Genomic DNA, 72,089 nt, shown 5'->3' with positions numbered 1-72,089 from the left:
ATAGTAGGCCCTAGTGTAAGATGATATTAAAATAAAACATTTTTCACAAAAAATGGGTTAGTTCACCAAAAATTCAAACTTCACTTGCTTCAGTCCTACATCAAAATGGTTGAACATTTTTGCCTATAACTCTAAAAAGGAAGAGACTAAAATAATCCCAACCCTTAAACAACATGAGGGTGAGTAGAAATTGATTGAAGTTTGAATTTTAGGTGAACTATCACTTTATTAAGGTGTGCTGTTGTGACTGCTGCAATAAGACACCTGGATGAATCAGTTTGCCCATCTTTTAGTAACTGTTTCCTTACTGCTTGGATGGCCTCTACCGTGGGAATGCTCGTGAAAAGTTAATAGACAAAATACAAAACCATAGTTTCTTCTAAGTCCACCTAGGGCAGGACACTACTGTAATGGGTTTCTACAAACCTAAAGGCCTTAACACACTGTGCTGATTATCGGGTGTCTGGCGCTGTCGACCAGTCCTGTGTGGTCTGACGCAGTTTGGCCCTAGTCTCTCGAAAAAATGACTCATACACAGAAAAGAGACCGTCGGCAAAAGTGCACGTTCTGCGCATGTGTGGCAGCGGGTGAAGCTGCAGCGTGTTGACATCAGAGGAGTGAAAACCGGAAATGCTATGAGACTAGTCAAGAACAGTCGGTGTTTTTACCCGTTGAGCGAAAGATTAAATAAAAATACGATAGATAACCCCACGAAAATGAAGCGAATGGCATGGTCAGCCCTTGGTGTGGAAGAAAGACGTCGCAGAAAAAAAACGTGTGCACCCACGCAGAGGCCCGATAATCGTGTGTCAAGGCCTTAACCAGGCCAATCACCCAGATGGGTTAAGTGTTTCCACACCCCTCTTTATTGTTATTTGTTCCTACGCGTAGGAATATATATACTGGTTCCTAAACTCCAGCTCAGTTGGAAGCGAAAAAGCCACTAGGATGAGACGTGAAACGATTTCCTAGAACTCTACGCAGTCCAGTTGACTCGCCTTTGAACCACTTGGATAACTATGACCTAGATGAGAACCTTCACAGACCGCAGTTAGGCATCCACTCACTTGCCTTTGCAATGACTCTTATGGCGGCTCATGACAGCGTTGGTGCCTTGATTTACAAGGTCTTGCTACTAGCTTCTGTGGTTTGTTGAAGTGACATGTTGGAGGAGATCTGCGTTATTCTGCCATCTTCTGGTTGTCCACCCTAACAGACTCTCGATCTTCTAGATGCGACTACAAGTCCATGTCTCGCAGTGCTGAGTGCAGAGGAATCTTTAGCACTTTGCCTCTCTCACGTTGCTCACTGTGTGGGGCAAGGGTCACTGATGCAGAGAAGTGTGGCTGTTGTGAATCACTGTTATAATTTGTGTTTGTGTAGAGTGCGTTGCTTAGCTGGCGCGGATACTCCTTTTATCTGGCAGAGGAAACATGAAAAAAAGAAAAGAAAATATAAACATATATATTAATCTTTGATTAATGAAACAGTCAAGAATAACAGACTATAATTTCCCCGTTAATATTTTCATACCCCTTATAGTTTGCTAGTAACACTAACAACTACATTCACTACTTCCAGTGAACTCCGGATCAGTCAATAAAGCGTAACTTGGGCAGGGGCTTTTGTCTCTAAACATCTGATTGCCTTTTAAAACAACAGCACACCTTATAGAGCGACCTTGCACAATTTAAATTTAGTAGACAAGAGAACCAATGAGAAATGTGGAACAAGGTTCAGGTAAAACATTTTCATATTTTAAATATCACATTAAATATCTGTACCTTAAACTTCTTCCACCCATTTGTCGTTCTGCAAAGTTCCACAGGTACAGTATTGGGAGATGATTAACTATTAATGAGATCCTTCCAAAATTCTTGTAGCCCTTATATTAAGGTTAAGGTTAAGGTAAAACTTTATTGATCCCTCAGGAGGTCTCCTTCGGGAAATTGTTTATTGAGAGTTGGGATTATTTTCACAGTAAACCGTTCCTTTTAGAGTTATAGGTAAAAAAGTCTATTTTAATGCAGGGACTGGAGGTCAATGGCCTTCGTCTTCATCTTTGTCCTAAAATGACTCAAAAACATCGAAATACCTCTGTGGAGTTGTCTGTAACTTCTCTTTTTTGTAATGAAGACTCGACATTAATCGTTTCCGAATAAAAAAACTTTAATAGGTCTGTATATTTAAAGTTTGTTTGTAGCGGAAGTTGTCAGTCTCCAAGGACCTGCTTGACATGCACATGCCCAAGATTTAGGCTGCTAGCCCAGCAATGTCTGATAAAAACAAGCTTAAAATATAGACTTGTTCATTTTGTTTAGGAACAATTCCTCTTGTCGAGGCTTTAATACCAGGTGGACATTACAGACGATCACCATAGAGATACATGGATTTTTTAAGTGCGTCATTTTCGAAAGAAGGTAAAGCTGTCCAACCAGCGTCCACTTAAAAAAAAAAAAAAAGAAAATATAGTCTTGTTTCAATTTTTTTGGTAACAATTCCTCATGTGCTGGCTCCAATAGAAGATGGACATTACAGAGGAGCGCCATGGAGATATATGGATGTTTTTAAGTGCGTCATTTTGGAGAAAGATGTAGCTGAGCTCCAGTCTACATTAAAATGGACATATATAATTGCATACAACTCTAAAAAAGAACGGATAACCATGAAAATAACCCTTAGTCAACATGATGCTGAACTAAGCCTTTAACAACTCATCTGTAAAGGTTGACTTAATATATTATTCAAGTATTAATTAATAGCTTATATATGCTATTAGGATGTAAATATGAAATAGCAACTATTCTTCATTTACCAACAGTTAGTAAATGAGGAATAGTTGCGACTTCAAATTACTTTACATTTACTAATGGCTGGTTCATGATCTATTACTAATTTAAAAAGTATAGTTATAAACATACATTTAATAAGTAATTGCAAGACATAGATAGATAGTTATTCTAAAGCGTTACCAAAATGTCGTACTTGTGCAAGCGCACTTGAGAAATTAAAATGAGTCACCATTAACTATGGAATGGAACTAAAATATAATGTACTCAAATTGCTCAGAGCTTGATGTCTGGAAAGGTGATTAAGAGGAAAGGTCTAGGAAATATAAACACACAGACAATTATAGGGATTTTTGAGAGAACTGCTGATTAATCTTAATACCTATAATATTTGATCATTCTGAGTCAGAGACACCAAGTGTTTTGCTGCTGGTGGAAACAGCAGTAAAAACTAGATTTATTTTTGAGGTGTGAAATATTGATCTACGTAATAAGACTGGAGCCTTATGTACTGTGTGTGTTCAAATGTATTCAAAATTATGAGCATGCAGTCTTCCCAACATGTTTGAAGGTGTGATAGATATTTGCGGCTCAGATCCAGGTCGGCACTCAATTGTGATATTGACAAATACCCATCAGAGATACAATAATTATCAACAACTAACACAAACAAACACTTTTACAGTTATGAGTGGATATTACATTTTTCATAAACTAATACATTTATTTCTCATCACAATATCATCATATACTTTCAGCCTATGTGCCAATTGAGGTACAGTATTAACTTCTAAATTCCTTCGGTTTCCAAATTGCTATTAGAAATTGAACAGGTAGAAGAAACATTATTCTATTGTTATTATTATTATTATTTTTAACAGCTAACAATGTAACAAAAAACCCATTAACTTGTGGCAGTAAAAGCAAACTAATGTTTCAAATGATGCATTCTCCTTCTACAAGATGTAGTAAATCCATTATCACGACATTGCTCTGTTTTGAAGTGATTACTTTATAAAGTTCTCCCTGTCGGAAATCTCGAGCGATAGGCAACATGAGCCCATTATGAAGCAATGATGTGCTCAACTGTTGCTCCAGCCAGCTGTAATCACACCACACTTTGGTCTATACAGTGAGGCCCTCGGAGGTGATGACTTCAGGGACTTATCGTGTGCGGTGACAAACCTCAATGCTTGACCAATCACAGCAGAGTGGCTCTGGTAGACCAGATTTAATCTCGAGAAAAACGAAGCACTTTCTGTAGTGGCTTATGCACACTTTCTAACGTAGAATAACGTTTACCCATAACCAAATATTTCAAAATGAGAGAGAGTTTTGCACAAAAAAACAAATACTGATGTATACCTTTTCTGCATCTACTATATTTGCCTGTGACCAAAATTTTTCATTTTTGAAGTGAAAAGTACAGTGTAGAGTGTTGCTTTCTGTGAAAATTCCTGTTGGACTATAATTTATTCTTAGATGTCATAGTAAAAAAAAAAAACATCACTAACATTTAGAAATACAACTCGACACATATTCTAGTATTCATATTCTAAATGGAAAAATTAAAGGATTCAATTCTGAGCCAGGTGTGCTCTGAGAAAATGATAGAGGGTCATACCCCCAGACTCCTCACCTGCTCTGGAAGTAGTTTGCTAGTTCGGATGCCTCATGGTTCAGACTCCTCAGGTGTACAATTAAATTGCCAGAGTTGGTGAACATGGCGCCGCACGTTTTGCACTCGTAAATCCGTGGCTTGCGGATAATGTGTCGGGACACCCTCATGTGATGCTTATATTCGCCGAAGGAAGTGAATGTAGCACTACAAATCTGGCACCGGAAACAACGTTTACCTTCGTGCTTCAGACGATGCATCTTAAGGGAGTAGGCCCGTGTGAACTTTTTCCCACAGCGGTCACACTGGAAAGGCTTAATGCCTGCACACAGAGAGGACATTGTAGTCATTCAGTAAGTTACCAACAACCTAAATAATATTCCTTGTTATAATTACCGGAGTGTATAAGCATATGCTGCTTCAGATTTTGAATACGTGTGAATCTGACTCCACAGGTTGGACACTGAAAAGGCCTGTCTGGGCCGTTGGTGGTCGGGCGGCCTGAAGGGCTTATATAGAGGTGGTATGGATATTGAATACCTTCCAGCCTGAAAGACCAATGACAGAAAATTGATTCATTTAAAATAATAACTCAACTAAAGGAGAGGAGAAAGGCAAATGAAAAAACAAATAATCATTTATTACAAACATTTACAAAATATTTGCTAGAAACAACATTTTTTGATACCTTTCATCATCTTCCGTGTGCCCTCCAGTGTTGGAAGTGGTCTGCATTGATGGTAGGCCATCAGACACTCCCTCATCCATTGACCCTAAAAAAAGAGGTTCAAATATAATTGCAGACATTTGTATAGCAAGTATAGAAAAATACCGAAAAGACTCGACAAAGGTAACAAGGATTCATTCAATAATAATTTAAACCAGTTTAATCAAAAGGTTAACAAGGATGTAAACATTTTACATTTTAATGCACACTTTGCACATCAAAGTAAAAAAAAAAAAAGATCTGCATGTCAAGACCGCAAAGCTGCAACCGCTACTTTGGATATGATAGAAAGCAAAAATACCCAAAGTAAACCCCATTCCTTAAGGGTTCGAATTGGTTTTCATGAACACTTCAGTTATTTAATTGTTTATGCCCACTTAAATGTATAATTCATTTATTTTATTGATCTCATTTTATTTATTTTTATTCAAGTCATTCCGTTTTGTCCAGCATTGACACCATTACATAACATCGAAAAAAGTGTTTTTACCATATTTGCAATAAATGTTTTCTGATTCTGATATGACAATGAAAACTGACACATAGTTTCACTGTTAAAATGACAAAATAACTGGGTAATGTGCCACAATGTAAGTCATTTAAGTAAGTAATTTATATTTGTAGAGCGCTTTTTCCAGACCAGGGTCACAAAGCGCTTAAACAATCAAAAAAATACCCAATAAAATAAATACTTAAAAGTTCAAGATAACACCGAGAACAACATAGAAGTCTCAGAAAATCAAGTAAAAGCCTGCATGGATAAAAAAAAGTCTTGAGATTTTTCTTGAAGGAGTCAGTAGACTTTATCAAGTGCAGAGAGAGAGAGTAAGATTGTTCCAAAGCTTGGGAGCAACAGCCTTGACAGATTTCTCTCCTCTGGTCGTGAACCGTGTGCGAGGAACCATCAGCAGATTCTGATCTACAGACCTAAGAGCTGGGATGTAAGGCTGGATCAGATCAGTAACGTAAGGAGGAGCCTGACCATGAATAGCTCTGAAAGTGAGAACCATAATTTTAAAGTTGATCCTGAAAGAAACTGTCAGCCAGTGAAGAGATTTAAGGATCGGAGAAATACGAGTTCTTCTACTAGAGCGGGTCAGAATTCTCACTGCAGAGTTCTCTATCAACTGCAGGGGAGAAGGCTCCATCTTGTTAAGACATGAAAACAAACTGGTGCAATAGTCCAGACGAGAAGACACAAACACATGGATTACAAGCTCCAGATCATGTTGTGACCAAATTTTCCTAAGTTTACAGATTTTTCTCAGTCGAAAATGGGTTAAATGGGTTCTGAAATTTGACAAATTAGCCGGGCTAAAACAGATAGATTGAGTTTTTGTATACAATGAACTAATATAAATGACATGCATACAATGAAACCTTTTTTTTGTGTCTGAGCAACATAACAACTCCCTGAGCAGCCCCTTGAACCACTATAGACAACATAGGACTTGTGCACTGTGGTCCGGTGCAGTTACAATTTCGCCCCCCCCTACAATTTTGGTCCCCCCACTTCCTATGTGATGACTTCACATACTGCATATGCGAACGTCTCTTTAAATATTTTTAATGGGCTAAAAAAATGTCAACAGAACGTTTACATGATACTTTTTACCACACATAAAACATATATATTGTCAAAAAGACGATCTTCATCAACTTAATCACTTTCCATTCTTTAATTTCCTGGTCTGACGATACGTGTGACCAACGGAAGTGCCCAAAACAACAAAAATATTAGAATATTCCCCTTTCTATAACTCATTCTACCCGTCTGTAGTTTGTAATCATAAAAACCTCAGTAATATTTTAAAGAGACGTTCGCATATGCAGTGTGTGACATCATCATGTAGGAAGTGGAGGGACCAAAATTGTAGGGGGGACCGAAATTGTACCTACACCGGCCAGTATCACATCCTTCCAAATGACACAGCTTGATAAAAGATAAAATACCATAAGTTAATAAGTTTAGCAACATACAGTGAAAAGGAAAACATATTTAACATAAACCTTTGTAGTATACTGGAAGTATAATTTTATTTTTCAATATAGCAAAATATACATTACCAACCAAGCCAAACATAAACTCTAATACATAAGGTTCATAAATATAACTCACCAATCGAGGATGACTGTGGACTGATTAGAAGGTCCTCTTGGACTTGGTCACTTCCTGGCACCGTTTGTTGGTCACTCAATGAGCTTTGTGAGGCAAGCTGTGAGGACGCCTCCTGGACCTCTTCATCACTAAGGCGCTCAACTTTAACTCTCACATCCACCTCTTCTGCAGGCACAGGTGGTGATCCTCCTTTAGTGCTTTCACATGTCAAAAAGTCACTAAGTCGACGGCTGACTACAGCTTTAGCAGTACCGGTAGTACCTTGTTCCAAGCAGCGAGGGCTTTCCGGATGCTTTGATTTGTCAGAGTGAAATCTTCTGTCAATGCCAAAAGGAAAGGTCCATGGAAATGCCAAGGACGATTCAACAGGTGGAGCAGTGCTGTCAGAGAATGAAGGTGAAGGATTTGTAATCTGGGGGGAGATAGTGACTATTTGATTTGTACTTTTGAGTGGACTCTCTGGAGAAGCCATTGTTGCAAAGTTTTTTCTTTTCCTGCGTGATTCACGGCAAATAGGAACATTCCTTTCCATTAGACTACAGTCAGATGATACAGGAGACACACTGCCATCAAGAGGCATCAGGGCACAGTTCGACGACACACTTTCTGGGGCAGCATCATGGACATTCTCTGCAATGTTACTTCCATTGTTTCCTGGGCTCCATAAAATACTGGACTTCATGAACTCTGAACATGTACTCGCCACAGTGAACATCTGCATGTAGCTTGCAGCTGCCAGTACATCAATAATGTTCTCTGTGCTGATAGACAGTGTAGACGTGTAGGCATATTCTAAGAGTGGAGCAAAGCCACTGACTGTCACATGATGAAGATCCAATACAAACTTGTCCTCATCCTCATGCCGGCTTAGAAGTTTGGAACGAAAGAATTCGCTGCAGCAGGCAAGGACCACTTTGTGAGCTAAAAAGAGTTTGTCCTGGACCCGGATGGTGACATCACATAAATGGCCCTCATTTCGAAGGACGTTGAGCTTCTCGAGCATCTCCTGGCTGTGGGAGGGTGAACTGTGGGTGAATGTTTTGACCCCCATGTTGGAATCCACTTTCGAAGGAGTAACGGGAGGATTGCCCTACAAAAAAAAAAAAAAAAGGCAACACATGTAAATGACAAAAACATGCAGGACAGTCTGTTGACAGATTTGGTTTATTATATTATTATTTAATAGAAAAATGTTTATTAGCTACAACAATTGATTGGACAATAAATGAAACCACACTAGGGATATAAACCAAGAAAGAAATGTATGCCTACAAACCTTTTTTCTGAATAAATAAAATGTTACAAGGATTCAAGGATTTGTATTGTCATTCCATGGATGGAGCAAAAGGCATGACTGTGGCCCAGGCATTATAAGAGATTTTAAAAAAAATGTGAATACGAAAAAGGACCACTGTTTATAGTCTGACAGCTATATAAAAGACACAATTTTTTTGTCTTGTAATCCTACTATGACTACCCTGCAGCTTCTTCCTAGGAGAAAGAGGGTGAAGAGCACAAGTGGGTGGGTGGGTTGAATCTTTCATTATTGCTCATTTCAGCTCTCCCTTTGAATCTGAAGCCCAAGATGTCCATTATGGTGGATGAGGGTGCATACTGATAACTTGCTGTGAACCATTCACCACCATATGTAGAGTCTTCTTCACTGCTGTAGAACAACTTTCATGCCAACAAGTTATGCAGGAGCTGAGAAACCTCAATTTACACATGTAGAAGGTTGATAAATAAGCAGTAGACACTCATCAGTCTCCCGTAGAATAGCCGCTTGTGAACCCTTCAATCCAGGGCAGGACGTTTTACAATATGTAACAAAAAACAAAATGTGTCTTGAATACCTATAATTTATAAAAAAAAAAAATCAGATTTAACCCAATTACTGTACAAACATTAGTTAGCTGCAAATAACAGAGCTCAGATTGGCTGCTCTGCATGTCAATCAAATGGTTATTGCACCAATTGGTTTATTTGCACACCCACACGTTTGTAGTTACACAAGTTCAATTATTCGCTAAATTATAAATATGCTTCTCTTTTACGAAACTGATTTTTTTTTTATAGTATAAGGAACAAAATGATTCGAGTCTGATCGCTTTAAGTCCTCTACGAGAGTCATAAATGTTCTTGTGAAACATGTCAGCTTTATTAAACTGAAGCTGCAGGTCAAAATGAAAGCACAACAAAAGCCGGATTCCCTCGTGTGATCAGAGGTATATAAATGCACAACCACATGATGAATATTTGTAAAAACACTTATAATATAATATATAATATAATATATAAATGTGATTAAAATGCACACGTGTATTGTGCAGGAGAGCCACAAATTCTAATGAAGCTCAGAGACTATCATCATCAGTACGGTTACTGATTTACAGTTTTATTATTGTTAACCTTCATTTCAAGTTTCAAACAGGCCACTAATTACACCGTTAATAAAGTACTTGTAATATAAACCTGTATGTAAAATATAAACATCTACACTGGAGCTCTTCAGAACTCCTTTACAAGTGTCAACATCAGTCAGTAATGTTTAAAATTAACAAATATAAACTGTTAATACAGTTTTGATGAGAGCAGAAAAAGTGTGGCACCCCTGGACTACATAGTATATATACATTTTTTTTAACATTTTGGGTGGTGGTGTGCTTTGTGAAGTGTACCTTGGCTCAAAAAGGTTGAAAACCCCTGATAAAGAACAGGGATTTGCCTGTGAAAATAAAACCTACCTATCTAGGATAGTCTTGTCTCACAAATTGAACCAATTTCCAATACCTCCTAAACACAAATTAATTTTAGTCCTTGGGGTAATTTGCATAATATCGTGATTTTTGAAGGGAAACCACAATGCAATGAGGACAGGGAACACTTTACTTTTATGCAGTTCTAACTGCACAATTATACAATGACATTAAGAATTCATTTTATTTTATTTACCAAATTCAAATGTGTCAATGAGGTGACACCTATTTTTCCTATCAATGTGTTAAAAAACAAAATTGTTATTGCAATTGTATGAGAGAAATGTATTAAATTATATAGCATGACATTCCATGAAAGTAACTTTACATGTATTACTCATGTTTAAAGGGCAAGCAATCTTAAAACCCAACTTCCCTTTATAAAGTTCCCCATCTTAAAAATCGGCAAATGTAAGGTTACGAAAGCAGGTCCCGCTATGACGCAATAATGGCCTGTACTGCTCTAGCTGGCTGTTATCGCGTCCTGCTTTGTTCAAAGAGTCCTTTAGAGCTGAAGAATTCTTGGATTGATGTTCCTCATAATACTAAGTAAATAACGCCAAGTCGAGATGAGGGCAAGTAGAAAATAAGTGAAATTTGAGTTTTTGGTGAAATATCCTAACTAAGTGTTATATGACAATAACCCATATATGGTATCACAATATTTAATTATTTGGATTAACTCGATTCTTTAGTGGGAACATACAGACACAGCATACATCAATTATTGTTACACAACTGCTAAGTTTTCTAAAATTTGTTATATTGTCATAGTTTTAATACACAGAGCAGCATTCAGGTTCTGTTTTAGCAGAAGAGACGGGGTAAAAAACAACAAATGAGTATTGAGGACAGCGAACCAAGTTATGTAACTAGAATAAGAGCAGGTGTGCAACGAAGCAATTCTAGCCCATGGTCAGCAAAATGCAGGATGCGCAGCAGCTGTCTGAGAGACGTGAATTCTCTGAGGCATGAGATTTTCCATCAGACAAAAGCACGAGTGAAGGGGCACTTGCTGGGGGAGTACACTTGTAGACAATAAAAATACGAGTCTGTGGTTACTTCTTAAGGTGCTCAACTGAATGATTCCTATTTTTTTGTAATATATTCTAAAATAATAATAGTAGCTAAAAGTGATAGTTCACCAAAGATTGTAATTCCACTCATTTATACTTCTTCATGTCAACTAAGGGTTGGAATTGTTTCCTGTTTAATTGTTTCCTTTTAAGAGTTTAATGCAAAAATGCAAGTCCATTTTAAAGTAGCCAATAACACACTTAAAAACATGGGGCTCGTCTCTGATATAACTGACATGTTTTTTCCAGAAGAATGCCTGTGACACTAATAGAGAAGATGTGAAGTGATCAGAAATTTGTCAACTTTGTTTGATATATTATAAAAACAAGCCATGAAACATACAATGAAATAGCTGCTAAAAACATTCTGTAAAAATTGATCATGTTGTCGTTATAAAGATATTCAGTTTGAATTTTGTAAACAAAACACTTTTAGTCTATAAATATAACAAGCATTTGTTTGCATTTTGTGCAGGTGAGCCACAAATTCTATTGAAGCTCAGAATGATAAGACAATCTTCATCATCATCATCACTACTCGTTGAACTTCCTTCCATGTTTCGAACAAATATTTGTGTGAATACCCATATGTAAAAAAATAAACATTTACACCAGAGCTCATGTAAATCAGTGTCTAATCTATGTCAGACATTTTTGAAATAAAAGAGTATCAACTGTTAATACTATTTAGAGCCAATCCGAAAACGTGACATCACTTGAAAAAATGTCAAGAGCAGGTTTCGAACCTGTGACACGTGTTGACTCATCAACTGAGTGAGCGAAACAGACGTTCGGTTTCAATAGGACACACATCCAAATAATGTACATTTATAGATAACTTCTTATTTTGTGTCCACTTTATCATTTGAGCCAGATAATATAACGAGAATGATGGAAAAGCAATAGACGCAGTTTTCCAAACATCTGGATAAAAAAGGTGACCGAAATAGGATTATTTAATTCGGTATTTCTGTCACAACATTGAACAAAAGCAGTTATTTATGAATAGTGTTTCTAATACAAAAATATTTTTGGACAATCATTTTGGCAAACATTCACCACTTAGTTGTATCGTATTAGTAATTGGTGTTAACAATGTTTCTGTTTTATTGTCTTAGACTTCCGGTATCAGCGTAGCTAACTCTGTCAGCAATGCATAAACACAAAAGCTAACTTGCTAGCCGCTAGGCTACCACAGCGTCACACCATATTCCGTATATTCGCCGAACAAAGCAGTCATGCAGCTGCTATTCTCGGGGTTACTTAGCGAGGATCTGCTTTCATTATTATAGCAGTTCAATAAGTTTACCTTTTTTAGTACGACGCCCGTGAGAGTATCCGGCCCCCTGGATGCTTAGCTCTTTGGGATACGGAGGGGTGAAGCGACAGAGCTTCACCCTGTTCACCACTCACATTCCTCGCGGTTGTCGGGCTGCAGCCACCTTGTCAGCCACCTCTGATCACATTCTAGAAAAAACATCATACCATTTTCCACAAAACCCCTTTTTCCTTTGTGTTAGCTGAGGTCCAGTGAGCGCTCGATTGGTGTCCCCCACAATGCAACGCGATCACCCCTAAGAAAACAGTATGGAACAGGAAACCACTAATGTAACGTTTCTTAACTTTGATTACTAGTATGAGGGAGAAACTTATAAATAATTTAACCGTAATCTTAACTGGCATGTACATATATGCCTCCAGAATGAAAAAAAAGTGCATGAAGCTGTAGTACCATGACGGAATATAATGATAAATTGTACAGGTAATGACAAAATGCACCCACCCTATGACGGTTGTTTATTTAACAGGTGGGGGAAGTCTTTAACTCTAGACTAAATCTTTGGAGAAGGTATTTAACCTTTCATTTTTATAAACGACCTTCTTGGAAATATTTACTTCACAGTACTACCTAGTTAACTAAACATGATCATTTGTTTTATCTGTTCAACCAAAAATAAAATGTTGATCACCCTAGTTACAGAAACAGAATTTAATTTGGAAGCTTGTTATAATAATAACAATAATATTGATAATGAACACAGAATTATCCTTCACTAAAGGTATGTACATACATCCAAGGCACCATTTATTTTGCTTTTAGTAACAGTAAATCAGATTTACATTCAAGACTGAAAACAATCCATTTTAAGATAAATCCAATACCATATAAATATATATAATATATATATACAATGTAGATAACATACATTTTCTTACTTCGACATATCTTAATAACATATTACAGACATTTGTTTACTTAGACACAACTTAATAACCCTGCCTTGATAATAGAATAAATGGTCAAATAAAACTATAAAGCAAAATATGTTGCATTGTGGATTAGCCGATCATAATCATGGATTTTCTATTTAATCTAAAATTCATATTGGTAATGCTCCCAAATTTGATTCACTACAACATTGGATTATATTTGTAGTGGGGGTTATCTTATGTACACGATTAAGAACTAAATGTACTTCAACCTAAATAAACTAAACATTTGTTAACAGAATCTCACAGAATCTTCTAACATTAATAAAAATGTTTGATTAAAATGTGTTTTGAACAGTGGCTGAGAGGTGCAAAACATAATAAACAAATTTTGAAATAAAACACACAATCCCTGATAACAAAGTACAAATTCACAAAACAAAACACAAAATCAATGAAACAATAAAATAAATTCACAAAACAAAACACAAAATTGCTGTAACAATTTAACAAATTCACATAACAAAACACACGATCAAAGGGACTACAAGTTTAACCCAGAAGTGTTTTTTTGGTGAATACATCGTCACCAATGCCTTGAAACAGTCATACAGAGATCAAGAGCAATGGTTTGTATAGCGTGAATCAAGCTATGTATGATGTCAACACCATAGTCTTGTCCTCCAATAATGATCTCTGCACTTCTCCGTGGTGACAGTTGGAACTGAAGATGTGATGCTGGTTTAAACCACGATGAATGTGACTTTAAGCAGGTAAACATCTAACGCAAACCAGAAAAGTCACAGGAGTTTGAGGTTTATAATTAATATTAATTATACTGAAATGATTAATCAATTAAAGCAAGTTTTATTTCATAATTTAATTTTTTTCTCACAACCGTCTTTTACACTTTTGTTTGTTTGACTAATACAAAATGAAGTGCAACTCAACTCCCAAGTTGTAACAATCTTTTTATTTTATTTAATTTATTTTCTATTAACAAATGCTTTAACATATTATTGGATAGTGTGTCTATATGTTCATAAGGTTGGCTCTAAAATGTGATGACACATGATATTTATATTCTTGCTTCCAGATCAACACCTAAATCATGCACAGCTGCATCTGCGTCTGCTGCACAGAACTAGACTGTAGGACCAAACGCTGGACTATTCTATTCTGCAGGATTAGTTTCTGTTAACAAAATTAGTCGCAAAACCAGCATTTATTTTAAAATTTCCAAGCACCCTGTATCTTAGCTACATGCATGGCAATTTGAACAGACCAAATCGTTTGAAAATTGCTCCAGAATAATTGGCGAATAATTGTATTTTCTGATTGAGAAGTGCCTTCTTCCCTGCAGCTCTTAATAGGCTGCTGCCTTTGAATAGACTGTACCAAGATGGCGGCGCTTTATACACATCTGACTACAGTCGATGCAGTGTCTACTATATATATATATATATATATATATATATATATATATATATATATATATTATTCCTCCAGTTTGTCGCTTATTAATTGGAACAACCGGTGACCGAAATTGTAGGGGGGACGTACAATTTCGGTCCCCCCCACTTCCTACGTGATGACCTCACACGAACGTCTCTTTAAAATATTTTTTATGTGATAAAGAAACGTCAACAAAACGTTTACATGATACTTTTTACCACACATAAAACATTTATATTGACAAAAAGACAATCTTCTTCAACCTAATCACTTTCCGTTCTTTCATTTCCTGGTCTGACGATACGTGTGACTTTGACACTAACGGAAGTGCCCGCGCTACATGTGACGAAGCCGCTGATTTGCTGAAGCTGTTTTACAAATAGAATAGAAAACCCCTGAGTTATCTATCATAACCTCAGGTTCTACGAGTTGGTGCGAAGCCCTCCAACGGCTTCGCTATTGGTTTACCCCGAGGCACCGCCTCGTCTCTGAGAAAGCTTAATGAACTCGCCACCCAGCAGGGGGCAGTCCACTTCCTATAAAGGCGGGAAGCACCCGCCGCACTTTCTCCAACTGAAAACTCAGCGAGAAGGGCGGCCGCTGGGCGACGAGGTTGGAGGGCTTCCCACCAACTCGTAGAACCTGAGGTTATGATAGATAACTCAGGGGTTCTACGTCATTGGTGCTCCGCCCTCCAACGGCTTCGCTATTGGTTTACCCAAAAGGCGAAGCCTGACGGGATAAATGTACCCCCAGCTGGACGCCGCTCCTGGAGCAGCATCGCTAGGGCCCCGCCGGCCCAGGGTCCAAAACCACTTGAGCCGTGGGCCCTGAGGGGGGCACAGCAGCACTCAAAACAGTATGAGCTACTGATCCCGCCGTTACGTCGAGGAGATAGGCCTTAGCGAAGGTAGACGTGGACGCCCAAGAGGCAGCTGAGCAGATATCCTCTGCTGCCACACCCCGCAAAAGAGCTACTGAGGCTGCCACGCCACGGGTGGAATGTGCCCTCAGACCGCTAGGAGCGGATCCACCCGCTGCTCGGTAGGCCCGGATAATGGCCGATCTCACCCAATGAGAGAACCTCTGGGGGGAGGCCGCCTCTCCCCGCCGGCATCTACCTAGGCAGACCAAGAGGGCATCAGAGCGCCTAAACTCGGCCACCCGCCACAAGTAACAGGCCAACGCCCTCACTGGACACAACAGGTGGAGACGTTCCTGACCCGGGTCCGAGTGGGGCGGCGGGTGAAAGGCCCGCAGCGTGAAGGTCGTCGCCCGGAACAAGGAACTCAGAATCTTCGGGCGGAACGCTGGGTTAGGACGCAAAGACACCGAAGACTCCTCGACGCCAAAGATAAGACACTCAGGGCTAATGGAGAGGGCACAAAGCTCACTTGCTCTCTTCGTGGTTGTTAGTGCCAGAAGGAGCGATACCTTGAAAGACAAGATATCCAGTGGGACTTGGTCAAGAGGCTCGAAGGTCGGGCCTGTGAGAGAGTCCAGTACCAACTGGAGATCCCACTGAGGGCTGGAAGGCCTTGCAGGAGGTCGAAGCCTGCAGGCACCCCGCAGGAAACGCGCCACCAAGGGGTGGGCGCGAACCGAAGCACCCTCAAAACCGACATGCCTCGTCGCTATGGCTGATGCGAACACTCTCAGTGTCGCCACAGTCCGCCCGTTATCCAGCAAATGTTGCAGGAAAGACAGGATAGCGGAGACCAAACAAGAGCTGGGGTCCAAATCCCCCACTTTGAGGCATAAAGCCTGCGTGTTGACGGGGCCCGGGCGTTCTCCAGCGTGTGGAGAACGTCCGGGTCCAAAGTCCCGATCAGCTCGTCCCGGGCAGGAGCCACACCTTGAGAGGCCGGCCCAGCACCGGGGGCGCTGTCAGAGTCCCCCCCGCCTGACACAAGGCAGCGGGGCCCCAAGGGATGGCCCACGGGGCCCCGACCGCCATGCGCACCAGCTCTGGGAACCAGAGCGCCCCCGGGGAGTCTGGTGCTACTAGAATTAACCTCAGCCCCCCCCGCCTCGTCCTCCGAATCAAGGGGAGAAGGAGCCGCGGAGGAGGGAAGGCGAACAGCAGACCGACCGGCCACCTCGAATGGGCTAAAGCGTCCACGCCTAGTGGGGGGCAATCCGAAGCCCTGAGGGAGAACCAAAGTGGGCATTTGAAGTTCTCCTTGCTGGCGAAGAGGTCTGCAACCGGGTGACCGAATCGAGACCAGATCTTGCTTGCCACTGCCTCGGACAGACCCCATTCGTCCTGGACGGCCCCCCTCGACAGTCTGTCCGCTACTGCATTCAGCTCGCCCGGTACGTGCTGGGCTCTGAGCGAAAGCAGGTGACAGTCCGCCCACAGCCAAATCTTCTTTGCCACACTCAGAAGGGCTGGGGATCTGACTCCACCTTGGCGATTTACGTACGCCACGGCGGTGGAGCTGTCTGATAGTACGAGGACGTTGGACCGTGACAGTTGGGGAGAGAGGTGAAGCAGGACATTGTGAATCGCCTTCAGCTCTAGCCAGTTTATGTGTCTGAGCACCGGACTGCTCCAGACCCCACTGGCGTAGGCCTGACCCGAGGTGCCTCCCCAACCTGTCAGAGAAGCGTCTGTAAACACTTGAGTGTAACGAAGGACGCAACCCAATGGAACTCTCCGCCTGAGGTTGGCGTGAGAGTTCCAAAACTGGATGTCCTGCAAAACCCGAGCGGGAAGGCGCACTTTCCGACCTCTTTCCCGCTTGAGGTCTAGCTTGAGACGACCAAACCATCTCTGAAGCTCCCTCATGTGCAGCAAGCCCAGCCGAACAACCGCGTGGGCTGCCGCCATGAGCCCCAGGAGGGACATAACAGTGCCTGCTGTTGTCACGTGACACCGAGCTTCCAGCAACTGTGTTGTCAGTCGGAGAATGGGCTGGATACGCACGTCCGGGAGGCGCGCGTATCCTTCCTCCGAGTTCAACAGTACCCCCAGGTAAACTAACTGTTGAACTGGAGTCAGAGCGCTCTTGCTGAGGTTCACTGTGAACCCCAGGGTGGCAATATGGCTCAACACCTTCTGTGTGTGAGCGTAACTTTCTGCCTCTGACCTGGCCAGGATCAACCAGATAGGTCAAGATCCTTACCCCACTCACTCTCAATGGCTCCACTGCCGCTTCCACACACTTGGTGAAGGTCCTGGGTGCCAGAGAGTAGCCGAACGGGAGTCGAGTGTATTGAAACACCCGACCCTCGAGGGCGAAACGCAAGTACTTTCGATGTCTCTTGACTATCGGTATGTGAAAGTACGCGTCGGTCAGGTCGATAGATGTCATCCAATCTCCTGGACTTACACCTGAAAGCAGTTTCTTGACCGTCAACATGCGAAACGGGCGGGTAGCTATGAACTTGTTCAAATAGCTGAGGTCCAGAATGGGCCTCCAACCCCCGGTCTTCTTCGCCACCAGGAAGTACCGGGAGTAAAACCCTGTCATCATCTCGGCTGCAGGGACCAGTTCTACGACCTCCTTCTGCAGCAGAGTAGACACCTCGTTTCTCAAACAGGATAATTTCTCCTGCTCCGCCATACACGTCCAGAGAATCCCTGAAAAACGCGGGGGTTGACGGGCAAATTGTAGTGCATAGCCCCGCCTGATTACTCCCCCCAGCCAAGTGGGTCTTAGGAGTAAAACCAGGCGACTCCAACCGAATAATGTTCTGTCAGAACCGCAGCCCTGGCGAACCTTGGGTAGTCCTCCGGCCCGCCCCCCAAGGAAAGGGCATCACACAAGCCGCGTCTCTATCTCTTGAATCCACAGAGCATGTACTCGAGTTGGATTCACTAGAACCCCCACTCTCATACATAAAAACCGGCTCTGTGGGAGAAGCGCGCAACTGCGCGTGAGACACCTCAGATGCGCGTCGTGCGTGCTCCCTTCCCCCCCCGGAAGTCTTCCCAACTCCCTGAGCACTTCTTAGTGTCACCGGAGCTGACAAAACCCGCGATGTGGAGGAATGTGCTGGAGAATTAACCCGGAGCTGAAGTGAGTTAGGTCGCGCGCGCGTCGGCACAGCATCACTCACCCGGTCCCGTACATTCTCCAGCCCCGCTGGCGGTCCCGACCTGTTCGTCACTCGTGAGATCCGACCGCCACGCACCTCTCCAGTTGATCGACCAGACGGGACGGAAGTTCCTCGCCCTCGCCTGGTCTCAGGACGGCGAGAAAACTCGCGCGTAAAAACACCAGGTTGCGTCAGTTCCATGGCGTTTCTCCGCCGCCAAACGTGACGTCCTACACGCTGCCAGTGCTTGTAGACAGCGCTGTGGGGGAAGGAACAACCTCCGGTCAACATAGACATGTCCGGACTAGTTCCACTCACCTCATCAGCTGTCACGCTCTGTCGGGCACGAGTGCTGGTCGACGCGGAAGTAAACACAGCTGACTCAGCCGGTCTCGCGGACCTCTGCTCGTCTGTAAACAAAACACATGTGGTTGGAGTCTGCCCCTCATTCGTGTGGACAGACTCCGTTATTGCAGTCTCGGTATGACCCGGGCGAAGGGGTTTAAAACCTCCTTCGGACTGTGTTATGAGAGGAAAATCACGCCGTCTATGAACGGCGGAGCATGTTAGCTTAGCATTAGCGGCGAAAGTTTCTAATGACGCCTGTGAATACGTCACACTCACAGGCGGAAACACATGCACGCTACCAACATCTCTCTCAGAACGAACCACAGAAACGTCATACGTTCTCTTAGTTTTATTTACATAGAGCCCTTTGAAAGAGTAGGGGGGAGGAGGGCTCCCCCGAGACGAAGCCTCGACGCCTCTGCGTCCTCGCCGCCGCGGGTCCCTCAGTCTCCGCTGGCTCCGCTGCGGCTGCTGGCTCCCCGGCTCCTGCTGTGGAACCCGGCGACGCTCGCTCGTCGCCCGCCGCGGCTGTTGCCGTTGCTGCTGGTGCTGCTGGGGCGGCTGGCTCTGGTGACGCTTTCCCCCCGCACCAGCTGATGGGGCCGACGAACGGGCTCTCCGTCTCCGAGCGCCGGACCCCCGTCGCGCCTTGTCCTCACGTCCATGCAGGTGATGGCGGAGCTGCGCTGACTCCTGCTGCGCTGCCTCCTGCCGGGCCACGACGTTCCGGAGCTCCGGACCGAACAGGGAGTCCTCCGTTATCGGTCCGTCCAGGAGGAGCCTCCGGTCTCTCTCCGGCAGCGCTGTGGCCAGGTCTAGCCACAGGTGCCGGTGGCCCAGCTGTCCAGCGTCGCGTAGTCCCCCTCCCAGGATCGCGTACGCCTGCGACATCCGGAGGAGCGCAGCCACCGAGTCCTTGACTTCCTCCAACTCCGAAGGTCCAAGGTCGTCTCGGTCCACGGTGAGCCTGTCGAGCGCACCGCACAGAGGAGCCATGTTGTTTGCGAGGGAGACCACCTGCGTCCCCCCCCTGTAGGATCTGTTAAACAACATTGCCGTCAACCTGTCTTCAGCTCTAGGCAGAGCTACAGGGCGGCCTGGCCACAGTCGAGCTCCCGGGTCGAGGGCGGCACGTACCGTATCCGAGGGCTCCGGGACACCGCGCCGCCAGTCCACCCCGTCCACACGGCAATAGGGTCCGTAGGATCCTATGGGAGGCCCTGAAGCCATGGGAGAGGCAGACCCTCGCCGCGCGTAGCCCCAGATCTCGTCCAGCTTAGGACAGATAACCCCCGGAACCGTAGGCCTGCGCGCTTCGTTCCGCCCGACCTTCACTCCGCATGTAAACGGTGGTGGCGCGAGTGGAGGTGCGGGGGGGAGCTTGACCTCCATGCGGTTCGCCGCGGCGGTGAATATGCGCGGCAGGACGTCAAGCGGGTAGCGAGGAACCGGCCCGGCTCCCCCGACCGCTTCGACGTCCCCCGGCTCGGAACCGAACAGGGTGCTCGGATCCGCCTCATAACACCGCCGGTCGTCCTCCTCATCGTAGTCGGCCCACGACCTGGCTGGAGGACGCGGCGTGCGCCGACGGGCCTCGTATGCTCCCCGTCTCCTACGGACCTCCTCGGGAAGCATACGGCAGGCCCCACAATCCGCAAACGCGTGATCTGGGCCTAGACAGACGAAGCAGAGAGCGTGTGTGTCCCCCCTCCCCAGGGGGGTGTCACACGTTAGGCACAAAGACACATCTACGTCCACGTTCATGCTCACGTCCGCCATGCTGTATCCAGGGGCTTTCTCGCTGAGTTGAAAATGGAGAAAGTGCGGCGGGTGCTTCCCGCCCTTTATAGGAAGTGGACTGCCCCCTGCTGGGTGGCGAGTTCATTAAGCTTTCTCAGAGACGAGGCGGTGCCTCGGGGTAAACCAATAGCGAAGCCGTTGGAGGGCGGAGCACCAATGACGTAGAACGTTTATTCATCCCCAGAGGGGATAAATAATAATAACGCACAACTGTACAATGCAATACAAACATTCGAGTTCCGAAATAATGAGCTTTTCAAATAACAAAAATGTTAGAATATTCATTCTACCCGTCTGTAGTTCGTAATCATAAACACCTCAGTAATATTTTTAAGAGACGTTCGCATATGCAGCGTTTGACGTCATCAAGTAGGAAGCAATTTCGGTCCCCCCTACAATATCGGTAAATATTTTTTATGGGTTAAAGAAACGTCAACAGAAGGTTGACATGATACTTTTTACCACACATAAAACATTTATATTGACGAAAAGACGATGTTCTTCAACATAATCACTTTCCGTTCTTTCATTTCCTGGTCTGACGACACACGTGATTTTGAGACCAACAGAAGTGACCTCACTACATGTGACGAAGCCGCTGATTGGCTGAAGCCGTTTTACTAATAATAACGCACAACTTTACATTGCAATACAAACATTCGAGTTCCGAAATAATTCGCTTATGTACATTTAATAATTGATTTAAATCTGGAAGAAAAAAAAAATCGAAATGAAAACTAAATAATTACTGAGGTGTTTATGATCCGAACTACAGACAAGTAGAATAAGTTATTGTAAGGGAAATATTCTAATGTAACCGAGCGGTCCCAAATGATGCAAAACGCAGAGTTCTTGATGCCAGTAGTCCAAACAGTCTTTATTCTCTTTTCTTACTCTCGTCTCTCCAGCGTGCTCGCAGGCACTTCACCACACGTGTCTCTCATCAACAACACCCCAACCTCCAAGACACGCCCCCGACACAAATATGCCCCAACACTTTTCTGGAAGACTGTTACACTAACATTTTTGTTATTTGAAAAGCGAATTATTTCGTAACTCGAATGTTTGTATTTCATTGTACAGTTGTGCGTTATTAGTAAAACAGCTTCAGTCAATCAGCGGCTTCGTCACATGTAGTGAGGTCACTTCCTTTGGTCTTAAAGTCACGTGTATCGTCAGACCAGGAAATGAAAGAACGGAAAGTGATTATGTTGAAGAACATCGTCTTTTTGTCAATATAAATATTTTATGTGTGGTAAAAAGTATCATGTAAACGTTCTGTTGACGTTTCTTTAACCCATAAAAAATAGTTTAAAGAGACGTTCGCATATGCCGTTTGTGACGTCATCACGTAGGAAGTGGGGGGACAGAATTTGTAGGGGGGACAAAATTTGTACCTACACCGGACAAGGCGTTACTCATGCAGTACAGGATCGGGGCAGCCTACAGTATCCCGGCTGCGAATGTGCGGGTATTGCGTAGATTTGATGACGTCACTACAGTTCTTTCACAGAGACAAAACTCGTTCAGCCAACTGTAGCGTGGCTGCGCATGCGCGGGATTTGCTAGAAAGCATTTTGAAACTCTAGCGTGGAGCCTCAAAGTAATCCAACAATGATTAAAAACATATTTACGAGCTGTAATGAAGTAGAAACGGGGCGAAGATCCGCCCTTTGTTTACTTCTTTAGCATTTTATTCACATCGCTATTATTAAACGGATCATAGATAAATGTTTTGACAGAGAATAATTTAATCTAATTATAAACTTTGACTCACAACTGTGCGATAGAAACAAGTAATTTGTATGAAAATAATTCATCCAATAATTAGCTTCATTAGTATTTAGTCATTTCTAAAGTAGCATTTGATGATGTACAAATATTAAGTTTTATCAGCGCTCATAGTTAATTTTCGTTTAAATTAATTGTATATACATATTACTACCATCTAGTGGCCGTTTAGTATAACTACATCGATTGTTCTAAATAAATTAAATGGTTGTACATTTAATAATATAGAATATTCCAACTATAGTACAATGACTGTATGCAGACTTAAAAACTGAAATATTTAGTGTGTACAAGAAATCAAAATCACATTTATTTACATTAACTCACCACAATAAATAAAACAACTGGATCATCAAACATTGGATCCTCCAATTTTCCATGGGCAGGAAGAAGAGGGGAGGCTTTGATGCCCAGTGTCTATGCTTAACAGAAGAGTGAATGATATGTATTTAATTAAACAATACACAAAAACAAACAAAGTATTGATACAACTAACACACATACTTTTTAATAGGTGCAAAATACATGTCAAAATCCTGGATGTGGGTCATCTGAATAGATTCCCCGCAACTTTCCTCGTTTTACTTTCCCCACGTATCCTGTACAAACAAATAAACATAAATAATATAATTTTCTCCAGTCTTCATATTTCTAAAATTATTTTGTCTGTTACAGACAAGATGCATACCAGGCATTGACATTTTATATTCAAGCCCGCACCCTTGGCAAATTCCAATGGCGTACATTTGGTAAAACTCCTTCATGTACGCAGGAGAGAATCCACTCCATGAATGTAAACCTTGGGAAAACAGAATGCAAATACACAGAATGTTTAAGAGGAACTTCAAAATGGGGTTACTGTAGGGTTGAAGATAACAATTTAACTTACTCTTCCAACCAATCAAAATGGGCCTCTTGTCGGAAATATTCAGTTGACACGATGTCTCTGAATTGAGAACAGACAAGTGAGAGAACTGAGAAAGCCTGATTTCCAACCCCCAGCACAACCTCCTTAAGGATGTCCTTGAGAATATTGTGGGGCAACTGTAAAATATAGATTGCAAAAACAAACTCCAAAGAAAACAACGTGACATATTTATAATTTTTCTACAGATAAAGTTTTCGCTTATACTTTTTAAAAAAATAAATGAAGAATTAGACATTCCTTCAACATTTAAAGAAACATTACCTCCAGTAGATGGTTAATGTTTTTATTCTACATAAACCTTGAAAGACAAACGAAAAAGACAGAGCAACACATAGTTCGCTTTGACATGAATTCAATTAAAATACATTAAAAAAAATTACAATATATACATTACAATTATAAATTTCCATTTTTAACTTGTAAACTGTATGTTTTTGACTTACACCGACAGTGGTGTGTGTGGCCTCTGGCTCCTTGTCATACATTAAATACAGATGTGCTGCAATTCAGCTGATGTAGCTGATATTTACACACTACCGTGCTATAAGCTGGTCTGCGGGGAAGTTGAAAAATTGGTTTCAGACCCCCAGACAGCAGTGCCTTCGCCTCCTCTGTCCAAAAGGCAAAGCGCTGTCCATGCCTTTAAAAAAAGGGGGGATTTAAATCTACAATGCAATCACCCTTCAATGGAAAACCTTTCAAGAAGTTCCAGGCACAACCATTTTCTAATTGATGGAATATCCTTCTGGAATATTCATGTTATTTTTGGTTAGTTGCAGCACAGCATCATATGTAAAGAGCATACTGTAGAGAGAAGGAAAAAACATTTATAATGCTGAAATCAGAAATGTATGGTAGTTAAAAGTGTTACCATTATCATGAATATCCCACAACACCTGCCATCTGTTGCTGTTAAAGAATTTATGTTGCTTATAGTTTTATCAGAATAAACATGTAGTCATGCGACTCACAATGAGCTGGAAGGAATGTGCCCAATTAGAGTTTTGTTTCCCGAGAAATCACAGTTTGTGCATTAAGATACAGTGACCTTTAGCAAGATAAGGGAGCTGAACTCAACATGCAGGAGATGACAATGCGCTGGCTGCGTCCAGCAACAAATTAACTGACTGTTTGTACTCAAGTGTGTCGTCATCTGAAATATGGAATAAAAAACTTGTCTCTATTCTCATTCTGATTGTCCGGGAGAAATTCCCTGACATAACTTGGTCCTCCGAGCCGGATTTTAACGCTATCTTCTGGAGGGTGATCGGGAGAAACTGAAGACACAGCCGGGACCAGCCAGTGATCCGATAAGTCCACTTTTCCCCATGGCCAGTTTCTCTGGGCCATTCTCCTAACAAGTAATTACTGTTCAGTGGAAATTAGAAATGTACAACTTCTCATTTCAAATACAGACTAGACATGTTTAGTTTGTGAAAAATCTTTTTAGGACGTGCTCTAAAAAGTGATAACTGTTCAGTGGAAATTAGAAATTTACAACTTCTGATTTCAAATACAGACTAGGCGTCCTTAGTTTGTGAAAAATCTTTTTAGGACGTGCTCTTAAAAGTAGTTACTGTTCAGTGGTAATTCGAAATTTACAACTTCTCATTTCATATACAGACTAGACGTGTTTTGTTTGTGAAAAATATTTTTAGGATGTGCTCTAAAAAGTGATAACTGTTCAGTGGAAATTAGAAATTTACAAGTTCTATTTCATTTACAGACTAGACGTGTTTAGTCTGTGAAAAAGCGTTTTAGGACGTGCGCTAAAAAGTCATTACTGTTCAGTGGAAATTAGAAATTTACAACTTCTCATATTGAATACAGACTAGACGTGTTTAGTTTGTGAAAAATCTTTTTAGGACGTGCTCTAAAAAGTAGTTACTGTTCAGTGGAAATTAGAAATGTACAACTTCTGATTTCAAATACAGACTAGGCGTGTTTAGTTTGTGAAAAATCTTTTTAGGACGTGCTCTAAAAAGTGATAACTGTTCAGTGGAAATTAGAAATGTACAACTTCTGATTTCAAATACGGACTAGGCATGCTTAGTTTGTGAAAAATCTTTTTAGGACATGCTCTAAAAAGTAGTTACTGTTCAGTGGAAATTAGAAATTTACAACTTCTCATTTCAAATACAGACTAGACGTGTTTAGTTTGTGAAAAATCCTTTTAGGACATGCACTAAAAAGTTATTACCGTTCAGTGGAAATTAGAAATTTAAAAGTTATTTTGGCTGTCTGCCTCAGTGGACTAATCAGGTCAATACCCACCACCTCCCATGCTTCTTTCACCTGGAGAACCAGTTTTTGACATTATATCCAAACTATGTATCCATTTATAAAAATGTAATTTTCAAACAATGCACATTAAGTCACCAAAGAAAAAAACATCACAAAATGACAATCCACCAGTTTATCTTACCTTTAACGATCGGACCGGACCCTTCTCCTGGCGACTTCACAGATTGACAGTCCCAAGAAGAATGGTCCCCAGCTGTAGAAGGCTCACTCTATTTAAGTCAAATTTCCCATCCTGGAGGTCGTCTTTTTCAGGCCAAATTGTTCTTTCAAGTTCCCTGTGTCACAGATCCCCCACTAAGATAGTTCCTGATTTTTCTTCCTGTAATTCAAAGTCAGTAGGAAGAGAAATGTTGATTATGTTGATTATATGATTATGATCATGTGTATGTATGTATGTAGACAAAAAGTTTCCCGCTAATAGATCAAACGAGTACATTTTATTATTTTCTTACTTTATATTTGATTATATTTTAGCATTAATTTAAGTATGGTGAATACTTATATAACAATTTTAATCTAACACTAGCTACAACCTTGTCTATTGTTGCCCTCACACCACAGTGGTTGCCCGTGCTAGCTCTGCCACGGCATTCCTGCAGCACGGATTGCCTCTGAACCTACGACATTACTACCAGCATCATGCAAAGGCAATAGGGACTAGTGTAAAATAACCGATTCTCTATTGAAAAAAAATACATTGATTATAGGTTTGAATATAATATAAAACAAAACAATTTAAAAGTAAGGTAGAATGAGTTATAAAAAGGGGAATATTATAACATTTTTGTTATTTGAAAAGCGAATTATTTCGGAACACGAATGTTTGTATTGCATTGTACAGTTGTGCGTTATTATTAGTAAAACAGCTTCAGCCAATCAAGGGCTTGTTCACATGTAGCGCGGGCACTTCCGTTAGTGTCAAAGTCACACGTATCGTCAGACCAGGAAATTAAAGAATGGAAAGTGATTAGGTTGACAAAGTTTGGTGGTGGTAAAAAATATGATGTGAATGTTCTATTGATGTTTCTTTAAAAATATTTTAAAGAAATTTTTGCATATGCAGCGTGTGACGTCATCAAGAGGGAAGTAGGGGGTGTGCAGGCCTGAGCGTGGAGTTCTGCAACCAGACCCCTCTCAGATATCACTGCATCTCCAGCTCAATACACGCGCATGTTGATACGGAACTATTTGTGTGACAACCGTGTTATGGGCTCCTGAAACCTTTGTTTTGGAACACAGAACACATTCTTTAAACTGTTGTAAATCTTTTGGCAATTTCCTATAAATCAGCATGAAATACTGCTCTTACACTACATGACAATTGTGATTAACTTTAGATAGCTCTCTTTCTGAATAAATGTGAACGCAATTTAATTATTTCAGTAACGTTAGCATTTGTCATGTGTTTTGAATTCATAGTAAACGAAAGAGAAGCCCATGATAATTTTTGCTAGTCTTATTTATGTACAGTGAAAATAACATGTAGCTGCTTCCCAATATGTTTATAAACCCGTTTTAAATATATACTGCATCATGCAAACTGATTGAGTGAATGAGTGAAAAGGCTAAGACACATAAGACAGGAATATATCTGCGTATTTTCTCAAAGGAAATTATGATTAATGTGTTTTGCAATATTAATGTTATTCCCTGAATTAATTAATCAGATACCTCTTTTTAATGCCTTCTTTTAAATGTCAGTTAAAGATCTAGGTGCTAGTTTTATAAAACAAACTATAAACTACACTTAATGAAAAATCAAAATCATGTACAGTATGTGCACTTAAAAATAAAATTGACAGAATGTTGACCTTCAATAATCTATACTTTCAGATGCATAAAGGAGAAGATGGAACTTGATCATGCTGAATCCGATGACAACTGTAGCAGCTCCAGCAATCACAACAGATCCACTAGCATGACTTCATAACAGACTAGACATGTTTAGTCCCCCAAGTGGTATCTTTATTAGAACATTTGAGCATGACCTCAAAGTGAATCTTGAAAAGAAGGGAGAAAGCTAGAATGAAGCATCTTACCAGTTTACAGATTTCCTGCAGCCATTTCAACATGTCTTCTATGAAATTTTATGTTGTGCAAATCTGCTTTGTTCCTTACAGAAAGATCAGATGCCTGTGAACACTGTATTTGACTGGAAGTGTTGTTAGTGTCCTCATTTTAACGCCAACAAGTCCAGCTTCATGCCGACCACTGCTGCCCCCCCAGCACACCGCAGTGTAGAAAAGTACACTGATGACTACAGACTGGTAAAACATCCGCAGCAGTTTGCTGCAGATGTTAAAGGACAGCAGTCTCCTCAGTAAGTATGGTCATTTCCACTTGATATGATGATAGGTCAGCTATTCTAAAAAATTGTCTTCTAAGATTGCTGTCTCAAGTGGTGGTTGTCAAAAGTAACTGGAGTTTATTTCTTCTGGAGAGAATCACAGAAAATCTGTCAATCAATCAACTTACACAGATGCCTGTCCTTGGGACCAGAGACAAGCTGGCACCATTGAGAGATTGTTTTGTCTTTCTCAGTGTTAGTCTAGGCTTGACCTGACATGAAGAATAGCTGAGCACGTGGATTTTATTGCATGATTATTTATTATTAATTAAATATGAAAGATTATCAGTAAATCAAGGGATTATTTTAAATGTCTGTTAAATCTAGATGATCGATACAGTAAAATTAGTAATTTCTCCACACTCCCCCTGATCGCATCATGTAATAATGATGGGTAAAACAAAGATAAGCCTGATTACAAAATAACAATCGCAAATCTGATCACGAGTTAAACATGCTAAACTATTATCTGTATAGTGCTACACAAATATTACATTGTTAAGAAAGCAACAAGCCAAACAAAAACATTATTTAATGAAAGTGGAAAGGTTATACATTGTGAGCGTTTCTCTTAATTCTTTTTAATTAAAATTAAAAAATCCAAATCAAGTATGAATTCAAGTTGAATGCCAAATCATCAAAACAAACATAGGTTTATACTAATTTAAAAAATCATAGAACCTATATTGAAAATTCACTTTGATTAAGTAACATTCTTATTAAAATATATATTGACAAATGTAGAGCCAGTATCCACTTCCACACAGTGTATAGGAGCAAACATTTCTGCAGCAGTTTATTTGTTTAGTTATGTTTTTATTGTTGGAATTTCTGTTGTTGGATTTTTGTACCTAGATATAACCATCAATAAAAGACTTCCGAAATATGAAAAATTAAATAAAATATGAATAAAATTCCACTGTATCAAAGATTTTTAACATTATAATAACAATTAATTGTTTTATTTGATTGTCCTCTGTTAGATATATAACTCCATCAAAAATTGTGAGAACTTTATTTAACATTATTAACCCATTTTTCATCAATATACTGAAGTTGTCCTCCAAGAACTGTTAAACTTTAGTATTTCAAATTATTATTCAACAGAAAAAATGGGACTCATATTTTCTTATTTTTTTAAGTTTGCTTTGTTGATCAAAGCATTTTTTTTCATGTGGATGGAGACTAGTATTTTTCCATACTCTTACCTATCCGATTCGTGCCTTGTGGCACATAAGGCCTTCACAGAGGGCTTGCACATCTCCCGGTCAGCTGCTGCAGTCCTCTCTTCAGACCATGATGTCCATCCTGCTTTCTTTCTTTCTCAACAGTATGCCTCCAGGTGGCCTGTGGTCTTCCTTTTCTTCTCTTCCCTTGTGGTGCCCATTTCATTGCTATATTGCAGTCGTTGTCGTGGTCCTGCCGCAGTATGTGTCCAATCATTTTCCATCCACGCAGCTTCATTACTTCACTCGGTGGCTTCATCTCGGCTTTTTCTAGCAGGTCTTCGGTTCTGATGTGATCTTGCCAATGTTTACCCAGTATTCGGCGTAGGCTGACTGCTTTGTTGTCTCCTTTGTTTATTTTACATGTTTCACATCCGTATAACAAGACTGGCAACACAAGCGTTTTGTAGAGTCTTTTCTTTGTTCTTCTTGTGATGCTGTTGGATCTCCAGATCTTCTTGAGTCTGAAGAAGCCAACTCTTGATTTTGATAGTCTGTTCTTCAGGTCCTTCATTCCACCTCCCTCTTTACAAACTGTTGCTCTCAGGTAAAGGAACTGCTCTACCTCTACCAGGTCTTGGCCACTGTTCTGAATTCTTTCCTGGTGTCTTGCAGTAATCCTCATTGTTATGTTTTTTGTGTGTTGATCTAAAGTCCTGCCCATCTGCTTCTTCATCCATCCTTGTTGTTTTATTCTGAATTTGTTTTGTAGAGGAGAGTAACACTATTGCTGTGTCTCAAATCGCATACTACTCTTAGTATACTAGAAGTTAGTATGCATCAGTTTAGTGTACGTACTAACTAGTAACTAATCCTCCACAGATTGTATGTCAAAGAAAAATGTCAAGAAAAAACAGATCCAAGCAATTCAACAATGAGTAAACCCATCGTGGCGTTGGCGAGGAAAAACTTCCTTTTAGAAGGCAGAAACCTCGAGCAGAACCAGACTCATTGTTGACGGCCCCCTGCTGATGGACGGAGAGAAGAGTGAGGGAGGATAAAGTGAGAGAGAAAAAAATGGGGAGAGTATAGGAGAGTCCATGGTAGTGCTGGAGAGAACTCTGGATCCTATGACGTGGTGAAGGTCCTGGACCAGCAGCAGCTCTGGAGGTGGAGCCCTTGGGCTCTGAAAGAAAAATAAAGTGTGGGTTTAAACTGCACAGGTGATAAATGTAATGCAGAAATAGGAAGGATGTCATGGTGCGGAAGGAAACCGAGGACCACAAAGTGTCTGTTCTACAAACTTGACCGTTTTATTTTGGAGCAGGCAGAGGGATCCTCAAAAGCAGTCCAGGAAAAACAGTGAACAGGAACGATATCCGAAAAAAACGTCAGGGGCACAGGCAGGCAGAAAGGCGAGAAAACATACCTACACTAGACAACACGGGACAGCGAGTGTGATGAACCGACAAAGACAGAGGGAGAGTGAGCAGAATAAGAAGGCTGCCAGCAATCACTGACGAGAGTCGACACGACATCCCTCTCCAGCGGCTTCCCCGTCCCATCCCGGTCCAAGCTCTCGACAGACACGTCCTGAGCTTTGTGGAGCAGCGCGACCTACCGGTCTGTCTGTCTTTCGCTGATGGCCACTAGAGATCCAGCTCCTCGTCCTGGCCTGATCACAGCACCCCCTCATCTTGGGTCTCCCCTGGCTCCAGCAACACCAGCCACGGATCCTGTGGTCCCCTCTCTCGGTGGTCGGGTGGGGGTTGGGTTGTGAGCAGCAGTGTTTCACCTCTCTTTCTCTCTGTTCTGCTCATAGGCTTGTCTCTCCTCCCAGCACGTCTAACATCCCGGTGCTGAGCCACAACGAAGGCGCTTGTACTACCTCTCTCTCCCTGAGGCCATGAACACATATACCAGGTTTCTTCTTTGTGGGCAAGAAGGACGGGTCTATCAGACCCTGCACTGATTACCGCTCACTCAATAACTAACAATTAAGAACCGTTAATGTCATCTGCATTTGAGACTCTGAAAGGGGCCACTGTGTCCACCAAATTAGACTTGCGCAACGCCTACCATCTCGTTGGAATCCGCCGGGGCGACGAATGGAAGACCGCATTTAATACTCCATCCGGGCATTACGAGCATTTAGTCATGCTGTTCGGCTTAACCAATGCCCCTGCTGTTTTTCAGGCCTTGGTGAACAACGTCTTGCGGGAGTTCCTTAATCAGTTTGTTTTTGTTTATTTAGATGATATCCTGATTTTTTTCTAAGGACGAACGGTCCCACCGCCAGCATGTACGCTTCGTCCTTAGGCGTCTTCTCACACACCAACTGTTTGTCAAGGCAGAGAAGTCTCATTCCTCGGTTATATCATTAGCCCAGGTAGACTCGCAATGGATCCCGCAAAGGTACAGGCGGTCTCTGACTGGCAGGTCCACGATACACGCAAAGCCCTGCAACGGTTTCTCGGGTTTGCTCATTTTTACCAGCGTTTAATCCGTAATTTCAGTTCTGTCTGCTTTCCTTTACACAGTCTCACTTCTAAGTCACAACCCTTCCGGTGGTCCCCGGCTGCCGAGGAGGCGTTCCGGGAGCTCAAGAGCCGCTTTACCTCTGCCCCCGTCCTCCGGCAACCTGATTCCCGTCTCCAGTTCCTGGTCGAGGTTGTCGCTTCCAGCACTGGGTTGGGCGCGGTCCTGTCACAGAGATGCACTGCAGATGGCAAGACTCACCCCTGTGCCTTCTTTTCCCGCAAGTTCACTACCGCTGAACGGAACTATGATGTGGGGGATCGAGAGCTTCTCGCCATCAAGGGGGTTCTGGAGGAGTGGCACCACTGGCTGGAGGGGGCGGAGAATCTGTTCATGGTTTGGACTGACCACTGCAACCTGGAATATCTAAGAACCACACGACGGCTTAACCCATGCCAGTCCCTGTGGTCGTTATTCTTCGCCAGATTCAACATCATAGTAACTTACAGACCTGGGTCCAAGAACGGTAAAGCAGACGCACTTTTGCCCATGTTTGACCCCACTGACTCTGACTCTGCCCCTGCCCCGATCCTGAAGTTGTGGCTTGTCGTGGGGTTGCTGGTTTGGGAGGTCGAGGAGTGAGTCCGGAAGGTCAACCGCAGGACTTCTTCTCCGACTTTCTGTCCACCTAACCGTCTCTTTGTGCCTGAAAACCTCCGCAAGCAGGTCCTCCACTGGTGCCATGCGTCGAAGTGGTACTGTCACCCAGGGCAGCAACGGTCCCTGACTCTGGTGAGGCGGCGGTTCTGGTGGCCTGGGATTGCGAGGGACATCGCTGAGTACATGTCGTCCTGTCTGGTGTGCGCGACCAGCAAGACCTCATCCGCCCTCTCGTCTGGGAAGCTGCTTCCCCTGACCGTGCCTGATCGTCCATGGTCCCATATCTCTATGGACTTCGTCACCGGAATGGCGGCTTCGGAGGGCATGACTGCGGTGCTGACTGTTGTCGACAGGTTCTCTAAGATGGCCCACTTTGTCCCGCTGCCCAAACTACCGGACGCCAGAGACACAGCCGAGGCGGTCCTGACCCATGTCTTCCGTCTCCACGGCCTGCCCCGGGACATAGTCTCAGACCAGGGGCCCCAGTTCGCCTCCCGCTTTTGGGCGGAGTTTTGCAGACTCATCGGGGCCTGGCCCAGCCTAACCTCAGGGTATCACCCCCAGGCCAATGGCCAAACGGAGAGGGTCAACCAAGACCTAGAGACCTCTCCACGGGAATGAGCCCGTTCGAATGTGCCTACGGGTATCAACCACCTCTCTTTCCGGATCTCGAGGAGGAGGTCCTCGGCATTAGCAACTTTAAAAACATTGTTGCCATACACTTATCTTTCTCGTACTGCTGCCAACGTTATATTTGTTGTTCAGTTACTCTCGCGTGCAAGTAAATGCTCAGCCACAGATACGGAATCGGCCGAACCCCCTGATTACCTCATACCTCAAGACAAGAAATCAGAAAAATCACTAAAAGTAGCGGTCAATCGTTTGAGGCAGTATTAAAAGGATTGATGAATCAAATCAGTTCCCACCTGTAGTCAGCTGCTGTAAAAGAGGATGAAGAAGAAGAGGAGCCAGTTGTCAGACCAAAGACGTTCACAGAGTTTAGACAACCATTAAAATTCATGGATATGCCCGCAGATCAGAACCCAAAGTTACCGTCCTCATTTGAGCACAAGCCCTGTCCAACCCTGTCAGCCAATGATCTTAACCCACCGACTGTCCAGAGGGTGGTGGTCGAACATATTGTATGCAAAGATAAGGTAGCCATGCAGTCCATGCTGTCCCTCCGCCTGCTTACCTTTTCCGGCAAAAGCCCAAAACCGTTGCATGAGGCTGACTACGATTCATGGAGGTCCCATATTGACCTATTGAGCGCGGACCCCAGTTTGTTGCCATTACACATAACGCGTCATAGCATTGAGAGTTTGCTGCCCCCAGCAGCTGATTTGGTGAAGAACCTGGGCCCAGATTCTCTGCATTCTGCCTTCTTACATGTGCTCGATTCTGCATATGCTACAGTACAAGATGGAGAGGAATTGTTTGCACAAGTCCAATACACATTTCAGGACCACGGAGAGCAACTATCCATGTTACTTCAGAGACTTCAACTCATGCTCGCACTGTAGTCAAACATGGCGGAATACTTGTTTCAACAAGTATTTGCTGAAACAATTCTGCAGAGGCTGGTGGAACAATGACGTGATTTACAAGCTTCAACTTGAACAGCTGAAAAGTCGTCCACCGTCATTTAGATAGATAGAACTTTATTGATCCCCCAGGAGCTCTCCTTTGGGAAATTGTTTTTCCAATTAGCACACAGCAATACAGACGATATTCATAAAAATAAAGAACAAAGTTAAAGAAAAAGAAAAAGAAAGAACAAGATGACACAATCTAAGTCTAAAGATAAAGAACATAGATCAAAGACAAAGGATAGACAGATCAACATAGAAAAGAATGTCAAGATATTTTCGCTCCACTCCTGCCTCCAAACTCAGAATTGTACAATCTAATAGCCCGACAAATGAATGAGTCCTTGAGTCTATTAGTTTTGCATCTGGGAAGGAGCATTTGTGTACTCCATCTGATTCTCTGCTAACTGATGACAGTGTTCAGAGGGTGACTGTCATCATCCATGATAGTAGTTTGTCCAGTGATCTCCTCTCAGCAACTGTCACCAGTGAGTCCAGCTTCATGCCAACAACAGGGCCAGTCGTTCTGATCAACCTGTCCAACCTGTTGACACTCCTCTTGGACACATTTTCATCCCAACACACTACAGAATAGAACAGGACACTGGCCACCACAGACTGGTAGAACATGCAGCGGAGCTTCCTGCAGATGTTAAATGATCAGAGCCTCCTCAGAAAGTACAATCTACTCCGAACTTTCTTATAAACATGGTCTTTGTTGCAGGACCAGTCCAGTTTACTGTCCAGCCAAACACCAAGGTACTTATAGTTGTGAACTATCTCCACCTCGTCACCTCTGATTGACACTGAACGTGGCTTTGTCCTGGACCTCCCGAAGTCCAAGACCAGCTATTTGGTCTTTGAGGTGGTCAGCTGAAAGTGGTTCCTCTCACTCCAGTCCACAAAGTCACGTATCAAACTTCTGTACTCGTCTTCGCTGTTGTCCCTGATGCATCCAACAATGCCAGTGAAGAGGAGAAGGGCCAGTACTGTCCCCCTTAGGTGCTCCTGTACTGCTCACCACAGTGTCAGATGTGATGTCCTTCAGCCTGACATACTGTGGTCGATCAGTAAGATAGTCAGAAATCCAGGAGACCAGAACAGGATCCACATGCATCTGTGTCAATTTGTCCTGAAGAAGAGTGGGCTGGATGGTGTTGAAGGCACTAGAAAAGCCCAGGAACAGGATCCTCACTGAACCGCTTCCTTTATACAGGTGGGAGTATAACTGCTGGCCAGTAGGTAAACTGCAGGGGGTCTTGCGCCTGTTAGACTTGTGGCCTGAGATGTTTGAGGACCAGCCGCTGCAGTGTCTTCATCAGCTGCGAAGTCAGTGCCACCGGTCAGTAATTGTTTAGCTCGCTCGGCCTGATCTTTTTCGGGACTGGAACGATACAGGAAATCATCCACAGGGTTGGTACTTTCCCCAGCCATAGACTGAGGTTAAAGACATGCTGGAGCAGCTCAGCTAGTTCAGCAGCACAGGTCTTTAGCAGTTGAGCAGACACCTTGTCAGGAACAGCAGCCTTCCCTGGACGAATCCTCCGAAGTGCATCGTGTATCTAGAGTGAGGTGAAGCTGGGAAGTGGTTGTTTGGAGCTGAGAGGGGCACAAGAAGGTGGGCCAGATTCTGAAGCGGGCAGCAGGGAACTCAGACCAGAATTCAGAATATGGTCCAGGAGGACAATAGAGTCCAGCAAAGAGAAGTGACTGACCTGATCTCAAGGTTGTATTAAATATGCTAAGTATAATAATTTTTTAAAAGAGTTGAAATCAGACTGTGGTCTACTAAAGGTTGACAGACATGAGTTGATGATAGCTGTGACTCCACCTCCTCAACCAGAGCATCGAGTTGCATTAAAATTAATCTGGCTGGGTGGTGTTGATTCATTTAGGGTTACGTAATCATCTATAGACAGGTTTTATTTATTTGAATTAGATTTTCTTGTTTAAACATCTCTTTTACAATTCTTCTTAATCAATTACATTTTTATTTCCAAGTTTCACTTTTCGTATTGTGTATTGTATTGTTGGTTGCCACCGATGTAGAGACTATTCTTTTTAAATATATTTTTTACATTTTGTTCTTTAAGTTAATAATTCTGAAAATATGTTTTAATCATGACGAGATATTTTTTGTTCTTTCAAACTTCCCCGATGTTTAGACAATTTTCAGCCCATTTGATTGTTCTTTTTAATACATTACCAATATGTATCTTCTTTTAGCATTAAGTAAAGTCTGATTATTTCATTTTGCTGGGACCTTCTGACAAGGAATTATTTGTAAATGTGCAGTGGACAGTGGCTTATAATTTCCCCCTCTCAGGAGGGCTTCTCAACACAACCTTAGGAGAAGGTCAGTTATACATCTATTCAGGTGGTGATGAGGATGTTGTGAGTTCAGTATGAGTTGTGTATTTCTAACTTGGTATGTCTGTGGATGTATGTTAATACATGATGTTTGTCATGTGTTTTATTTAAATACATCTTGAAGTTGGTAGAGTGTTTAAATTGTCAGTTTGATTTCAGTGAGATGAGGGAAGCACAGGTGGCAATTCGGGGAATTATTTTACTCTCACACATGTTGTGGTAGTGATACATTTTATCTTATCCAATTTTAAATTTAAGACATGTGTTTGTTTGTTGCTGAGCTTATTGTGTTGTTTGTAGAACTGTGTAAATGTCTGAAGGTGTTCTTTTAACATCAGATGATGTGTGTGTTCAAATGTGTTATGAATGTAATTGTTAATTTGATCAGGTGTCAGTCAGACATCACCGCAGTAGGTCGTCACTTCTGCGACTTTGTAAGGTCTGAATCACCAGGGAGTGCTCCAGTGTTTTATGTTTTGCTTTGTTTATGCTTTGACCTTCCCTCTTACCTTTTTTAAATCTCTATTTGTATTATTTTCATGATTTTAGTCTAATTCCACAACAACAATATTATCAGTTTCACTCACATCAAGATGGAATGGTTTAGTATAGCCTGGAGGTAACAAGTCAGCAGCCCTAGACAGATTCAGTTTCAATTTGTTAAAATAAAGTTCTGCATCGGTTGACCAGGCAAGTTTTAGTTTGGTGTCTTATGGCCTGCTGCTTTCATCATAGCTCTGAGTAGAGCAATCAGAGTATGGTAGTCTGGGATTAACAGTTTACTATAACCACTTAGATTCAGAAAAGATATCATGTCTTACAGGCTAGATTTGCCATCTTTTTTCATCTAATCACAAGCAGCTTTGCAGTTCTTAATCATGTTTCCCAGGGCCCTGGCTTCTCCACCAGCAACTACAGTCAGAGTAAATTGAGGGACAGAAGTGTCAGAGAGAGCATAGAGAACACCTTGTTCGATTGTTGATTGAACTTCAGCAGTCACACCATTTGGACCCAGAAAAAAATGTCACTGCAAGAGCTTGAGACTCATATTTGTGACTAGATCGTGCCATTTGTCTTCATAAACAGGGTCATAATCATCCCAGACATAGTTCATAGTGCAGTGTGAGGGGTCCACGTGTAGTTCATAGGAATGCAGCTCTATAATCCACTTTTTCCAGGTCTCAAAAGTCCTTTCAAGTTCAGAGAAACCATTAGCTGGTTCAGTCACATTGAACCAATACACAGCTGCCTCCCTCTCTGGAGCAGGCAGAAGTTCATCCTTGGTGGAGAGTTGGACGAGATTGAGTACTAGTACTTGTTTATACAGCTCAGGATAGTCACTGTAGATATTACCATTTGGGAACTGGACCAAAGTTCCTGAGGGGTGAAAGCCAAAGATGCGCCTTTGTCGATCAAAATTCTTTGTTTCAATACCCTCGTCTTCTTCTCCTGCCTCACCAATGCACTCCAGCCAGGGGCCAAGGGTAGCTATGATAGGACCCCCATTCTATTATCAGGAGTATAAGTATATCTCTATTTTTAGAGAGCCCCCTTTTTAAAGTCTTTAAGTTGAATCTTAGTTAGCTGTATCTGGAGATTACTGAGAGCACCTTGTTTACACTATTCCATTTATTTTTAATTCTCAGAAAATGAAACGATGTGAGATAAAACCTACTGTGAAGAAGGTGAGAGTGTGGCCAGCGGGAGCTCTGTCTGCACTGCAGGACTGTTTTGAATGCACTGAGTGGGAGATGTTCAGATAGGCTGCAACAGACAATCAACACACATATGTGGAGGAGTATGCTGCTTCTGTGACTGGTTACATTCAGTGGTGCATGGTGGAGGTCACAATAACAAAGACAATAGTCACGCGGGCTAGCCAGAAACCTTGGATGACTAAAGAGGTGTGTCTGAGTCTGAGGGAACGTAATGCTGCCTTCAAATCAGGTGATGCTGAGGCTCTCAGATCAGCGAGGGCCAATCTGAACCCGGTCCTCAGGCTAGCAAAACGGGCCTACAGTCGGAAGATCCAAGGTTTCTTCCATGACCCCAGCAACACCAGACAACTGTGGCAGGGCATCAAGACCATCACTGATTATTATGCCTCACCTGCACACTGCCCAGATGATACCAGCTTCCTCAATGAGCTCAACCGTTTTTTTTGGTAAATTTGAAGCTATGAACAACAACCCTGCAAGGAAAGCCACCCACCACCCAGATGAACAGACTCTCAGGCTCGAAACCACTGCTGTACAGAGAGTCCTGAGGAAAGTTAATGCACGGAACGCTTCAGGCCCTGATAACATCCCAGAACGGCTGAACAAGGAATGCAGACCAACTAGCCTGTGTCCTCACTGACATCTACAACAAGTCACTGATCCAGGCTATTGTCCCCACGTGCTTTAAGTCTGCCTCGATCATCCCAGTGCCCAAGAAACCAACCATCACGTGCCTTAATGACTTTCTTCCGATTGCACTAACAACGACCATCATGATGTGCTTCAAGTGGGTGGTTAACGACCACTTCCTTTCCGTACTGCCCAAATCTTTCGACCTGTTCCAATGTGTGTACCAGCCTAACTGCTCAACTGAGGATGCCATCTCCACTGCTCTCCACCGGAGTCTGGAGCACCTGGATGACAGGAACACCCACTGCGAATGCTGTTCCTGGACTTCAGCTCAGCATTCAACACCATTATCCCCCAGAACCTGGTATGCAAACCGTGCCCTTTGGGCCTCAACACCCTCCTGTCCAACTGGTTGCTGGACTTCCTTACCAACAGAACCCAGTCTGTCCGTGGAGGCAATAACACCTCAGGAGTCATCTCTGTGAGCACCGGCTCCCCACAGTGCTGTGCCTTCAGCCCGCTGCTGTTCACCCTGATGACCCTGAAATATGCAGATGACACAGTCGTGGGCCTCATTCAGGACAGCAACGAACTGGTCTACAGAGAGGAGGTGCAACACCTGGTTTATTGGTGTTAGTTGAACAACCTGCCTCTGAACGTCGACAAGACCAAGGAAATCATCATCGACTTCAGAAGAACCATACCCAACCACTCACCACTCCTCATCAACGGCACAACAGTGGAGGTCGTCAGCAGCACCTAGTTTCTAGGGGTGCACATCACAGAGGACCTCAACTGGACATTTTACGCCATTATTCAAATGGAATGTGTTCTTATTCTTGGAGACTTTAATCTTCATGTTGATGACGTAACATCTTGTTCTGCTAAAGAACTTTTAACTTTAACAGAAGCCTTTAATTTTGAGCAACACGTTTCTGAACCCACTCATCAAAAAGGCCACATTTTAGACTTAGTTTTTACTCTTGGCCTGGACATTTCTAATGTATCTGTACATGATGTTCATCTGAGTGATCATTCTCTTGTCTTATTTAACCTGGACTTCATCCCTGAACCTAAGCCTTTGAAAGTTAGGTCTCAGAGGCGTGTCATCTCAGCCGATACTGCAGACAGTTTTTCTGCTATGTTTGACCGTCTTTCCTTTGATGACTGCCCAGACGTGGACAGTTTGATTCACTGTTTCACTGGTCATTGTGTTGAAATACTGGATCAAGTGGCACCTGTTCGACCTTGAAAATTAAGAAAAAAAGGTGCCCTTGCACAAATGAAGATCTCCTGAATCTGAAGAGACTTTGTCTGGAAGTCCACTAAACTTGAGGTGCATAGACTTCACCTCAGGGATCTGATGACTTCTTACAATGAGATGGTAGAAAGTGCTAGATCTGATTACATCAGAAAACTGGTAGCAGCAAATAGGAAAAACCCCAAAGTTTTGTTTGACACAATTAATTCTCTCGTGTCTCCTTCTCCTCAAATCACGCCTGTCTTCTGTGAAGCTGACAGCAATGCATTGTTGAGATTTTTCATTGACAAAATTAAATTGATCAAAGAGAAAATCTCTCCCCCTTTGTTTGAAACCCCTACTGTCTCTGAGCCCCTCTCCTCCTCTTGGTCCTCCTTCACTGCTGTATCTTTGGGTGATATTTCGGCACTAGTGAACAAGATGACACCCTCCTCTTGCTCAGATGACGTCCTTCCTTGTAGGCTTTTTATCAAAGTATTTGATGTAATTGGCCCCTGGGTTACCAATATGGTGAACCTCTCCCTTTCCACAGGGGTTTTTCCCAATGCATTTAAACATGCCATTGTGGAGCCTCTGCTCAAAAAACCAGGCTTAGACCCAACTGACCTCAGTAATTTCAGGCCTATTTCTAAGCTCCCTTTCTTGCCCAAGATCTTGGAGAAGGTGGTGTCTGAGCAGCTGTCTTTGTTCCTGGATCAGAGCGACATCCATGAGAAGTTTCAGTCTGGCTTCCGTAAACATCACTCTACGGAGACAGCTTTATTGAAAGTGTCCAGTGACATCATAATGTCGGCTGACTCGGGTAATTTCACTGTTCTGGTTCTTTTGGATCTGTCCTCATCCTTTATTGTTTTTGCTGTACTTGATTCCCCTCGGTAAAATCATTCAGAGATTTCCAGATGTTTCTTATCACATTTTTGCTGATGACATCCAGCTCTGCTGCTCTTTTGATCCAACTGAGACCCAAAGGCTGAACAGCTTAGTCAATTGTTTGCTAGAAATCAAACAATGGCTGAGTGAAAACACTCTACAGCTAAATGTGGACAAAACTGAAACACTGGTGATTGCTCCTGATGATAAGGTTCCAGGGTTGAGTCAGTACTTGGGTGACTTAGGTCAGTCTGTCAAACTGAGCCTGAGAAACCTGGGTGTTGTATTTGATAAAGACATGTCTCTTGTTCGACACTGCAGAAAACTGACCAGAAACTGTTTCCTTCAACTGATAAAAATCTCTAAACTTAGGAAAATGTTGTCGGAACATGATCTGGAGCTTGTAATCCATGCGTTTTTTTCTTCTCGTCTGGACTATTGTAACAGTTTGTTTTCATGTCTTAACAAGAAGAAGCGGTCTCGCCTGCAGTTGATTCAGAACTCTGCAGTGAGAATTCTAACCCGCTCAAGTAGAAGAACGCACATTTCTCCGATCCTTAAAACTCTTCACTGGCTTCCAGTTTCTTTCAGGATCAACTTTAAAATTCTGGTTCTTACTTTCAGAGCTATTCATGGTCAGGCTCCTCCTTACATCACTAATCTGATCCAGCCTTACACCCCAGCTCGGGCTCTGAGGTCTGTGGATCAGAATCTACTTATGGTTCCACGCACACGGCTCAGGACCAGAGGAGAGAAATCTTTTCAGGCTGTTGCTCCTAAGCTTTGGAACAATCTTCCTCTCTCTTTGCGCTTGATGGAGTCTACTGACTCCTTTAAGAAACATCTTAAGATGTTTCTATTTGTTCAGGCTTTTCCTTGATTTTCTGGAACTCCTGTGTTGTTCTCAGTATTATCTTGATCTTTAAAGTATATACTTTTTTGAGTATTGTTTTGATTGTTAAAGCGCTTTGTGACCCTGGTCTGGAAAAGCGCTATATAAATAAATATTACTTACTTACTTACTTACCTCCCTGGTCGAACGAAGCCAAAGCGCTGGCCTATTACAGGTGATGTAAATGTAAAATGTTGTAGCTCAACTCTTTAGTTATTTCCATTTTAAAACACACAACAACGCTAACAGCAATCCGGGATTCAAAAATTTTCGTTTATTATCTTCTTCGATCTCTCAACACACATCCATCAATGTCAAGAACAGCACACCCAAGTTGTCATTAGGTTCCATTACAGTTATTGTTATCATTTGACATTAATGGTTACAGTTGCTTATAGTGTCTGTAATTGGTTTTGGTTTTTTAGTATGGACATCTGTAATACCCTGACAAGAAAAAGTAACAAGGAGAGCGAGCAGGAAACAGCGACATCCATGTCTACTGAAGCACTGAAGTCAACCCGAACCGTGGAGTGAACATTCAAACGGAGAGAGGTAGCTGGAGCTAAAGCCTTTACTTAAACTCACCAAGACACCTGCCTTGGACTTGGGCTCAGTGAAGTTCAGTACTGTTTTCACTGTACCTTTTAAAAACAAGGCTCCTGTAGAATGACTAAATAGCCTATATTGTCATGATGGTCATTTGGTGCCCTTTAAAAAAAAATGTCAGCATCTGGGCTTCATCAAGTAGTCAAACAGATCACTCATGACAAGATGGCGCCGACAGGACGGCAGCTTTAACAGCAGCTCCGAGCGCTTTTTTGGGTTTATTACTTTTTTCCGAGGATTGCCTCCGTCTTTTCAAACTTTTCTTTTCGTCACACTGTCTCTTTAAGACTCGCGGACAGTTTTCTACAAGAATTGGAAACTTTCAGTTAAAAGGAAAGTTTTTTTTTTTCATCGCTTTTTCTGGTGCGCAACGGGCGTCCTGCGCGCGTAATGGCCATTGTCTACAGTCGGGATCAGCTGCTGGCGCTGCGTTTCTCTGCGGTGCGGCCGGAGGAGCGACCCATCATCCCCCGGGATATTATGAAGAGGAGACGTGGATGCCGCGCCGGAGTTAAACGCGGAGCTGAGGAGAGCTTATCGACCGGCGCTGCCGTCCGTCGTCATGGGCAACGTGAGATCTCTCCCAAACAAGATGGACGAACTCGCGGCGGTGACCAGGTTCGACCCCCAATATCGACGGTGCAGTATGCTGATGCTCACAGAGACATGGCTGAACCAGAACCACACGGACGCGATTGCTGCGCTGGATGGATTCTGTTTATTGCGCGCGGACCGGACGGAGATGAGCGGGAAGGGGAAGGGCGGAGGACTGGCGGTGTTCGTTAATGAGAAGTGGTGCCTTCCCAGGCACGTCACTCTAAAGGATCAACACTGCTCTCCTGACATTGAACTTTTGGCGCTGAGTCTGAGACCCTTCTACTTGCCACAGGAGTTTTCACATGTTGTCGCGGTGCTTGTGTACCTCCCACCGTCGGCGAGCGCGGAGGCAGCATGTGATGTCATCACTGGAGTAGTGAACGGGTTACAGACTCAGAGCCCTCAGGCCCTCTTTATCATCTCCGGTGATTTTAATCACGCATCTCTCTCTTCCTGTCTGCCCAAATCCACGCAGTACGTCACTTGTGCCACCAGGGACAATAACACACTGGACCTTTTTTATGCGAACACTAAAGACGCTTATTTATCATCCCCCCTTCCTCCTTTGGGACGAGCTGACCACTGTCTGGTCCATCTCCTACCTGTTTACAAGCCACTTGTGAGCAGGCAACCAGCAGTGACTCGCTCGGTCAAGAAGTGGTCTGAAGAAGCTGAGGAAGATCTGAAGGTCTGCTTTGAGACCACGGACTGGAGCATTTTCAGTGAGTCCCACAAGGAGGATATTGACAGTCTAACTACATGTGTCACGGACTACATCAACTTCTGTGTGGAGAGCATTGTACCAACCAAAACTGTACGATGCTTCTCCAACAACAAACCCTGGATTAATCCTGATATAAAGGCTCTCTTAAAGGAGAAGAGGAGAGTCTTTAGGTCAGGAAACAAAGAGGATCTGATGGCAGTCCAGAAGGAGCTGAGAAGAAAGATCAGGGAGGGAAAGGAGAGGTACAGGAGGAAGATGGAAGAGAGTCTGGCCAACAACAACACCAGAGATGTCTGGAGAGGTTTGAAATCCATATCCGGACATCAGACCAGGCTCTCTGTAGCGGCGGGGGATCAGAATTGGGCTGACAACTTAAACGGTTATTTTTCAAGGTTTGAGGTGTCGGCTCCTCCCCCGTCTTCCAAACCATTCACACCTCTACTTTTACCTTCTCCTCCCCCCGAGCTTGTATTGTTTCAGCCCCCCCGCTGACTCCACAGGGGACAATGCCCCCCCCCCCCAGCCTGTCCCTCACACCTCTCCAGGTGAGAAATCAGCTCAGGAGAACCAGGACAACAAAGGCCCCTGGACCAGACGGCATCGGTGGCAAAGTACTCAGGACGTGCTCTGACCAGTTAAGTGGAATTGTTGGACTTCTGTTCAACATGAGCTTGACCCTGGGAAGAGTTCCACTATGGAAGACGTCCTGTGTGGTACCGGTGCCGAAGACTCAGCACCCTAAGGATCCCAGCTGCTACAGACCTGTGGCCTTGACATCCCACCTTATGAAGTCTCTGGAGCGGCTGGTCCTTAGTTACCTGAGTCCTCTGGTGCGCTCCTCCATGGATCCGTTGCAGTTTGCCTACCAACCTGAGTCGCCTGGAAGCACTGTGAGGATCCTTTTCCTGGATCTAAGCAGTGCTTTCAATACCATCAGGTCGAACATCCTGAGGGACAAGCTGGAGCTGTCTGGAGCGGACACTCACCTCACCCGGGATGGTGTTTCGAAGACTGTACTGTGCAGTGTAGGGGTCCCCCAGGGAACAGTGTTGGCACCGTTCCTCTTTTCACTGTACACTGCAGACTTCCAACACCTGTCTCCCACCAGTCACCTGCAAAAGTTCTCGGACGACTCCGTCATCGTCGGCCTCATTAAGGACGGGGATGACGGGTCGTACCGGGGACTTGTCCAGGACTTTGTTGACTGGTGCCTGGAAAACCACCTCCAGATCATCTCCATCAAAACTAAGGAGTTGATTGTGGATTTCCGGCGGTGTCCCTCCATCTCCCCCTCACCACTGAACATCCAGGGACAGGACATCTAGATTGTCACGTCTTACAAGTTCCTGGGTGTTCACCTCAACAACCGCCTGGACTGGGTGGATAACACTGCTGCTCTTTATAAAAAAGGGCGGAGTAGACTCTACCTGCTCCGGAGGTTGAGGTCGTTTGGTGTCCGGGGGCCACTCCTGAAGTCATTCTATGACTCAGTAGGGGCCTCTGCCATCTTCAACGGTGTGGTCTGCTGGGGGAGCAGCATGACAGCAAAGGATAGGGCTAAACTGGACAGCCTTATTAAGAAGGCCGGTTACGTCCTAGGGCGCCCCCTGGATCCTGTGGAGGAAGTGACTGGGAGGAGGATACAGAGCAAGCTGGGCTCCATGAGGAGGAACTTGTCTCACCCTCTCCAGCATACACTGAGGGCATTGAGGAGCTCCATCAGTGATAGGATGCTCCATCCCCGGTGTGTGAGGGAGAGGTACCGCAGGTCCTTCCTCCCTACTGCCATCAGACTCCACAATAAGAACACACCAAGATAATTATTTAACTGCACCTTTCTTGTTATTTTTGTAAATATGATTGTGTATATAATATAGTGCAGATTTATTTTTTATTTTCTATTCTATTTAGATTTTTTCTTTTCTTTTTAATATTTTATTTCTGGGTGTTTTATTTTTTTCTGGTATATTGCTCTTGCTGTTGTTAAAACTAATTTCCCCTCGCGGGACAATAAAGGGATTCTGATTCTGATTCTGATCACACCTAACAGGATTTTGTTCAATGAGATGACAACTTATTTGATTGTTCAATCCAGTGTTCAGGTTGACTTCAGTGCTTATGTTTTAAGTAGAAGTGAAGCTGTATGGTGCTTTAGTTTAATAAATGGACACAGCACTAGATTTTTTTTAGATTTTGGGATCAACCGTCACTTTTTAGTAATGGGAGAATTATTTCTCTGTACTGTGCGAGTAGTCCCAGAGCCATTTTGCATGAAGCCAATACGTTTTTAGGTCGAAAAATTTGCCCCCCTGAAAAAAAGTAATGCCCCCCTTAAATGTTTTTCTGCAGCCGGGTCTGTACAGAGGGACCATCGAGAGCCTACTGAACAGCAGCATCTCCATCTAGTTGGGGAGCTGCAAGGCTTCCGACTGGAAGTCTATGCAGAGAGTGGTGAGGACTTCGGAGAAGATCATCGGGATACCACTCCCCCCATCCGGGACGTTGCAAAAACACGCTGCCTGAACAGAGCCCACAGAATTCTGTCTGACCCCACCCACAACCCTCTACTGTTCTCTCATCTGGTGTCTGGCAGGTGGTTCCAGCACGCACAAGACCCCCTGCAGTTTGCCTACCAACCACAGTTGGTGTAGAAGATGCCACCCTTCACCTCCTGCATTGGACCGACTCCCACCTGGATTAAGGAAGTGGCTCAGTGAGGATCCTGTTGCTGGACTCTTCTAGTGCCTTTAATACCATCCAGCCCACTCTGCTGCACGAAAAACGGACAAAGAGGGATGTGGACCTTGGCCTGGGCTCCTGGATCTCGGATTATCTTACTAATGTATGTCAGGTTGAAGGACATCACGTCTGACACTGTGGAGTGCAGTACAAGAACACCTCAGGGGACAGTACTGGCCCCTCTCCTCTTCACCATTTACACTTCAGACTTCTGCTACAACTCAGAGCTGAGTCTCGTCCAGAAGTATACTGGCAACCCTGCCATTGTTGGATGCATCAGGGACAACAGCGAGGACGAGTACAGGAGTCTAGTATGTGACTTTGTGGACTAGAGTGAGAGAAACCACTTGCAGCTGAACACAACCAAGACCAAGGAGCTGTTCTTGGACTTTAGGGGGTCCTTCTAAAGCCACTTCTAGTGTCTATTAGAAGCGACGAGGTGGAGATAGTTCACAATTATATGTACCTCAGTGTGTGGCTGGACAGTAAACTGGACTGGTCCTGCAACACAGACCATGAGTTTAAGAAAGTAGACTCTACTTTCTGAGGAGGCTCCGGCCCCTGCAGGCAACTCCACTGCACGTTCTACCAGTCTGAGGTGGCCAGTGTCCTGTTTTATGCTGTGGTGTGTTGTGGTGGGAATTTGTCCAAGAGGAGTGTCAACAGGTTGGACAGGTTGATCAGGAGGACTGGCTCTGTGGTTGGCATTAAGCTGGACTCACTGGTGACAGTTGCTGAGAGTAGATCACTCGACACTACTGTCCATCATCGATGATGACAGTCATCCTCTGAACACTGTCATCAGTGAGAAGAGAAGCAGATGGAGGACACGAATAATCCTTTCCAGATGCAACACTTATATACTCAGGGACTCATTCATTCCTAGTGCTATAAGGCTGTTTATTTTTTGTATCCTTCTTCTTTGTTATTTTTCTTTGATCTATGTTCTTTATCTTAAGATTGGGATTGTGTAATCTTACACTTTCTTTTTATTGCACTTTATTCTTGTTCTTTGTCTCATGAATCTATCGTCTGTGTTGCTGTATGCTATAAAAAGAATTTCCCTATGTTATCTATCTATCTATCAAACCACCCCCACAAAGACAGGGACGGGGCTTCCCTTCAACAGTATAGCGAGCAGGACAGAGTTCATTAAGATGAATAAACCCTCCCTCTCTCTGCCATGTCTCTGCTGAAGAGATCGCTCAGAGAAAATTATTTATTTGCAATGTAGCAACAAGCCGATATGCTTCTCTGATGACGTCACTGAGGCAGTGACAGCGTAGCACAGTGGGACCTTTCAAACTTCTGGCAGCTCCGGAGTACACACCGAAATAAAAAGAGGAAATTAAACATTGACAACCACTCCTTCGCTGTGTAGGCTCCAGGAACTCTGTTGTGGTCCAGTCAAATGGCAGCTCTGACGTGTTGTCACACACATCATTGGGAGGAATGTAGCACTGACATCGAGCATGTCCTATGACGTCAGAATCAAGGCGGGCTGCAGCGCTCACAGCTTGACTTGTACACCAGAACAGGACCTCTCCTCGATTTCTTGCGTAACTCGCACGGTATCCGACAGAGCTGAAGATATTCTATTCAATTTTATTTATTCTGGACCATCCATGTCTATGACAGAGGGGGAAACGCTTGATCATAACTGTCCTGTGTGTAAACGTCCTCCATCAACTCTCTGATGCTAAACATAGAGTCACAATCATAAATCTGTAAGGCTTGAGACATATCCTTTGAGAGGTGAGCATATCAGCATAAATAGTTGTGAACATAACTTTTTTAACACTCAATAGCAGGAGCAAACTTCAGGTGCAGCTGATCACAGGTGCCGCCAGAAGCGGAAGTTAGGCAACAGATGGTGGTCAACTTTGAAAAAGGCAGCCTAGTAAAACAGTAGGTTTAGAGCAGGAGTGCCAAGTTTACAAAGGCTTACAATAGATTAACTAGGAGAAAGCTGATTTTTTGTGGCAAAATCCTTTTTGCTCTATTGCCAGATTGGTTGAGTCACGGGAGATGAAGATGCGGGTTTACTCTGAGGAAAATTCCCTGTGTTCTCTTCCAAAATGTTAGATACATAAAACGGTGGGTCTGCATTTCCCAATTTATGTATTGTTTTTTTTGGCACACTCTACAAAGAGAATGCAAATCAAAACAATTCCGCCATCAACATGTCAAGCTCTGTCTTACCTCATCCTCTGTCTCAATTATTTCGAACACACATTCCTCAGTAAGCATATATAGCCAAATATAATGAAAAAAAAATAGAAAAGATAACCTACTTACCACAAAGTCTAAGTTGGTAACAGGATACAAAGAATAAACTTACATTGAGTAGGTCATCTCCTTCATTATCCCCTCCCCCTGCCCCAAATGCAGAGTTGTTCAGCTTGATTGAAGGGTGAATGAAGAAATTAGGAGCCTGTTAGAGGCCACAGATCATGGTAAACTTTGATAAAGGAGCCTAGTATGACTATATATATCCTACAAAAATAGCTAACCTAACCTAGCATTGTGTACCTATTTATGTGCCATCCTGGATGAGCCGCACTACCTGAGCCAATTTTGTGGTTTGTTGCTGCCAGCATTCGAAAGTGACAAAAAAATATATTGTTGTTAAAATATATTTATATATATATATATTCTTGTAGCTGTAGGTTGGTTTTTTTGCTTTGGATGACATTCTTTATATCTTAAGTTCCATAGTTTTATATGGAATAGTGAGGCATTGTTGCAACATGACCAAGAATTTCTGAATTTAACATGCTGAAACCTGAAACATTTTTTGAGGATGATTTGTTTTAGAGACTGCACAGAAACCTGGAATATTCCAGCTCAAATAACCAAGTCTGAGGTAAAGTTTCAGTGAAGACCTCTGTTCTTGATTTGATGCAACACTTGCACGTGGTGAGACTAAGGGTCTGCTGTGTGGGACTGTAGGATGGAAAGCAGCAGAAAACCCTTTTCCCATTTATTATTTTATTTATTATTCACAAAATAATACATTTTTACTTGATGACATAATTAAAGTTGAAATATGACGTTTTTTGCCAATAAATGTTAAAACAAATTTGTGTTATTAAAAGATTAATAATCAGTTAGTCTGTAAGGTATTTTTACTGTGGGTATAGTGATTAATTGTCACCTATGTACAGTGTATTATATTAACTTATAACTTGAAACTTGATTAAAAGCTAATAAATCTTAATATTGCACAATATATATTCCATACATTTTTGAAAAAGCCTAAATAGTTGTAAAAAATTGGACTTTATTCTCATGTTGATCAGGTCAAGTGAGCAAAAGCTTATTGTATTTTTACTTTGTAAATATTTATTTATTGTCTTCTAAGTGTTTTAATTAATCTAAAATAAAAAATGTTTTGCATAGATTTAAATATATTTTGCTATATTAATGGTGACTTTAATGCACTCTAGGGGACAATTAATACATATTTCCGCAGTAAAAATGCATGAAACTTTTATTCACTATTCAAGACCTGATGAACATGAGAAAAAATTATCTATAAAGTTGTTTTTTTTTTATGTTTTAAAATATATTGTGCGATATTAAGACACCTGGTCTAGAAAAGCGCTATACAAATAATAAATACTTACTTGCATTAAATTAAGAACAGAGGAAATGTATTGAGAGAACACTGTAATGTCACCATAGCCGTATATTTTGAAAATCTATGAGCGATATTGTCGGAGATCCTCCTCATGACTTTAGGTTTATACCTTAATACCTTACAGAATACAATGTGAAGGTCTTAAGACAATACAAAGTCTGTCATAGTGGCGCGTTTTTTATTCGACCGGCAATACGTCTTTCTGCCAGTAGAGAGCGGAGGAGTGCTAGTTATCAATCTACTAATATGGTCGTCGGTACTTATTATCATTATTTTTAACTCAATGATAAATATACTTAACCAATGCAATTCTGTATCTTCTAAAACGTGTTATGTGGTTGTTTGAACACCGGTTTAGTTATGCCAAATCTGTAAATCCCACAATGTAGGGTATGGGGCTCCAAAAACGCTCTTGAAGGGTCCGTTCAGGTCACAAAAGCTACTGCGTTTCAAGTCACTAGCCTTCCCAAAAAAACACGAGGCAGCTTTTTAATATTTATCTTTTGTAATATATACATATATATATATATATATATATATATATATTTTTCAAACAAACTGTATTGATTATACAACAGATGAATTACAACACATATCAACGTGGCTATATTTGACTTTCATCAATCAAAATGCAAACCCCTTAAACCTTCACCATTTCTTCTAGTCCATTTCTTTGCAGGAATACATAAACACAGATAAGAAACACTTGATGTTGAAACACTTCTGTCAATGTGAGCAAACAAACATTGAGCGTCAAGAGTCATTATGACTCCTTATTAAATGGAGGCTGGAGTCGAAGGCAGGCAGAAGGACCATCCCACCACTGGAGAGAGAATATTTTCTGGTTTTATCCACAATCCTGGCTTTCTAAAAGTTTCTGAAATGGTTTCCAGTGCACTTAAAATGTATCAGTAGATCCCATGAGGTTTCTGACAGTTTACAAGAAGTTCTTCCTTGCCACTGTCACTCATTGATATTTGCTGGGACCTGTTTGTCTCAAGTGTCTTGGGATAACTCTTTAATGATTCAGTAATTTAAATGAAATTGAATTAAATTGAGGGCTAATGTCTAAACTAAAATTAAACATCAGACAATCTTGAATAATTATTCAGCAATCAATTAGAACAAGCTTGTGGGCTACTCTTGTATTGAGCAGGCGAAGTTCAGCACACATCACCATTTTGTTAAACACTACACTGAAACTGGCTTGTAGAATAGATCAATATATTTTTCTATATTATATACAGTAGATACAATTCTATATATTTTGAATCCCTGAATACATAAATCGGTAAAAAATACAAGTCACTGTTTAACTTTCCTAGCCTCGACTAAATTTGGGAGCCAGCAGCACATCATAATCCCCCTCTAATCAGATTAATTTAGCAAAAAGTGGAAAGGCCTACATTGTTATGTGAGTATTTGTATGTGTGTGTGCCTGAGAGAAAGAGGTAGACAGAGATAGTTTGTGAGTATGTTTGCACGTGTATGTGCATGTGCTGGTGTTTGCCAGAGAGAGAGAGACAGTTTGTGTGTTTGCTTCTGCGTGTGTGTGAGAGTGACTGTTTGTGTGTGTGGGGCTTTTGTACGAGTGTGCCTGTGTGTGTGTTACAGGAAGATCAAGAAAGAGTGAGAGCCAGTAAGTGAAATGTGAAAGTGAACTCACAGCCCTCTAGCACATTTGTTTGCTCTGCAGGTCGAGGCGTGAGTGTGGCTCAGCATGTGCACACAGGCTGGGACCAGGTTATGTTCAAGCCCCAAACAACCCCCATCACTAACACTGCCACACACACACTCTCCCTTACCCATTGAAAATACCCCCCTATGGCCATTTACTTCACTTTCAACTTGTTTTCACCCCCTTGGGCTGAATATCTGTGATAAACACCACTATTTGCCTTCAAACTCACGTTTGCAAGCGGTTCTTTTATGTGAATTTGCATGCAACGTACACAACTGATGCAGGACAAACTCGGAACCAACCAATTACATACTTCTGGTTACTGACAGACTGTATTCACATTTTCACTTGTAGGAAGCCAATGCTAGCACACATGGTGCATTAATATATCACTCTATGCTCCTAAAATTATCCAGTTCTACAACCAAATGCACTTCTTGACGATCAGTCTGTTTGCCATACTGTCATTGTCAAAGTGATTTAATTTGTGCAGGTATTTGACGACTGGGAACATACCCATGGCCACACACACACAATTTGGTGTCATAAATTGATTTTATGTGATTATAATTTGTGCCAGCACACTTAAAACACTAATATAGTCCCTTGTGCATTAAGTAGCATTTTAAATATTTGTCCTTACCATCCCAAAATGAGTAGGGATAAATGTGTGCATCCCATAATGGACTTTCTTTCTGTCTGTGAAAGGTAGTCTTTCTTACCTTGAGGGGCAATCTGTCAGGCGGCAACTGAAACAGTTTGGTGCTTCACTTAAACTGTCCATGTTTCAACTTGAAATACAGCTATTATCCAGTACCTATTATCGATGCACTGTCATGTCACTCAGAAAATGTCTCTTTACTGTTTTACTTTGGTGCAGTTATTTCCAACTCTGGTTGTTTCATAGCCATTTTAAGCCTCAGGCACATGTATCACCATGCTTACATTGTGATGCTATCTAATCCACATGTTTACTTAAAGACACTAACACTGGCTTTTTCGTTCTATCATTTTGTAAAGGAGTCGTTGCATAAACATACTAGGAATGTCAGGTCCTTGTTGAATTTAGGAGTGGCCGACAATAATTGGCACTCATTGGTGCACTTCAGTTGGGCTGGAGAAGAGGTCATGTATCTTGTAGACACTTGCTACTAACTTCAGGCTTCGATAGATATTCATGGTTGTCTCCCTAGTAATCAGTGATAGAGGTACTGTGTGTAGAAAAAGTCACTCAAGTAAGTAAACCTAGCCTACAGGAAAAAAACGGACAAATGGTGAATCCTTTAAGAAAGAATAGAAGTTCTAATAAAGGGTTGTTCCTACTCATCTCATTTTTTTTCAGTCTGGCTTCCGTAAACATCACTCTATGGAGACAGCCTACTAAAAGTGTCCAGTGACATCATGATGTCGGCTGATTCGGGTCAATACACTGTTCTGGTTCTCTTGGATCTGTCCTCAGCCTTTGACACAGTATAGTTGTGCCAAATCTGTGAATCCCACAATGTAGGGTATGGGGCTCCCAAAACTCTCTTGAAGGGTCCGTTCAGGTCACAGAAGCTACTGCGTTTCAAGTAACTAGCCTTCCCAAAAGGCTAGTGACACAATCTGCTGAGAAGATTGAGGGATGAAGTGGGACTGTCTGGGTCTGTGTTACAGTGGTTCTCATCAAACCTTTCTGGGTGCAGTTTCAGTGTATCTGCCAATGAAATTAGGTCTGATTCGGCGGATCTGTTGTGTGGAGTCCCTCAATGTTCTGTTTTGGGTCCTCTATTATTTTTGCTGTACTTGATTCCCCTGGGTAAAATCATTCAGAGATTTCCTGATGTTTCTTACCACATTTTTGCTGATGACATATGGACAAAACTGAAACTCTGGTGATGAAGTTCTAGGGTTGAGTCAGTACTTGGGTGACTTAGGCCAGTCTGTCAAACTGAGCCTGAGAGTGTTGTATTTGACAAAGACATGTCTCTAGTTCTGACCAGAAACTGTTTCCTTCAACTGATATAAATCTCTAAACTTAAGAAAATGTTGTCTCAACATGATCTGGAGCTTGTAATCCATCCGTTTGTGTCTTCTCATCTGGACTATTGCAACAGTCTGTTCTCATGTCTTAATAAGAAGGAGCCTGTCTCGCCTGCAGTTGATACAGAACTCTGCAGCGACAATTCTGAGCCATCATAACAGTCAGAACAGTGGAACTGTAAGGTTGTGGCTTCTCTGTTATACTTTTATCGAACACAGTATTCAAGAACTCACATTTCTCCGATTCTTAAAACTCTTCACTGGCTGCCAGTTTCTTTCAGGATCAACTTTAACAATTCTGGTTCCTACTTTCAGAGCTATTCATGGTCAGGCTCCTGCTTACATCACTGATCTGATCCAGCCTTACACCCCAGCTCGGGCTCTGAGGTCTGTGGCTCAGAATCTACCAGGGTGTTGCTCCTTTGGAACAATCTTCCTCTCTCTTTGCGCTTGATGGAGTCTAATGACTCCTTCAAGAAACATCCGAGATTTTCTTATTCATACAGGAGTTTTCCTGACTATCTGATTGTTATCTTGACCTTTTTAGTATATCTTTTTTGAGTATTTTCTTTTCATTGTTTAAGTGCTTTTTGACCCTGGTCTAGAAAAGCGCTCTATAATTATAAATTACATACTTACTTACTTACTTACTTCGTGTAACCATTGAAGAGGAGTGGACCAACATTCCACAAACCACCACCTGATCAACTCTATGCGAAGGAGATCTGCGTGAGGCGAATGGTGGTCAGACCAGATACTGACTGGTTTTCTGGGCCCCCAGACCACCCCCAATAAAACAAAGCTGCACCATTCAAAGTGGCCTTTTATTATTATTTATTATAATTATTTAATTTAAGGCACACCTGTGACATTATGCTGTCCAATCATCATCTTGATATGCCACACCTGTGAGGTGGGATGGATTATTTCGGCAAAGGAGAAGTGCTCACCATCACACATTTAGACAGATTTGTGAACAATATTTGAGAAAACTGGTTATTTTCGGTTTGTAGAAAATGTTTTAGATCTCTGAGTGTATCTAATAAAAAAATGGGAGCAAAAACAAAAGTGTAGCGTCTATGTCAGAGAGCTCAAGGGTCTGGTCAAGGGCTTTCATCTCCACAAAATTAAGGGTGTGAGCTACAAGCTACACAAACTATATTTATAAGATGCTGGAGTCATTGGCAAAATTGCAGGGAACAAGATAGGCCTCTGTGGTAATCAATGCTGGCCTTAGCATGAGCTTTTTCCTTCATTTCCTGGTACCTGTGTGAAGCCCTACAGATTTCCCTCCGTACCTGGGACGTGAGTTGGGGTCCTCTGTCCGACACATTGTCCACGGGTATACCATGCAGTCTGAACACATTATCAATAGGTCCCCAATCTCCAGGGCTGACGGGAGTTTGGGGAGGGGAACAAAGTGGACCATCTTGGAAAACTTGTCCTTTATAGTGAGGATTGCAGTCATACTGGCATACGGGGGCAGACGGGTAATGAAATCAATGGACAGATTGGACCAGTGATGGCTGGGGATGGGAAGAGGTTATAGGAGACCAGCAGGAGGACGATGGGAAGTCTGCCCTCTTGAGCACAGGTTCTGTCTTGGCGGGTCTGACTGAAGCTGGCGCTGACCAAACTCGCATTTTTCAGCCTTAACAAAAAGTCTCTTCTTAGTGCAACCGCTGGAGCACTAACCGAACATGCTGGGAGTGTTCATCGTTGGACCTGGAGACATAAGTAGACATAAGCAAATAAGTAGACATAAGCAAATATGTTGATAAAGTCTCGAGTATATCATTAATCAGGGCCTGGAAGGTAGCAGGGGCATTAGTCAGTCCAAAAGCCATTACAAGATACTCAAAGTGGCCTAGTTAAGTCTTAAAGGCCTGAGTCTTCTCTCACTCGTCCCCCCTCCTGATACGCACAAGGTGGTAGGCATTGCGTAGATCTAACTTGGTGAATATGGTGGACTTGATAAGAGGCTCAAAAGACGGGTCAATAAGTGGGAGAGGGTAACGATTCTTAACAGTGAAATCATTCAAACCCAAGTAATCAGGGCCGAAGTGACGCACAAAAAGTGCGTCCGCAGTACAAACAGATCTGCTAGGTCCATACTTGGCCAGCGAATACTGTGTGCGGAAGCGGTGGACCCAATGTGAAATAAAAAGAGTTTTCAAGTTCAAGTCTTTTAATAAAATTGTTGTTTCAAAAATAAATCCGCAAAGTTTCCAAAACGTTGTCAGTCGGGGAAAAACAGGAAACAAAAACACTGATGAGGATGAGGAGGGGAGTCAGGCTGGGTCAGTTTCAGAAAACCAAACATCAAACTCTGTGAAAATGAACAACAAAAATCGCTCGCAACGGCAGGATAATCCAGAATCAAGTAGTCAAATAAGTCCAATGAGGAGCAAGAGCAAAAGCTGTTACCGTGTGTAGAAACAAGATCCATTGGCGGTGACTGTTTTTAACTTTAAGCACCGCCGGGATTTCTTGATAGACTGCAGCCGGTGCACCCTTCCTCTGAGAACGCAAAACAGAGGCATGGTTCAACAGAAAAAACTACACAAAAACACAGAACTATGACAAGCTGGCCCCTACCATGGCTCTCAGGGCCTTAATGAAAGAAAATACATTTCACGGTAGTTCAACGGGCATGGAGGCTGTGAAGAATTGTTTAGTATGGCTGTCCTGCGACTGCTGGAGTCAGTCCTGTCTGTCCACATTGTAAATGGTTAATTTAGTGTAAGTGTTAGAATTTTTAATGCTATGATTACTTTCTTATAGGGAGACTATAGCTAGGATTTAATGGTTTGAAAAGTATTTTAAACCCTTTTTTTGCACAATTTTAAATGGCTGGGTGTCCTCCAACACCATGCTAACCAGGTCTTTATCCACTTCTGATTTTTTTTTTCCTGGGAAAAGATAGTAAAACATAGCACAAATATAACTATAACACACATTGCTTTATTACACTTTTAAATAACTTTTACATCATTTAATCAAATTACTGCATAATATATTATCAAGGCATTTTTGATGGCTCACCTGGTTTTGGTCCACATTCGGTGTTGTCCTTATTCTCATGCAAAGCTCTAGTGCCTTAGCATTGACGAGGCATTGTTGCTTTAGCCCAGCTCCCTGACAGAGCAAACATATCACCTTGTACAAAAAGTATAGACAAATTAAGGGGAATTGCATCGCACAAACTGTCTACACTCTGTGTGCTAACTCTCACTGACTTCAACTCTCCATCAACTACCCACATTTTGAATGGAGGCTGAGGTTCATATAGCTTTCAAAACTTGTGGGAAAATTTGAACCACTCCCAAAATTATTCACATGGTACATCCAGACAAGAAGCTTTGCAAGTCATAATTTTCATCTCCTCCAAAAAAAGGAGGTAAGACTCAATGCGCACTTTGCGGAAAGACCCATCCCGTACACAGCAAATGCTTCAAAGCCTCGACATGGAATTCCACTTCATTAAAAGAAAGTATCTGGCTCATCAAAACAAATATCAAGCACCAGGAATATCAAGCACCAGGAAAACGATCAAGATGGAAGCCAATTTACCAATTTACAAGCATTGAAATTAAGTTGACCCGGTACACAGCACTTTAAATTCAGTGTCAAGGTTTTCTTGATTATCATTTGTGTCAGCTGCATGCCATTAGGAAACCTGAAATTGGTCTATAACTAAACATGTCACATTTATCACCGTCTTTATGAAGAAAGGTGAATATAATTATGGAAATAAACTTCAGAATATACTTGGAAATCCTCAAGAAACATCTGAATGTGATTTCTAGCTCACCTAACTGTTTTAGCAAACTCAGTGAACCTTGACATACGTGCAGCTGCTTCCTTCTTGGTTCTGCTTGTTTCACCAGCCAGTTAGATTTTCAGATTTAGAAATCGTCTCTAGGTTTCATTTTTGCTAATTACTAAAAATAAAATGTTTACTTGGTCAAATTAGTTAGTGGACGGTATAATTAAAAATGCATCCTTGGCATTTTTAGTACCATGTTAAACCAAATGAGCTAACCAGCTATTCTTTCTGCTGGAGGTCATAAGTGGAAGAAGCGAGACAACAGTCAAATCAAATATAATATATGCAGTTAATTGTTAACTATTTAGGTGTTCAATATTGTACTTTAAATATGCATGCCAAAAAAACCAAACTTGGCACTCCAGTTTCAAATTAATCCAGAATTTTCCCTGTATGGTTCCTATGTGGGATACAGTTATATCTGATTGCAGTACCTATCATTGATCTAGAATTAAAAATAAATGAATCACTGTAATTTACTATATAAAGTGTATTTTGTGTTACTTTGCACTAAAAGAAAGCATTATGTACAGCATGACAGACATAGTATGCTGTACTGATCTCAGTGAACATGCTTTAACCTGTCACAGATAGTTTATAGCAACCAGAGATATCTTGCTCCAGGCCTCATATTTACAAATAGACTTCAATTCGCAATAAAATGTTACCAGGATTGATTTAACAATATGAGTGATTTTCGATTCCTCACAAGCCTAGCATTCATACCAGTTTATTTTCATTAACAACATTTCACAAATAATGTGTTATGTGAGATATTATTATCTGAATACATAGAAGTGCTGAAATGTATTTTCTTAATATTTTGTTACTTAACTAATTTGAGGATTTGGAAATCATTTGTCCATACAACTCTTTGAACTCCTATCACTGATCATCAAATCACTATTTCCAGAAGGTAATGTAAAAAATTTAAAAAAAATCAGAAAAGGTTAACTGTAAGACTACAAGAGATGAATAATTAGTTCTTAGGAGTACTAGAAAACCAATGAAGCATGGTAAATGTGAAACTGTTTGTGATGCTGAACGTGCTTTAACCATAGTGGAACCTCTCAGGAGAATTGTGAGCTCAGTTGAACTTATATGAAGCACATAAGACTGCAGGCAACATTTATTTGGTGCTGTTAGGGAAAATGCAGTGCCAGACATGTAAGTACAACTTTCTATTGTTTCCTTTTGTACATAGAGAATATGTAAGTAAGTAAGTAAGTACATGTAATTGAAGTACTTTAAACCATAAAATGTATAATTTATATGAGCAAGATCAGATGTTTTCTGAAAAAACTGATTGAAACAGCTGCCACAATAAGAAAGAAAAATACAGATTTACTGTTTCCCAGAACCAGAAAAAAAACCACTATGAATTCTTCAGAAAGAGAACAGTTGTATATTGTATTGCACTAGTACTAGATTTGAGCTTGATATGCAAAACAGCTGAAAGACTATTAAAGACTACATTACTGCACAGCTGTCATGTTTCCTCTTTTTGGTTTGCACCTGGGTAAGACGACAATGCTCTGTTGCTGTCCGAAATAACATGTGGATACTTTTTTATTATACTATATTTTAATTAATTTTAATGTTATACATGTATACATCAATTTAATGTAATACTATTTATGTTGTTGTACATGCATGTTAATGTTGTTGTTTTGTTAATTTATGTATTACTGTTTTATCTTGATGCTTGCACTTTTCTGTCTCTTTCAGAAAATGCATATGCAATTTTTTTTTTTAAACAGAATTTACAGAAATGAAAAACAATTGAACTGATTCTTGAGTACCACTGGCCTAGACCCAGGCTAGAGAAATGTTGTGTCTGATTAAACAATGCCTAAACGTCTTGGTATTTAACAACATGTTAAGCAAGCAGAAGAAAAGAAACAGATTTCTTTCCACATGTTGCAAATGTTCAAGTTTTCCTCTCCAAGATACAGTATGATCTTCATTAAGGACATTCTTGGTTTTGAAGTTAATACTTATAAAGATTTCTCCCCCTTCTGAAATCTCGGTAACCAAGATTACAACGCGCATTTTCCAATGTAAATATTTCCATTAAAAGACAGTTTTGACACATACTGATGAGTAGCATAAAAGTCCAAGATCAATATAAGACACACTGTAACACAACAGGTGTCATTTTAAATACATAAAAAAGTGAATTTTTTGCCTATTGTTTTCTGCATGCCTCAGGGGTTCATTAGTTCACCAGCAAAGTGCTTGTTAGAACTCAGTGCCTTTGACCCTTTGCTTTAATCTAGTTAAAACAATGAAAGGTTAGGTGGTCGGAGTTTGACATTTTGGGAATATTAAGTATCTTGATATTTAAAATGTATCAATCACAGCTTTTCTGCTGCTGAACCTGATGACCTCACAAAGTAAATGTTAGTAACAAAGCTCAGTAATAGGCTGTTTTTTTACGGTCAACAATTTGACTGTGGAAATGCCGATATGTACATTTAAATTTAATGTATTTTATCAAAAAAATTGTATGAAGGCTAAACTTAAAACAACATTAAAGATTTATGCTAACCATTATGCACCATCACTATATATAAACTCTATTAGTGGATGGACTCATTTTTTAGCACTAACGCACAGTTGCATTGTCAATTAAGAATCTGTATTTCCATTTCTAGAAAGGAAAGGATTAATATATATTGATTTTGTCTTCATTGTCGTTGCCCACTTCCTTCGCTTTATTTGTGGTCAGGTCACGGGGGTAAAAGCTTTAACAGAGACTTTTCAGTCTTTCCAGTGTGGCCTGGGTCTTGCCTGTGGTCTCCTCCTGGTGGGTCATGCCCTAAAGAGCTTACCAGCGAGGCATCCAGGAGGCATTCTACTCAGACACCCAAGCCACCTTAAGTGATTGTGTTTTTCATCCTATATGTAAGGCATAGTGCAGCCAGCCTCCTGAGAAAAGTTTTTTTGGCTGCTTGTACTCATCATCTTATTTCAGTCTCCACCCAGCAGTACAGATCATAGATAAGGATACGAATATAGATTGAGCTTTGCCCTCGGCTTGGCTGTCTTTTCACCACCACATATTGGTGCAGTGTCTGTGTAACTAATGACGCTGCCCGGATCCACCTTTCGATCTCACACTAATAATAATAATAATAATAATAATCTCTATTTATATAGCGCCTTTCTAGACCACATTCTTCTCTCACTCAGTAAAGAACATACAAACTTTTACATTTCATCTCCAACCTAGAGAAGGCTCGCTAGCCTGTATGTCGGTGGAATTGAGGTCATTTTAATATTCATACCACAGAACAAGATTTATGATTTTTCGTATATATTCTAATTTGCCAATGAAGCACAAAAAGGTTGTCATCAGTTGTTTGTTACAATTATATAGATCATTTTTTGCTATGTTTTTTTGAGCATATATAATTATTTACAGTTATTTTTTTCTTACATTTGCTTTCCTTCTCAATGTCCTACTATAATTATAAAACTATATTTCTAAAATAATATTTATTAAAGATTGCGACTGTTTCCTACTTTCACACTAGCTTCTCGCCAAACCAGACCATACCAAGGTGTTCGAGTGAAAGATCCAGTCAAAGAGCTGCTACGGAAAAAAAGATCCTTGAACAATGCAGGAAAGGTATCTTTTACACAGTGACACTACAGTTATCAAGTTAGAGGGATTAACATTCTAATCATTATTGCATTTTTAGAGCCTATTTAACCGACCAAACATAAAAGCATCAGCTTTAGTGAGCCTAACCGTGTTTCTCTGATAACTCTTGATGGTAGGGGAAAAATAAATATCCCGGGGGAATAGTGTGGACTATTTCTATTAGATGAAAGATGAAGAGGCAATACTGCATGTCAGACACTAAAATGTTATATTATGATCAGATAAATTCATATGAATTTACTATCAAAAGAAAATGTTTAATTCCTCGGGCTACATTTTTCACTTATCAGAACTGTCAGAACTATAAATCAAACAAATTTACCCGAATGTCTCCAGGGAGGAGTCAATCATCAGGATCAAGTGTAGGGTGTGAGGGTTTTAGTTTAGACTTGTGTCATTGTGCAGGCTTGCAGTGTGAGTGTTTAATATTACTGGGCTTTGTTTTACTGTCATTATTGTACACATGCGAAGGACAGGTAGTAACCATGCCTCCTGCCAGAAACAGTTAAAATGATACGACCTGGGTGTCCATTGTATGAATCAGGTCATTCCTGTATTTCAGGGGGGTTTTGGCCTTATATAATCCAGGTGTTTTTCCATGACAGTTACAGCCATTTTGTGCATGGCTCCAGGGTTGGGCATGCAACCATATGCAAAATAACTCACAACATCACAAAAGTAAAGCCCACCTTCTTTTTTCAAATCAGCCGCACAAACACAAGTCATTATGCGTATTTATCGTAATATGAATATAAGTCTGTCCATCTATCTCTCTATCTATCTATCTATCTATCTATCTATCTATCTATCTATCTATCTATCTATCTATCTATCTATCTATCTATCTATCTATCTATCTATCTATCTATCTATCTATCTATCTATCTATCTATCTATCTATCTATCTATCTATCTATCTATCTATCTATCTATCTATCTATCTATCTATCTATCTATCTATCTATCTATCTATCTATCTATCTATCTATCTATCTATCTATCTATCTATCTATCTATCTATCTATCTATCTATCTATCTATCTACCTGTCCGTCCGTCCGTCCGTCCGTCCGTCCGTCCGTCTGTCTGTCTATTTATATTACGATAAATAAAAACTATGTATTTATCGTTATATATTCAAAAAACGATAAATAAACATTTTTTTTGTGTGTTATATATAAATACTATTGTGTGAGGCCCTGATCTCTGTTCTAGATACATTTAATTACTCTCTACTACTCACTTATTATTGCGTGGTAACTTTCCTGATTGGTTTATTATCTTGAAAAAATAGATATAGTATGGATATATATATATATATATATATATATATATATATATATATATATATATATATATATAATATGATTAATAAAATGCAAATAGTAAAATCACAAAATACAATAAAACCAAAGGGCCGCAGCATTAAAACAAAACAAAAACACAATGTGGTAACGGTAGAATGAAGTTATTAGGGGTATGCAGTGCAGAGTTTTGATTTAAAGAGCGTGAGAAAGTCACAGTTACAGAGATTGGGCATTAAAATGTGGCATGGTGGGTGCAGAACCTCTAATAAATATGATGCTATTAAACTAAAAGAGCCAAATACTCATTAATTCAATGATGGAAAGTTATGAAAGTAGATCAGAGCCAGAAAATTGAATGGAATTTTACTTCTTTTTTTTTTAATTCGTAGCACTTGCTTGCAAATGTTATCATAATAGTGCCACCAGACAATGACACAAGGGTACCATTCTACTTAAACTTTCAGCAATACGCCAGTGTGACGCGCAGACTATTATTTGACGATGTTGAATTATGGGAGCGCAACGTATCATTAGGCACACAGAGACAATGATCCTGCTCACACAATAAACCATTTTTGTTTTTGGACTGTCAGATGAACCACGCACGTGCGGAGAGGACATACAAACTTTACATAACAATCCCCTAAATGGAATGTTGCCGCAGCCTACAAGCAAACCTCTGACCCCTAACTGTGAGGCACAGGCACTAACCATTACTATAAAGCTTCTACAGCTTCGTAAACAGAGTTACTAAAGCCAACCGGTTGAGGCAGATAAAGACACACCAAGAATAGCTTAATGAAGTGTGATTTGTGGTAGTTTAATCTGTAAATGAACCATCAAAGATCTGACATCAAGAGAGCAGAGTTTAACAGTGTAAGAGTGTAAAATGATCAGATTTTAGCAACTGGTCTCATGTCCAATTTGGAAGGATTCAGTGAAATCAGTACAAATCTCAAAATTGTAGACTGCTCTGTTAGCAAAGCAGTGCAACAAGGAGGTCCTCTGCAGGGTTCCAGGTAACCATCAACTTACACCTCTGTGCTGCAAATAAGAAATCTGCTTATTTATGTTTTACCAGACATGATTATAGCAGAAAGGCAAACAACTGATAAAGATGTACAGTAAGGTGTTAATCAAAATTATACATTCGAACAGGATAATGAATGTGTATTATACTGATGTTTATTTTGGGTTTACATATATGTAGATAATACAGTTGCAGAAAATAGCCGCTATCCACTATATACATAGTATATATAGATGTCTGAAATATGACAACAACGCTCATGCCAACACTAGCGCTAACAGTTACAGTGCATAATTACGTAAAAAGACATACTATATAATACAATACTATTGTGTGTGGTCCTGATCACTGTTGCAGATGAATTTAATAACTCTCAACTTATTGTGTGTATGTTTCAGGAAGTGACAACAGTTAACAAGCCATCACACTCCCAGGGTACACAAGCAGATTCTACCTGTACTCATAAAAATAAAGAAGTGTATTTTTTACATTTACTGCTGAATGTAAGCTTATGTGTCGTTTGCAACACAGTTGCTTTTCCAGCTCAGGTGACCGGTGGAAAGATGCCAGAAGACGATTTCAAGTTGCAGCTTCCTTCTGCCACTGTTGAACTACAGCCTACTCTAAAGCATTGGTCTTCTGCAGGCGTGGTCCTACAGGATCCTTCAACTCAAACAGCCACTTACATTACAGCTCACTCTCTGGCCTCAGACCACTGCATGCAAACACTGTATCCCAGTTACAACATGCTGACCTACACACCACTTCCCACAAGCCTCAGGGTGAGTGAATCAGTTTTGGGCAATAAATTATTAATTGATATGTTTTTCCAACTAAATATTTACAAGTCGATGTATAATGTTTTGCTATTATGTGGATACATTTTAGTTTAGTGTTATGTTTTTAGGATACACTACATTTAAAAACCATGCTATTATTGCCACACTGTACTCCCTTCTTATAATTAAAATAGTCATTTATTACATATACCTTTATAAATAGATCAAAATTAATATTGAGGAGATGTTAAACAGTTCAAGAAAGAATCGATTATTCCATTTTGGTGTTGTATTTGGTTTGGAGTTCCATATCGATTTAGTAAAAGTTTTAGTTGGTCAGTATCAGTAGAAAACTGCGTTGATTTTCTTCTTTTCACCGATTTAATCTGGAGTGTTCCAAGATGCTACTGCTATCTGCTGACTGATTAAGTGTATTGCTTTAATTGATGTTTAGGTGTAGATGAGCTGTTCAACAGAGATCATTTCGCTTTCCTAGTTTTTACTAGATTTTACTATATGGTCTGTCTCTTCTTGCCTTTGTTCTCCACATAAGTGCTATGACAATTAGAAGTCAACATCACTAAAGCTTTTGGAATGGGTGTTAATAAGTTGTTGATACAAGACATAAATGTAGTGTGTGACATGAGTATCAACCAGCTATGGTGTGATAAATTATGTATGTAGCCTTGCTAGGTGACATCCAAATAGATTTGTAAAAAAAAAAAGAAAAAACTAAATTTAAATAAAAAATAATGCAATTTTAAATTAATATGAGATAGAAAATGAATTTGTGCTGCGATATACCACATATAGTGATTCCTAAACAAAGAAGTAGGTATTCATGAGATAAAACGTTTTTTAATAGATAAGAAATAATAACTTTCTTTCTCTCTTCGAAACGATGAAACAATTGGACAAAATAATTTTGCCCTGGGGATCAATAAGTATCCATCCATCCATCCATCTATCTATCTAAACAAAGCAAAATAATACATAATTTAATTGTGTGACAGAGCAGTCACAGACTAAATTGCAAACCAGACTCTCGTGAACAATAAAAATCGAATCATTTGATGATCAGGCAAAGACTGGAGAGCTGGAGCTTCTTGTACTCAGGTAATTGCTTCCAGATGTTGATGACAAGGTCTAGACACCCAGATTGAAGGAGCCATGACAAAATTCACCATTTGCTCTATTACTCAATTATAATTATTTTTATTATTTATATAATTGTTATCACACTGTATTATAGATACAACCATACTACATTATTATAGAAGGGTCTGAATACATTTGCCTTCATAGGATGTTAATTTTCCATTTTCCTTACAGACCTTACCTGTCGGCCCAGACACATCTTCAGTTTCTCAGACTCAATGTTCAGACACAGGTTTGACCATCATTCCGTGGGCTCAATCCTACACTACTTTATCAACCATGTTCAGTCCTACTGACCCCCTAATCACTAGCTCTGCAGCATGTACAGCACCTCCTTTGTGTGACAGGGTTTTAACCCTGCCCTTGAGTACCCAGCTCCAGATGACCTACCAGATAAATCCTGACCCACCTCTGAGTCTGGAAGAGGAGGCAGAGGTGAAGCCACCACTAAATCTACTAGATGAGTTGCTGGAAGATCCAAACAAGGAGGGAGAGTTGGATGATGGGGAATGCCCTTTTTTTCTTTAGATGATATGAACAAGTTCCTTGAGTAGAGGTTAAACCTATAAGATAATGAAATAAAGTATATTTCTTAATTTTTTTGGTCCATTTTGTATGTGTGTTACAAAACATTGTCAAGCACCAGAAAGACCCATTTTTGTTGGGTATTTAAAATTCATGAATTTATATGGTCATCACATTATAAATTAAATGACTATAATATCGCAAAACTATTGTTCTCCAAACCCCGATTTGTGTCCAGTTCAATCTTTACACAGAGAGGCTTAACTTACTAGCTTCATGTATGTAGGCAGCCGGCCAGAGCTGGCTAGTTGCAGGTTGCAGGTTTATTTTGCCTGAAAGGAAGGATTCATGACATCATATATAGGCAGAAACTAGTTGTAGTCAAAATGGTATGACGTTTTTCACCTTAATAAGGGCTGAAGGTTACAGGGTTTTGTAGGTATGAGCCAAGACCAGCCCTCGGGTGAATCATATAATGATGATTTAATTCAGTTTATTTTATAAAGTAGTTATTGAAAGTTGTCATAAATTAAGTCACATCAAGAGAAACTTGGGGGTGTATTTGGATTTGATTTCTTTTTATATATTTGAAGAAGTACCAGGAAAGTCACTACAAAATTGTAATGCAATGTTTAGTAATTGGTAACATTACAATATCACTGTATTGAAATAGCATGATGTCACCCTATCTATATATTACTTTTGCATTACTTTCACAAAAACGTTGTTTTGGTATTGGCTTTTAATACAGCAATATAATGCCTGCATCTACGGCTCACTGCACATTACTATTGTGAGTGAGATACTGTAATTTCTGGCACATTTAAACGTGGAATTAATAGAACTACAGCCTAGTATTGTACATGCAACCTTCATTTTTAATTTAATGAGAGAGCGGGTGTGGTGGGAATATGCAGAATGAGCAAGTTAATATTACCTAATAAAATAAAAAACCCTTTTCATGTTTACCCTTTTCTCCTTAAGAATTCCAAGCAAGATAACAGTAAGTGCTTTATCAAAAATAAAACAGATTAAGACACAGACCAAACCGAGATTAGCACATACAGTATATACCATATTTTAAAGAGAAAGAAATTGAGACAGACCTCAGACTCAATAAAATTAACCTCCCAACTAAGTTACTTCCATTATCTGTAACATATGCTGTAACATTGTCGTGGGTCAGGCCATATTAAAAAAGAATGTCCTCAACCTCAGTAGTGATTTTCTCAAATGTATGACAACCCTTGGATCATAACAGGCTATAGAAGAAGTCAAGATTTGCATAGCTCCATTTCCATCTAAGCAAGTCTTGCATTGTGAATTAGTAAAAAATATTTTTTGTTGTAAGGAAATTTAATTCCCTTTATGGAGAGTTTTACAAAATTTTATCACCATACAAATATGTGTAATGCCTTAAATTACTGCATTGCTTTGCTTTTGGTTACTTTCCCAAGATAAAGAATGAAAAGAAAAATATACATTTCACCCTGCACCTCAATGTATTAAATGAAAAGTTAAATACTCAGAACAGGTGCACTGATGAAATGTGAATTTATTGTCATTGTTATTATTATTAGAATTTTTGTTGTTATATTTGGTTTTAAGGAGCTTAGATAAACATTCTAACAAGTGAAACTTTATTTCAAGGTTAAAACCCCACCTTGTCGTGATCCGGATCAACTGAAACAGTTACAGTATTTGGAGTAAGCATAAGGTCAATCCCTGTAGACCTCAAGCAGATTGCGTTTTGTTTTTATTATCATTACTGCTGTCAGTAAAGGAGACAGTGATGATTTAACATGTGTATGTGTGTTCCAAATATATGCACTGAAGTATATATGATCTGTCCAAGAGGACTGACAGATAAATGGCAAGGACTAAGACCATTTAATAATGTATCTTCATCAGTAACATCTGTTATTGGACATATGTTTGTTCTGTTTCACACATCACAAATGTTTACATTCACACCATAAAAAACACAAGATGGGTCCACAGAATGAGGTTTAACTTAATCAGTATAAGAAGACATAACCATAACAATGTGCTGTGTATTGAAAGGGTCTTAACTCTGCTAAAAGTGAAATTAAATCATCATTCTCACAGCAGACCTAAAAAGGCATGTCTTGTTAGAAATCTTACCCAAGTCTGTTCAGTATTATTTAGTGACATCGTAAGTGGGGCGTAAAATGCATACAATTAGATATATGATACACTTTTTAATTTTTGACATCTTGATGTTGTGCAGTGAGTCCTGGTTGTAAGGTAAGGTAAGGTAAAACTGACATGTCAAGTAACGCCTGCAGTCAGAGTATTGCACCACATGACCTGTCATGCATTCACTTGCAAAGAAAATTAAAATATTAGTTTGACCATTAGGTTTTTACATTATGTTGGGAATAACTTGTTCATTAAAACATCCAGCTAATGGTCTTATACGTCTTTCAGGTCTTCTGTCAGCAATGGTTTTCTGTGACCACAAATACATAAATAACAATAAATCAGAATACTAACATTTCACTGAAATGAAAGCTTTGCAGGCAGAAATAATTTGCGATCTCTTTTTGAGGAAGTGGAGAAGCTGTAATGTTGATTTCTTGACCTCATATCATAATGATGTTTTGAAGTTATTCCTTCATAAAGTTCCCCCCTCTGAAATCTCATGGAACGAGAGGTTACGAGAATTGAGCCAATGAATAAGGCAGATGCTTTTGTTTAAATTCCAGTTTAATACAGCAAAGCAATATACACACAAAACCACACTCACACACACACAAAACCACACTCTAACATTTCAACCCCCCCCCCCCTCTCCCGTCTATATATCTTCACCCGTCACCGGAGTCTGTATACCTGTGTATTGTATACATTTGTCCCAAACCCACACCTTTTTATTTCTCTCCCGGAGCCCCAGGGATCCACCTCCAGAGCTGCTGCTGATCCAGGGATCCACCTCCAGAGCTGTTGCTGATCCAGGATCTTCACCACGTCATCAGATCCCGAGTTCTCTCCAGCACCTCCATGGACTCTCCTACACTCTCCTCTTTTCGCTCACTATATCCTCCCTCACTCCTCTCCTTATCCATCTGTCTACCCCCCCATCCTTCCTCCCAGCCGGTCAGGCCGTCAACAATGAGTCTGGTTCCGCTCGAGGTTTCTGCCTTCTAAAAGGAAGTTTTTCCTCGCCATAGCTCACTGTACAGCTCACTGTACAGTGTTTTTTTTTTTGCTCTTTGTTGAATTGCTGGGATCTATTTTTCCTTAATCAACTGTAGTCTTATTTCAACTGTATAGTGTCCTGAGATAACTTTGTTATGATAAGACACTTTAAATAAAATTGAATTGAATTGAATTGAATATACAGTAATAGACTCTTGATTTTCTTTTTTTTCCCGTTCTATTACAGAATGCTCAATGTTATTATATTTTATCCAATTGAATAAATATAGATAGCCATGTACATTATTTAACTACTTATTTAGATATTTTCATACACGTTTTCTAAATAAAAGTACTGAAAATATTTGAGTACATTCCCTCCCTGTGGATTAAATAAAAGGACAGTTGGTTCTCTGTTGACTAGTTTCATGTTACGTTTATACCTCCTCAGGCAGTTACAGCAACTCAGGGACACACTGATTGCTTTCAAAGGTGGTAACATGTCATTCATTCCTAGAATTGCCCTTCCTTGCAGTACTTCTGCAATCCAAAAATGTATTTTACTTCAGTTTTACTGATGGAGTCTGCCACTCACGATTAAGTGGTTAACTTGACCTTATAGTGTCTGTAATGGCATCAAAAATTGTGACATGTGACAACATGTTGTCCTGAGCAGCACATAGAGAGGACAGGTACACCAACCACCTTAACAACCTATCTGGGAAATAACATTTCTTATACTACCTCGGCTGCAGATGCTTTATCTCTTGTAACAACTATAATATATTTTGTAATTGTGGTTACATTAATGATTGCTGGTATTCTTCAAGGCTCAGCTTTTTCAAAAGTTGTCAGTTTCATTTTGCAGTTAATGACTAGACATATTTGCTACAAACAATAATCTCTTAGGACAGTGATTTTTGGTTTAAAAAAAATTAATATATTTTTGACCATTTTAAAACAACAGTGAGCTGTATGAGGTACCTAATAGCAGAAAGGAGATACATATGCATTCATTATAGGAAGGCATGAGAAAGATAATATGACATGATTTGCAGGAATTGAGATTGATCAAGGACAGAGGTGGTAATGAGTTTTCAAGGGTGAGAGCTGAAAGAAGCACTGAGGACTGATAGGTGCAATTGTAGAGTAAGGAGTGTACTCTCTGACGATACTGTTCAACACAATTTTGAAGTCTAAGATAACATTAGACCTAGACGATAAACCTTCAATTAATTTTTTTTTTCTAAACTAAAAACCTGTGCCATATTAAAAAAAAATGCTTAGTTATTCTTTTACGAAGTCATTAAAAGTTTGACATGAATATGTACCAAACTGAAATATTTAAAAGTAATTAGGAGTATGGTAATATGGTCATTATAGGACTTTTCTCAAGGCTGAATCATGCTGCTTCAATTTAAAGAAGCATTTCAGCCATGTTCAGCCATTTCAGAATATAAATGTAAACACATTGCATGGAAGCTCGGTGTTCAAATTAATCCTCTTAACATTTCATAGCTGGAGAAGAAATTCAGATAAAAAATGGAACACTATTGTCTGTACTTGTCATTTCAATGCAAAAGTTAAAATCAAACTTGTTGCTGACAGCTCTACAATATGTCAAATAACAGTAGAAAAAACAGCAATGAGGTTTTATTATTCGTTCAAGTGTGCATTCAGATAAACAAAATAATTGTAGTATATAGAAAAAAACCATATTGATTAACTTTTGTTTACACAGAAGAACATGCAGTAATTTCTATTGATGAGTCCGACAATGAAAATACACAGGCAGCATTATTAACACCATTACTGTGCTGTGCATATTTAATAAAGATTAAAGAAAGACAATACTCACAGAACTATACATGTTTTCAAAATGAGTCAATAAAAATAGATACCATGTTAAAATTTTAGTCAGTTTTTAACACAGACGGATAAAACATAAAGCTCAGTAAGATGCCTTCTGTATAATGTAACCCTTATGGGGCCGCAAATGGGTTTAAAATCTTGAGCACAGAGGTCCTTATAGGTATTATAGATTCAATTAATTAAATATTTGAGATGAAAATGTTCAAAGAAATACTCAATCTAACTCAACATTATTGCCCCATTAAGGTCATTCAGAATCATACTCAATACTTAAAAGTGTAAAATCAATCACCAGCTGATCCAACTTCTGTCAAAACAATCTTCAATTCTCAATACAATTTGTTGCCTCTCTTCCACCCATCTGTATTTAATTCCTACAACATCTGGGCATTCTCTTGAAGAGTAGATGAAGGTTCTCCTAAGGGATTTTCTCTAAGACCTTGATCAGGATATTGCTCAACTCCTAGTGAGTCTTGTGGTGTGACATGGCATGTACTGTATGAAAGGAGACTTGATGTCTCCGAGGCTGGGAAATTGTCATGCATCAGATAGAAGCCAGCCCCACACATGCATCTGCCCTTACAATGGGTCTGTCATACACCAGTTATTTATTTAAATCTTATCTTGTCAGATTACATCAGTTTGGGTTAATCTATCCTTTATATGCACATCAAATCATACACAATTTGTGGGTTACAATCATTCACAGTCATACAATGTTCTATTATAATCATGCAATATTATAATTTTCGTGATTTTCATTATGTGATTAGTTATAATGTTATAATTGATTATGAAA

The 72,089-nt window shown here is 41.0% G+C and overlaps 2 protein-coding genes across 5 annotated transcripts in view; one reads left to right on the top strand and one right to left on the bottom strand.

Annotated features, from left to right (window-relative positions):
- The window catches only part of zbtb44 (zinc finger and BTB domain containing 44), a 19,005-nt gene extending 6,348 nt beyond the window's left edge, over positions 1-12,657 (bottom strand). Inside the window, exons 1-6 of one of the 3 annotated variants that reach the window (XM_087795360.1) lie at positions 12,395-12,655; positions 7,254-8,343; positions 5,096-5,180; positions 4,804-4,955; positions 4,429-4,729; positions 1,061-1,419 (exon numbers count right to left, since the gene is read on the bottom strand). In XM_087795360.1, the coding sequence (XP_087651486.1) occupies positions 1,416-1,419; positions 4,429-4,729; positions 4,804-4,955; positions 5,096-5,180; positions 7,254-8,304 (1,593 nt within the window). In that variant the 5' untranslated portion in view covers positions 8,305-8,343; positions 12,395-12,655 and the 3' untranslated portion in view covers positions 1,061-1,415. Of the gene's footprint in view, positions 1-1,060; positions 1,420-4,428; positions 4,730-4,803; positions 4,956-5,095; positions 5,181-7,253; positions 8,344-12,394 lie in introns of those variants that run through there. The other 2 variants (XM_087795358.1, XM_087795361.1) reach the window with 2 other exon arrangements.
- Positions 12,658-58,875: 46,218 nt separating this feature from the next.
- pou2af1 (POU class 2 homeobox associating factor 1) lies at positions 58,876-69,612 on the top strand. 2 transcript variants are annotated; one of them, XM_087795823.1, is made up of 5 exons: positions 58,876-58,955; positions 61,328-61,422; positions 64,193-64,229; positions 64,326-64,576; positions 65,906-69,612. In XM_087795823.1, exons 1-5 carry the CDS (start codon positions 58,940-58,942, stop codon positions 66,257-66,259), a joined length of 753 nt encoding a protein of 250 aa, XP_087651949.1. In that variant the 5' UTR covers positions 58,876-58,939; the 3' UTR covers positions 66,260-69,612. The 2 variants fall into 2 exon arrangements, with proteins under 2 accessions (XP_087651949.1, XP_087651948.1); XM_087795822.1 differs by having other exon boundaries at positions 64,193-64,576.
- Positions 69,613-72,089: the final 2,477 nt, after the last annotated feature.

This window comes from Callionymus lyra, chromosome 7 (assembly GCF_982586985.1).
Source record: "Callionymus lyra chromosome 7, fCalLyr1.hap1.1, whole genome shotgun sequence".
NCBI lineage: Eukaryota > Metazoa > Chordata > Actinopteri > Syngnathiformes > Callionymidae > Callionymus > Callionymus lyra.
The sequence above is the reverse complement of the archived record's forward strand: the minus strand, read 5'-3'. Positions and strand labels throughout refer to the sequence as shown.

Coding starts and splice junctions, on each gene's coding strand:
- pou2af1 (XM_087795822.1), top strand. Junction 61,423..64,192: donor CCTTGAACAATGCAGGAAAG/GTATCTTTTACA, acceptor TGTATGTTTCAG/GAAGTGACAACAGTTAACAA. Junction 64,577..65,905: donor CACTTCCCACAAGCCTCAGG/GTGAGTGAATCA, acceptor TTTTCCTTACAG/ACCTTACCTGTCGGCCCAGA.